The following is a 72089-nucleotide window of genomic DNA, read 5'->3' as shown; positions in this document are numbered from 1 at the left end:
GAGCATATTCAGCACCGGTTGTTGCTGCTCTCGTGCCGCCGTCAAGGAGTCATCCACCATCTTCCCTGTCAGTTCTTGCTGTTTCTGGAACTGCATCGTCATCCACGCGAAGATCTCCTTGGGGTCCATCCTTGCTCCGGAACAGCGACTCCTGGTGGGGGAAAAAAACAGAGGACACCTCCAAGTGCGGTTTCACTACTTATGTTTCCCCTTTTTCTAGGATCCCTTTTATTTCCCCCAATCTAGGCCCCGCTTACCGGAACCCCAGACGGGTCTGCGCCTTTCTCAGCGTTGGCCCCTCCGTCGGGCTTTTCGGTCCTGCTGGTCTTGGCCTCCTTGAGCGACAGGTTCGCGAAGCGATCCCACTCCTGACACCAATTGTAAAGTGGATCCTCTTTTCTCCTGGGTTGCAGCCCTTTCACAAAAACAAACTAAACAAAAACCCACTCCTGTATGGCTCCCCTTTTCCCCAAAACAACAAACAATGCTACAGCGTGCAGGCTCCACCCGCTGTTTCCTCTCCCGGTCCCCTGGAGAGTAGCAGTAAAAAGAAAAAAAAAAAAACACGGCTCAATTCAGCCTTGGTTTCAAAACACAGTTCAATTTTAGCCAAGCTTTAAAACACAGCTCAGTTCAGCTTGGCTTTCAAAAAATACAGTTCACTTTTAGCCAAGCTTCAAACACAGCGCAGTCCAGCTAGGCTTTCAAAAACACAGTTCAATTTTAGCCAAGCTTCAAACCCAGCTCAGTCCAGCTAGGCTTTCAAAAACACAGTTCAATTTTAGCCCAGCTTCAAACACAGCTCAGTCCAGCTAGGCTTTCAAAACACAGTTCAATTTTAGCCAAGCTTTAAAACACAGCTCAGTTCAGCTTGGCTTTCAAAAAATACAGTTCACTTTTAGCCAAGCTTCAAAAACATAGCTCAGTCCAGCTAGGCTTTCAACAAAAACAGCTCAGTTTAGCCAGGCTTTCAAAACACAGTTCAGTTCTGGCCAAGCTTCAAAACACAGCTCAGTTTAGCCTAGCTTTCCAAAACACACAGTAATAGCTGTGCGCGGGCTCAAAGCCTAGGGTCCCACCCTCTTGGTCAGTCATACTCCTACCTGACCTCCTCCCGCATGACCCGGCTTGGCCCCGCTACTTCCTTGGCTTTCGCTGAGCCAGAGCTGAAAAGTCCATCGGCTCTTCCAGGGTGTTCTCTGATTCAGTCAACTCCATAGGGCAAGGCTCACTCTCTGCCTCTCTCTCCTCAGGAGCCCAATCCATATTCTTCTCGCCCCGCCCTTCTCCCAGCTGCTCACCCTTTCTTTCATTAAAGCTCTTTCGTGGCTCTTCTTTCTCCACCCACCTGTTCCACCACCTCTTCCACCAGGTTGGAGAATCAGCCTTATTCCTTCCCCTGCGGCCCTCCTCTGGTGACTCCTGGGAATGCACATAGTTTCTCTTATCCCCGGTCTCCCTTGGGGCATGCTGGGAGTTGTAGTTCTTTTTCTCTAGGTTTTTCCTGGGGAATGCCTGCCTATAACGGGGGTATTCTGGCCTATCCCAGGGTTCCTTTGGGGCCTGTCCTACATACTCTTTACAATATCCAGCAACATCATCTAAGGGGGCCTCGAGTGGGCATGGCTTGGGTGTGGTTTGAGCTGTGATATCATCAAAAGGATCAGGAAGTAGGTGTTGTTTGGATGTGTCCTCTCTTTTGATTAGCTGAAACCCAGAAGTAGGCATGCCACCTGTCAAAATCAATTAAATTTGATGAATGCTAGTTAGGTACACTACTCAGGTGTCATAAATATTTAAGTATAGTAGGTTTATATTTGTTTCTGGAGGGCTCACAATTTAAAGAAGGAAAAAAAAGGAAAGTTGAAGTATGAATTGAACATGGTTCCCCTGGTTTACACTCCACTGTAGTTGCCACTGGGCTGCTCCACTTGGACATTTATTCATATTTGATTATCGCTGTTGGACATTCTATTTATGGGCCCTCTCTAGTCTCGCAAAAACACACCCACAACACACACCCTTACCTGAGAATTTGGTAAAAGTGGTTAATGTATCCGGTTTTAAAAAAGGTTTGGACAAATTCCTGGAGGAAATGTCCATAGTCTGCTATTGAGACAGACATGGGAAGCAACTGCTTGCCCTGGGATTTGTAGTATGGAATGTAGCCACAATTTGGGTGTTTGCCAGGTGCTTGTGACCTGGCTTGGCCACTGTTTAGAAAACAGGATACTGGGCTGCATGGACTATTGGTCTGACCCAGTATGGCTACTCTTATGTTCTATTTGGATGAACTGCAGAGTAGGACATCCAAATTCTGCTGTTTCAAAATCGCAATTTGGACATTTTTCACACATGAACTGAGGGTTTGTTTGTTTATTTTTGTTTTTTTTTTTTGCCATTTTGAGGCATTCATGTGCTTTGAAAATGAGTCCCATAAGTGCTTATAGAGGTTCTTTACTAAAGTATGTTAAGCTGCTACCCCTAAATTCTATATATGGAGCTCAAAATTGCATGTGAGTAATCAGCCAGTTAGCATAAATAATTGGGTTCTAACAATCAATTATTACTGATAATTGGCAACAATTTGGAAATACACAAGTATCTTCCTGCTACAGAGTGGAAGAGTGGTCTAGTGGTTAGGGTGGTGGACTTTGGTCCTGAGGAACTGAGTTCAAATCCTACTTTAGGCACAGGCAGCTTCTTGTGACTCTGGGCAAGTCACTTAACCCTCCATTGCCCCAGGTACAAATAAGTACCTGTATGTAAGCTGCATTGAGCCTGCCATGAGTGGGAAAGCGCAGGGTACAAATGTAACTAAAAAAAAAAAGATATGTGCATAATATTTTTAAGGGCCCTTTAATGGAGCAGGGGTAAACCCAATGCAGGCTTACCACTTGTTAATCTGGAACTACCACCGGCCCAACATGGGTGCCAGTGGTAGATCCAGCCCCAGTGCGTGCCATTTGGTGCGCTAGGGAAAATAACTGGCTATTTTCTAGCATGATGCTATCTCGGCAGTAATAAGGCAACACCGTTTGCTACCTGGTTACCACAGGGTTAGTGCAGGAGCCCTTACCACCACCTTAATGGGTGGTAGTAAATGCTCCCCCTCACATGGCCACAAGGTAAGAACAATCTTACCGCATGACAATGACTATTTTCAACTAAAGAACTAAATGTGTGGTGTGGAAGCACAACAATATCCAAACAAATCAAAAAAATCCACTCGCTGAAAAATGACTCAATTAATAGGGAAAAGGCCTCAAAGAGCTCCGAGATCAGAAATTAATCTCACGGGGCTTAAACAGACACCATGGTCTTCTCTTCATCATAGGCCAAAAACCCCAAAGCACAGTCTAAAAAATTTTTCCAGATCTGTGGCATTTGGGGTTTTTGGCCTATGATGACCATGGTGTCTGTTTAAGCCCCGTGAGATTAATGACTATTTTCATGCATTTTTACCTACTGCGATAAAAAGGGTTGCATCGTGGCAAAAATGGCCCCACCGCTAGAGCCGGACTCTTTTTTTACTGCAGCTTAGTAAAAGGACCCCTTAGCATGCAAATGAAAAGTGGGCATGGCCATGGAAGGAGCATGGACAGGTCAGGGTCATTCACTAAAGGTGTGTGCAGTATTCTAGAATTTGGGGGATCATTGCCTAATTCTAGAATACCTTCCTGATCTATTAACTTAGGCACCCTGTTATAAGAATACTCTGTCTATAATGACTGTTCAGATTTAAGAGGAACATAAAACATGATGATAAAAACACAAGTATATTTTGATAAAGGCTGTTTGAGCTGAAACCCAAACAAACATTTACAAAACAGCTATTTCAAATAAAAAAGGGAGTGGGAAATGATAGGATTTCTACAGTTTGGAAAGAGAAATCACAAGTGTAAATAGCCATCATATCAACAGAACAAATCACACATTTTTGTTGCTGTTTCAGAAATTAAATTTCAATTACATTATCATTCATAGTGAACAAAAGTGGGCAAAACAATTTGATTATATAAATGTAGGTATTAATCAAATGAGAATAAACTCAGTCAGTTATTAACAATATTAAAAGTAAAGTAAAAGGGAGAAAATTAAATCAGTCCAATTATTACATGATAAGTTTATTTGTAAGGATAATAACATTGTCAGACAATTTATGGAGTAGTACATTATTTTATGCTTTATTATAAATTATAGCTAGACAATAACCAAACAGAAATGCTTGTACAGTAAACTGCAGATAGAGGAAGAAAAATATTTCAAAAAATAATACAAGAAAACAAAATATATCAGTGCATTCAAGCCCACAATGCTAGGAGAAAGTCCATACAGCTCATTGCTGCATGGGAACTGCTGGTGCGGCTTGATAAAAGAGACCCTAAGGAGGAAAAAATGAAAGAAAGTGAAATTACAGTAACATACCAATTTTTGCAAGGAAAAAGGAAAAGTAGCCTAGCAGGCTATCTAACTCAAGAACATTACATAAGTAGAAACTACAATGTCCGCAGATAGCAAGAGATCCAAAGCTACTGAGACTAATGGACAATATGCAGCTAAGAAAGAAGTCAATTGTGCAGGATTCAAAAAAATGTGGATGTGTATTTAATAACACACTTGAATAGAAATTTGAGGAACAAAAAAGCTCCCAACTGAAGAACCAGGAAAGCTGAAGGAAAAATAATCTTCTGAGTTTCTCACACACTTTAGTAACTTTAAGAAACATTCTGACTGCCAGCCTCTATTCAACTTCAATACTAAGGAAACCAACATGGCTGACATATTCGGGTCCACATCTGATGACTCCAAAATATCATTAATATCCAAAACAGATCCAATAACTCTAACCGCTGACATCCTTCTTCTTAACCTTAAGCAGATAATAGATTTTAATTATAGGAGGCACTGTTTCAGGAACTATATTCAAAGTCTCAGTTATATATTTAAGAAAAGTTTCCCTTGGTGATCTCAATGGCAACAATCAAAATATATCAAATATTTATAAATCTCACTTCATTCTATAATAACTCAATTTTAGATGTAAAAAACATATTATTTATAGAGATATATAAAGGTTCTGGGTAGCTGCTCTGGAAGTTTTAGTCTCTTCTACCAACTGCTCCAACTTCACAAGATCCACAGCACAAGTCTTCACCTTCTTTTCCTGATCTTTCATTCTGAAAGACAAAGTAAACTGCTCTGGGTGCAATAGTACAAACTGAAACTATGCCTGAATAGAAGATAATTGACCCGCATTTTCCGAGGGGAGTCTAGCAATCCCAGATGCATTTGCTGATAAGTCTGGGACTGCATTCTCTTCCAATGTCACATTATCAGTACCGCCTTCCCTGACTGCATGATGCAGGCTTTCATTATCTATTGAGCCTATTCGGCACTCACCACCTCAGCCCACAATAATGGTAGAAGCCTGCATGGTTTCTACAATGTTGGAGTATGGAACAAATGGCTGCATTGAAAGATTTCTGTACTCTGGACTTAAGGTGGTATCCAGGTCTAGGAGCTTGTCAGTCTACCTGTCTCTGAAAAAGCCCTTAGTGGACGAAAATCACCAGAGATAACTGCCTGAGTTAAGAACGTACGAATAGTCATACTAGGTCAGATCAATGGTCCATCTAGCCAAGTATCCTGTTTCTAGCAGTGGCCAACCCAGGTCACAAATATCTGACAGAAACCCACATAGTAGCAAGATTACATGCTACCAATCCCAGGGCAAACAGTGACTTTCCCATGTCTATCTCAATAACAGAATATAGAATTTTTCTCCAGGAACTTATCCAAACCTTTTTTAAACCCAGATACACTAACCACTGTTACCACATCCTCTGCAATAAGTTCCAGAGTTTAACTATGTATTGAGTGAAAAAATATTTCCTACTATTTCTTTTAAAAGTATTTCTATGTAATTTTATTGAGTATCCCCTAGTCTTTGTACATTTTGAAAGAGTAAAAAATCAATTCACTTTTACTTGTTCTACACCACTCAGAATTTTGTAGACCACAATCATATCTCTCTTCAGCCATCTCTTTTCCAAGATAACCTATTTAGTCTTTCCCTATATGAAAGGAGTTTCATCCCCTATATCATTTTGGTCATTCTTTGAAACTTTTCTAATTCTGCTATAATTCTTTTGAGATACTGTGACCAGAATTGAATGCAATACTCAAGGTGAGGTTGCACCATGAAGTGATAAAGAGACATTATAGTACTCTTGGTCTTATTTACAATACCTTTCCAAATAATTACTAGCATCTTGTTTGCAATTTTGACTGTCTCCACACACTGAGCAGACACATATATGTGGTATGTTGCTGCCAAAGGCTTCAGAATAATCCAGAATGTAGGGTAACATCCATTCCAGGCTCCATTGGATGATTCCACCCATTGATGGTAATACTGCTGTCCTGTTTGTCCTTGGAGAATATATGATCTAATGGTCAGAATGCAGTTATGAAGATGTGTTGGGCTGCCATGGTTGAATCATAACTGCACTGCTGTAAAGAATACAGTGTAGTGGGTCACAGATAGGAAACAAAATGAAGAGTCAAAATGGAGGAAGTGTAGTTTATTCAAGAACCCAACACAACCTGTGTTTCAGAAAAATGCCTGCATCAGGGCTCATGTGTGGGTCTTGTACTGAAAATGCTTCCTTTACTAGTAAATAGTAGTCATTCACACAAAAAAAGTTAACATGGTTGCCATTCTTTTTTATCTGTGAACATCACCTGCCATTTACTGGCAAGGGAAGCAATTTCTGCACAAGACTACCATACGGGCCCTGATGCAGGCATTTTCCGAAACACAGACTGAGTTGGGTTCTTGAATAAACTACACTGTCTCCATTTTGAGTCTTCATTTTGTTTGTCTCATCTTTAGCCCACTACACTGTGTTCTTTGCACTTTTTGTTTGTGTTGCTGATTCCCTCTGCTTGTTCACTCACACGTCACACCTCCATTATGAACATTTGCCTGTCTAGTTCCATGCTTAGCATTCCAAATTCGATATGGCTGAGCAAACAAGCAAGCCCCCATCCTTAATTTATTCTACTTGTCACTCTCCAACCATATTATCTGTTAGCTACCTCTACCATTATACTCTGTATCTACCCCAATCAGGCTTAAATTGTGCCACTATCTCTACCAGTAGACTAACATGCTCATTTTCGAAAGAGAAGAATGTCCATCTTTTGATATAAATGTGAAGATGGATGTCCATCTCCTAGAGACGTCCGAATTGGTATAATTGAAACCCGATTTTGAAAGTCTCCAACTGCAGTCCGTCGCAAGGATGTCCAAATTTCAAGGAGCGTGTTGGAGGCGTAGCTCAGGCTTGACTTGGGCGTGCCTAACACTTGGATGTCTTTGAGCCATAATCGAAAAAAGCAGGGACGTCCATGACGAACACTTGGACGTTTTCACCCGGACTTGTTTTTTTTTACTTATAAGGCACAAACAGGTGCCTGAAATGACCAGATGACCACCGAAGGGAATCGGAGATGACCTCCCGTTACTCCCCCAGTGGTCACTAATCCCCTCCCACCCTCAAAAAACATCTTTAAAAATATTTTGTGCCAGCCTCTATGCCAGCATCAGATGTCATACTGAGGTCCATGACAGAGCATGCAAGTTCCTTGGAGCAGTTTTAGTGGGTGCAGTGCACTTCAGACAGGCAGACCCAGGCCCATATCCCCCCTACCTGTTACATTTGGGGAGGAAACAGCGAGCCATCCAAAACCCACTACAAACTCACTGTACCCACATTATAGGTGTCCCCTTCACCTGTAAGGGCTATGGTAGTGGTATACAGTTGGGGGTAGTGTTTTTTTTGGGGGGGGGTTGGGTGGCTCAGCACACAAGGTAAGGGAGATGTGTACCTGGGAGCATTTTATGAAGTCCACTGCAGTGCCCCCTAGGGTGCCCGGTTGGTGTCCTGGCATGTCAGGGGGACCAGTGCACTATAAATGGTGGCTCCTCTCACGTCCAAATGGTCTGCATTTGGACGTTTTTGACATGACTTCTTTGGTTTTGAAAATCGCTGAAAGTCAAAGATGTCCATCTCTAGGGATGTCCAAATCCAAGGACGTCCTTGGTATTTTCGAAATGAAAGATGGATGTCCATCTTTTTTTGAAAATACGGTTTTCCCTGCCCCTGGATTTAATATTTTACAAAGACGTCCAAATCCCAACTTGGACATTTCTTTCGAAAATGCCCCTCTAATCCAGGTATCTGCCACCCTCTTGAAAAAAAATATTTTCTCCTTTTTCCTGTTTGCCATCTTCCTTAACTATTCCTTTCCCATTTAATTTATGTACAGAAGATTTATTTTTTCTGCACTTTCTGAAATATCTTCAAATATGTTTAAAACATCATCTCAATTCATCTCCTCATTTCTCCATCAAATGCATTTTGAATATCTTAAGTTTCACTATTAAGATCTGTGCCACAAGCCCTGTATCACTTAAATGGTCCTTTTCTGAATTGTTGTATTCATCTTAATGCCCTTAAAGTTTGGCCTCCAGCACTGAATACAATCCTCAATGTGGATGTATAAAGAGACAATATTATATCCCCCTTTTTTTGTTAATAACTTCACAGTATGTATGTATCCAAGTATAATGTTGTTTTATACAGTTGCTTTATTTCGTTGATTTACTACCTTGAAGTTATCAGAGATGATTATTCCCAGATCACTTTTTTGACAGTTTCCAGATCTTTTCCTTCTAATTGATATGTGGTTTATGGATTTTTATGTTCCAAACTCATAATTTTATAAATTTTGGATTGGAACTCTGAACATACTTAGTTGTTTATGTCTCGTATCATTTTATCCTTCCCACTTGGTCCCATCATCCTCTCTCAGTCCATGAAAACCATACTACTGTATAATTCTTTTAACACCGCTTTAATTGCAGCTTCCATGTACTTAGCTGAAACTGCCAGATTGATAATCCAGAACCAGAGTTTTACCTCAGGGACCTGCTTTCTTCCAAAGGCAAGTCTCATATTCAGGAGCTTACTGGAATTGTTTTCTTCATTCATATTCACTTTATCATACCAAGATTAAGGGGCCTGTTTAGTAAAGTGAAGAAAATTTGTGCACTTATTCTGGACAGAAGCTCAGTGAAAGTGTCAGAGTCAGTAAATCTAAAACTGTTGCAGACTCTGAAGTAAATTCAAAGTTCCTGATTAATCAGCTGACATAAGCAGCAGGTTCACTTGTGTTTCAGGATCCAAACCTCTGAAATGCTAATTAGTCTCATATGCAGAGAAATTGTTTCAAGGATACACTTGTCCTTGTAGAAATACCTATTAAAATTGCCCATTTCCCTAAATGGGAGGAGGGATAGGTCAGGGGTGGAGAACTGCATGCTGTAATTTTATTTGCAAATCCCTGGGCATGAACATAAGAACGTAAGGGTTGCCATACTGGGATGGACTGAAGGTTCACCAAGCCCAGCATCCTGTTTCCAACAGTGGTCAAGCCAGATCACAACTACTTGGCAAGACTCCAAAATAGTAAAATAGATTTTTTGCTGCTTATCCTATAAATAAGCAGTGAATTTTTTCCAAATCCATCTTAATAATAGCTTATGGACTCTTCTTTTAGGAAATTATCCAAACCATTTTAAACCCTGCTAAGTTAACTGCTTTCTTCAATAGAAAAAAGGGGGAAATGACACACTCCACAGGAATAACTGCTCAGAAAAAAAGAAGTGACACTAGCATGACAATACATAATAACCAGAAATATGTACACATATCTCACGGAGTGCTCCAGTGTATCACTTTCCTTGCATCCATTGCAGTGTTTATATGATTTCTTTTCAGGCACATCTCTAATTTTGAACGGTCGCAACATTATATTGAGATCTTTTATAGCTACACCTCCTCCCAGGTTGTTTATGGCATCTGGTGCCCATGTCCTTTTGTTTATGTCAACGAGACCCTGAGAAACTTGAAGGAGAGATTGTTGGAGCACAAAAGTCTTTTAAAGCAACAAGATATTGCTGCTCCTTTTGTTGAACATTGCTTGGCTACAAGGCACACGATTGAATAATTAAAGTTTGTGGCACTAGAGCAAGTTTCATTATCACCACAGGGAGGTGACGTGGATGCCTTACTTTGTTATAAGGAATGACAGCGAATACATTTCCTGGCCACGCTTGCACCAAAGGCTTGAATATAATTTGTGATATTTAACATATAGATATCAAGCCATGCCACTGTTTGATTTTTTGTTGTTTGTTTTGTTTTTCTTCTTTTTCTGTTTTTATTTAGATTTTAAGACTAAAATTTCCCAGGGTTTTTCTATTTGTTTTTTGTTTTTTTTTACTTTTCGACTTCATCACGTTGAGTACGCCTTCCTTAAATATGGCGTCGTTCCTCGGGATTCAGCCCTAAGCCTGTCATTTGAACCAGTGTTTGCCACCAGTTGAGCCTTGAGTGCATATTTAGATTTCAATATCTTTTTGTTTTGTGACTGGTAAAAATTTTCCTTTTAGGGATCTTATTAAGTTTAGTTCATGTTTCTAGATTTAACGACTTCTCAATGTCCCCGAATGCAGGTCAGTGTGACCGAAACACCACGGTTCCAGAAGTGGGCATCAAGTGTGGAGTATTTGTTTCAGCGCTGATCCTGCTAAGGAAAATAAGTAGTCTTTCACCACATATGATTGTTTAGAATTTTACATATCTAGCATTCAATATTTTGGGGATTACAAATAAAGTTTTTGTTAGGAAGCTTTGCAATGGTGGCAAGTGATTGATCACACTTTGTAGGCTGGGCTTTGGAATAGATGTACACTATAAGAGATTCAATAGTCTCCTCATTAGTGTATGTCTGATAACTCCTTGTCCATATTTTTAACTCTGTGAGATATGTGTATATTTTTATGGATATTCCCCCAGATTCTATATAGTTTGCCTAAAGAGCCATGCCGACATACAAGCTGATTCTATAACAATGCGCGTAACTTACCAAGCTTACCAAGCTAATGAACATTGATAACATCACTTAACAAGCAATAATGAGCACTAATTGGCACTAATTAGAATTTACACACACAACTTGCTAAACGTATTCTGTAACAAATTGCGCCAAACTTCTAATATGCACAGGCAAAAATGGGCATGGTTATTGGCAAGGAAATAGGCATTTCATGGGTTTTCCAAAATTTACACACATAGTTATAGAATATGACCTGTGCATGTAAATCTATGCACCAGGTTTATGCCACATTTTTATTAATGTAAATGGATATGCATAGTTTTAGACGCTAAGATATCAACTAAGTATATTCTGTATACCACGCCTAAATCTAGGTGCCGATTATAGAATATATTGAATCTCCCCATTGTGTATTGCAAGCTAACTGCTTTACCACATTCTCTAGCAATGAATTCCAGAGTTTAATTACACGTTAGTGAAAACATGTTTTCTCTGGTTTGTTTTAAATTTATTACTTAGTAGCTTCATTGCATGCCCCCTAGTCCTAGTATGTCCAGAAAGTATAAACACACAATTCATGTCTACCCATTCCACTCCATTCAGTATTTTATAGAATTCTATCATATCTCCATTTCCAGAATGAGAAATACAGAGTAGTGTTACATTAAATTTCATAAATGTTAAAGTAAATTATAAAGTAGATTGGATAAACAGTTCATTACAGGCGTAAGAGATAAGGGGGTAATGCGTTAGCACGTGCATTAAATATATGTGCATTAAATGCTAGAGACAACCATATATTTCTATGGGCATTTCTAGAATTTAGCGAGCTAATCATTAGCATGTGATAAAAATGCTAGTGTGCCTTTGAAAAAGACCCCCAGAGTGTTTTTCCTTCCATATTATTTTTGCTTGTACATTAGCACATGACCATTCATGGAAAAAAAAGGGGAAAAAACATTTTTTGACTGCAGTAAATTGGCCTTAGCATGTAGGAAAAACCCATGTAAGGGCATATTAAGGCCACTTTTTGCCATAGCTTATTAAAATCCCCCTAAAGTACACATGCAGTGCATGCGCCCTCTTGCAAATAAGCACTGTGTAAGTTATGCAGTTATTTTCAGAATAGCACTTTGGTGGAATGTTGGTGCTCTACTGTCCTGGTTACTAGGGACTTCTGCTTATTCCAGGTTCCCTTTTTACTGTCCCTGTTTCTTGATCTGATCACTCTTTAGTTAATTTTTGCTGTCTTGCCCCTTGTCATTCTGCCACTCCTTTTACTTCTGTATCATACACATGCAATTTTGGTAACTGGACAAGGATCACTTTTTAGCTAAATGTGTCTTCATTTTGCCTAATGTCTTACAATTATGCTTAGATGATAAGGCCTCTACCTTTTCTATCCATCTCTTGATCACTCTTGATGAGTTTGTCCAATTCAAAGCATGCCCTTGTTCTTGCCAGAGGCATAATCTCTGGTATGCACATGACCTTAGATCCCTTAAATTGTTTCTGCATGGGGCTGGCAGCAAATTGAAATAGGATTCATTTTACCATAATCAGATGCAATATAAATCCTTACAGGCAAAATATAAACTGTTCTTAAGGCAGGCAAAACTGTGGTTTATAAATCCCTTTATCTACCTTCCAGGATTTTTTCCCTGCATCTGTTTCTTACTGTTGAGCAGTTCTTTTCTCACAGATTTTATATGACCTCTGCCATTTCACCATTATTTCCTCCTGATTCCTTTGCCCAGTTCCTAGTGGAAAAATTGGATACTCTTCTAGGCGCATCCATTAGACAGCAAAGACATTCTCTCCTCCCCTCCCCCTCCCCACACTTCCACTCTGTCCCCTGCATAACTCTGATGTTGTCACCCATTTCTTTTTCATGGTTGCAGCTCATTCTCCTCTTTTTATCATCTTTCCTACCTGGATCCATAGAAAAGTTCTACCTTTATCAGACCACCAAAATGATATTCCTGCCATCTGTAATAGTGCCCCCTCTTGGCTGCTGAAAGATAGTTGAGCTGTTCTTTCTCCAATCCTTCTTGACTTCATTAATATCAGTCTGACCCAATGGATAGCACCATGACAGTGGAAATATTCCATACTTAGATCATATCTCAAGCAACCTGGCCTAGATAACAGCATACCATGTAACTTTGCCAAAAATGAATTTCACTTATTGATATGGCAGTTCAACAAATAAATAGAATATGGAAATCAAATTGTTTTCTCGTATCACTGAGATCACTCTTAGCTCTGCTCAACAATACAGTCTGTCACTTAGGCGGCAATTCTATTAATTGGCACCTCAGTTTAGGCAACCAGTGCTGAGCACTTAGTGCCAATTCTGTAACAGCATCTTGGCATCAATATTCCATTATAGAATACTAGCATAAGTTGACATTAGCATACCCATATTTGTTTGCCCTCTTATGCTATATCAATAGCAGGTATAAGTTGGCAGGCCTAAGTGCATCAAACTATACATGTAAATGTCCATAGCCCACCCATGCTTTATCCATATGTACTTCCCTTTCAGTTAAGCACTACCTTATAGAATAGTGCCTAGTGCACATAGAAGGCTATCCTGCTTATTTTTGAATGAGAAGGTCGGTCATCTTCTGACACAAATCGGGAGATGGCCGGCCATCTCCTGAAGCCGGCAAAATCGGTATAATCGAAATCCGATTTTCGCTGGCTTCAACTGCTTTCCGTCGCAGGGCCGGCCAAAGTTCAAGGAGACGTTTCAGCAGGGTATGGAAGGTGGGATGAGGGCATGGTTATGAGATGGCCGGCTTCGGCCAATAATGGAAAAAAGAAGGCCGGCTCTGACGAGCACTTTGCTGGCTTCACTTGGTCCATTTATTTTTAGGACCAAGCCTCATAAAAGTGCCCCAACTGAGCAGATGACCACTGGAGGGAATCGGGGATGATCTACCCTAACTCCCCCATTGGTCACCAACCCCTCCCACCCACCCCCCAAAAAAATTAAAAATCTTTTTTTTTTTGCCAGCCTCTATGCCAGCCTCAAATGTCATACCCAACTCCATGACAGCAGTATGCAGGTCCCTGGAGCAGTTTTTAGTGGGTGCAGTGCACTTCAGGCAAGTGGACCCAGGCCCATCCCCCCCTACCTGTTACACTTGTGGTGGTAAATGGGAGTCCTCCAAACCCCCAAAACCCACTGTACCCACATGTAGGTGTCCCCCTTCACCCCTTAGGGCTATGGTAGTGGTGTACAGTTGTGGGGAGTGGGTTTTGGGGGTTATTTGGGGGGCTTAGCACACAAGGTAAGGGAGGTATGCACCTGGGAGCAATTTTTCAAGTCCACTGCAGTGCCCTCTAGGATGCCTGGTTGGTGTCCTGGCATGTGAGGGGGACCAGTGCACTACAAATGCTAGCTCCTCCCATGACCAAGTGCCTTGGATTTGGCTGGGTTTGAGATGGCCGCCATTAGTTTCCATTATCTGCAAAAACCAATGGCGGCGATCTCTAACGCCAGCCATCTCTAACACTGGCCCAAATGTTGAGATTTGGCCGGCCCCGACCGTATTATCGAAACGAAAGATGGCCGGCCATCTTGTTTCGATTATACGTTCGGGTATGCCGCTTTCCAGGGCTGGCCTTACAGATGGCCACCCATATAGATGGCTGGCCCCATTCGATTATGCCCTTCTAAATGTCTATAAATGGCACCATTAATGCACTTATGTGGCATGTATCTCCAGGTCAAGGCAACGAAGTAGTGTGCGCTACAGGACACTTCCATACTCAAGGAAAAACAATGATGTAGTCAAGATGTTCACAGAAAAAAGTAATCTTTATTCTTAGTGTGAAAGACTCAGAGTGAAAGACTTGACACAACACTGTGTTTCAGCAAGACACCTGCCTCAGGAGTCTTGGAAAAAAATGTAAATAGTGTACAAGTTGATAGAGCATATATTAAAGGTGCATCAGTCTTTAAAAAGACTGGCGTTCACTTCTGTAGCTTGAAGAATCTGGTGCCGTGAAAATTACATTGTCTCTAGGAGTAGTCCTGAATACCTCACTGTTCTTTAGTCCTCATATTTCTTGGGTCATTCAGTTTATGCAAAACACAGTGGTGAAACTTACCTATGAGTAAAAAAACACTGACTATGATATGCTACTTTTGTCTTCTGAAGAGTGGCTCTCTCTTTTGTAAATTGCTTAATTGGCTTGCTGATAAGCAATATATCAAGAATAAAGGGAACCTGAACTTGAACTTTGCACTGCCATGTTATATTTTCTTCTCTTATCCCCCCCCCCCCCTTATTCTCTCCGATCATCCAACACTAATCTTCTCATGATCCCTACTCTGTTGTGGGTATGGCTCAACTCCCCCTGCTCTAGGTATTATTCCCTCTAAGCTGAATGGAAGTCCTCCAACTCCATTGCTTCCAGTGGGGGGCAGAGCTTCAATATTGTGCTTTCAATCACTAGGGACAGGCAGGTTCACTAGAGTCCTGCACAGCTTGCCTGGCCCTCACTATTGAAAATGTGATAGTTAAAAAGCACCCCTCACTGGCAGGACTGTAAGTGGATGACTTCCGCTCAGGTTAGAGCAGGGGTTCTCAACCCAGTCCTTGAGCCACACCTAGCTAGTCAGGATTTCAGGATACCTGAATGAATATGCATGGGATACATTTGCATACACTATTTCATTTGTATGCAAATTTATGTCATGCATGTTCATTGGGGTATCCTGAAAACCTGATTAGCTAGGTATGTCCTGAGGACTGGGTTGAAAACCCTTTGCTTAGAGGGAACAGTGGTTCTAGGGCCTTTTCTTGTCTCATTCTTTTTCTCTGGAATAGTTTACCAATGAACCTTTGTTAGAATTAAATGAAAATAAATTTAAATCTGCCTTGAAAACCTGGCTGTTTCCCAGGGTCTCTAAATAATTCTGACGCTCTGTGACATTTTTCAAACAAACCTATTTTTCCCATTCCTTAGTCCTGGTGTGTTCAATTACATGTTGAACTTTTAAAGATATTCTGATGTTGTACTATACCTCTGCCCTCCTATCATTTCTAGTCCCATGAGATATAGTTTTGTGTTTGTTTCTTCTGCTTGTTTTCTCTTCAATTTTTATGACTGTATATCACCTTGAAGTTTTCCTGATGTGGCAGTATATCATATGCTCAAATGTTGTATGCCCAATAAATATATAAACAAATAGCATACATGTCATTACCCTAAGCATTTATGTGAACATTGGGTACATAAATATTAGCATCTACTTTATAGAATTTCCCCCACTTTGTTTCTCCTACAGTACAATAAAGGGGGGTATCAAAGCGGGCTACTGTTAAGATGTGTTATTTAACTAGATCTCATTACATAAAGCAGGACCTGTGCTAAAAAAGCATGAATTAGTGGTAAAAAACCACATATTTACAGTAGCCTACTTGATAACTATGACCCTTAATCACACTACTGTGTAAATCACATCTCATTCTATATATTTCCATTCACTGTCTTCCCTAAATAAAAATGCCTTTAGCAAGTAGTAACATTAATCAGTAACCTCAACTCCAGCCGTAAAGAATTCAAAAAATGATATTCCTGCTACTTAGAACTCATCTGAGTATATCTTAAATGAACACAATGATGTGTTGGTATATCTAACAAGCACTGATTTTCTGATCTCTACATTTGCAAAAGAAGATAGTTTTAAAAGTGCAACAGATGTAGGTGCTTCATTCTTTAAGGGTTTGTGCACTAAAGGTGAAAATCTTACATGTGCCCAGTGACTGGTGGCTAGTACCAAGAACATAAAATTGGGATTACGGGATTAAATCCAGAAGGAGCTGTGTAGCTTTAGGTGGCAAGTAGGGCAGTTCTATACAGGGGTGCCAAATTGTAGTTCATTTTATATAGTATCTACTTTATAGAATAGGGAAAGGGATTTAATATACTGCCTTTCTGTGGTTACGATCAAAGTGGCTTACATATTATATACAGATACTTCTTTTTTCACCCAGGGCAATGAAGGATTGAGGGGCCCTTTTACTAAGCCGCATAAGTGTCCACACGCACCCAAATGTGCGCCAAAATGAAATTACCACCTGACTACCATGTGGCTCTTGCTGTAATTTCAATTTTGGCGCGCGTCCAATACGCTCGTCTGAAAAATATTTTTTATTTTCAGGCACACGTAACAGATGTGCACAAAGTGGCATTTGGCGCACATAGGTCATTACCACCCAGCTACCGCATGAGTCTTTACTGCTAAGTCAATGGCTGGCAGTAAGGTCTCAGACCCAAAATGGACGCACAACAATTTTCATTTTGCCGCATGTCCATTTTCGGCAAAAATTTTAAAAGGCCTTTTTTACAGGCACGCAAAAAAATGGATTGGTGTGCGCCCAAAACCCGCGCCTACACTAACACAAGCCATTTTTCAGTGTACCTTTGTAAAAGGACCCCTAAGTGACTTGCCCAGAGTCACAAGGAGCTGCAGCGGGAATCAAATGTAGTTCTTCTGGTTTTCAGGCCATTGCACTAACCATTAGGTTACTACTCCACTCTAGAATATTAGAGTAACTGGATATATCCATGCATATGGGTTTAGACATGAGCACTTATGCCAGCTACAGAACTGGTGTAAATTCTGGCATCTGGATTTCAAAGAGACGTGTAAATGATAGAAGCTTAACTATAGCATCCTAGTAGAGCATTAAAAAGGATGGTAGCAGAGCATAAGAACATAGCAATAGCCATACTGGGTCAGACCAATGGTCCATCTAACCTAATATCCTGCTTCCAATAGTGGCCAATCCAGGTCATAAGTATCTGGCAGAATCCCAATTAGCATCAATATTCTTGCTACAGATCCCAGGGCAAGCACTGACAAGCAGTGGCTTCACCATGTTTATCTCAATAGCAGACTATGGAGTTTTCCTCCAGGAACTTTCCAAACCTTTTTTAAACCCAGATACACTAACTGTTGTTAACACATCCTCCAGCAATGAGTAACAGAGCTTAACTATTTATTGTATGAAACAAATGTTTCCTCCTATTCGTTTTAAAAGTATTACTGTGCAATTGCATTGAATGTCCCCTGGTCTTTGTACTTTTTGAAAGAGTAAACAACCAGTTCACTATCACACGTTATACACCGCTCAAGATTTTGTAGCCCTCAATCATATCCCCCCTCAGCCTTCTTCTCTGCAAGCCAAAAAGCCCTAACTTTTTTAGCCGTCCCTCATATGAGAGGAGTTCCATCTCCTTTATCATTTTGATCGCTCTTCTTTGAACCTTTTCTAATTCTGCTGTATCTTTTTTGAGATACGGTGACCAGAACGGCACACAATACTCAAGGTGAGGTCACACCATGGAGCGATACAGAGACATTATAATATTCTTTGTCTTATTTCTCATCCCTTTCCTAATAATTCCTAGCATTCTGTTTGCTTTTTTGTCTGCATCCTCACACTGGGCAGAAAATTTCAGCATAATGTCCCAAAAAAGTGTCTTAAATGACCAGATGACCACCGGAGGGAATTGGGGATGACCACCCCTGACTCCCCCAGTGGTCACTAACCCCCTCCCACCCAAAAAAAAACAACTTTAAAAACATTTTTTCCAGCCTGTATGCCAGCCTCAAATGCCATACCCAGCTCCATCACAGCAGTATGCAGGTCCCTGGAGCAGTTGTTAGTGGGTGCAGTGGACTTCAGGCAGGTGGACCCAGGCCCATCCCCCCCTATCTGTTACACTTGTGGTGGTAAATGGAAGCGCTCCAAACTGCCCCCAAACCCACTGTACCCACATCTAGGTGCCCCCCCTTCAGCCATAAGTGCTATGGTAATGGTGTAGAGTTGTGGGGAGTGGGTTTTTGCGGGGATTTGGGGGGCTCAGCACCCAAGGGAAGGGAGCTATGGACTTCAGAGGTAGTTTGCTTTGTTTTTTTAATTGTTACAAGTGCCCCCTAGGGTGCCCAGTTGGTGTCCTGGCATGTCAGGGGGACCAGTGCAGTACGAATCCTGGCCCCTCCCACGACCCAATGCCTTGGATTTGTTCGTTTTTGAGCTGGGTGCCTTTGGTTTCTATTATCGCTGAAAAACGAAAAGCCTAGCTCAAATCCGCACAAATCCGATGCATTTGGCTAGCACAAACCGTATTATCAGAAAAAAGATGGACGCCCATTTTTTTCGAAAATACGGTTTGTCCCGCCCCTTCACGTACCCATTCTCGGGGATAGACGCCCATGGAGATGGGCATTCGCGTTCAATTATGCCCCTCCACGACACCTAGATTTTTTTCTTGGGTGCTGATTCTACCCAAAGTGTATCACTTTGCATTTGTCTACATTAAATTTCATCTGCCATTTGGACGTCCAGTCTTCCAGTTTACTAAGGTCTTCATGCAATTTTTCACAGCCCATATGTATTGTAACAACTTTGAATAGTTTTGTGTCACCTGCAAATTTAATCACATCACTTGTTTATGAATATGTTAAAGAACACCAGTCCCAGTACAGATCCATGTGGCAGTCCACTATTCATCCTCCTCCATTGAAAGAAATGACCATTTAACACTACCCTCTGTTTTCTGTCCAATTCCTAATCCACAACAGAACACTGCCTCCTATCCCATGACTTTTTAAATTTTCTCAGGACTCTCTAATGAGGAATTCTGCCAAAAGCTTTCTGAAAATCTAGGGGCCATGTTTACTAAGCCGCGCTGTAGGCGTGCAAACTTTTTAGCACGCACTAAAAATTAGTGTGCACCGATAGAAAAACCCATTATATTCCTATGGGTGTATCTATCGTTAGCATGTGCTAAAATGTTTGTGCGTCTACAGCATGGCTTAGCATACAGGGCCTTAGATTCACTACATCAACTGCCTCACCTTTATCGACATGATAATTCACACCTAAGAAATGAGTGAGTATATTTATTATTTATTTTTATTTATTTATTGGGATTTATTAACCACCTTTATGAAGGCATTTGCCCATGCTCCACTCAGACTGTAACCATGTGAATGCCCACTATGGCAGATGTGCACATATTTACATAATGGTGCATAGCTAGATTTTTGACATGTATGCACTCATGTATATACATGCACACATATATGCCTATATTCTTGTCATTTACACAAGTATTTGTCACATAAATATTAGCAGCATCTTTATAGAATTATCTTCTGTAAGAGTAATTTTATAACTAGACACCTTGGTTACATGCCCATTTGTGTGCATAAATTCTAAGAAAATTAGCACTTTTTTCCATAAGTGCCCTAAGCGATATCCCATAAGGGTTCATATGTGCTTTGGAGCACAGTTGTAAGGGGGTGTACACAGAGCATGGATCAGGCTCCCAGTTATGCATGTAACTTTCAGAATTCTATAAATGATATATGTTCTTACTGCATTTTTATGCCAGCAGTTTTGTCAGCTCTGTTGCTGGCATAATTGCTAGTGTATAAACGTTAGACATGATGTTGGCAAGTCACATTTGAATTGTATAACAACATCTTAGTGCACAGTTACTGTCCTAGAATGGCATCAGGACACCTAACAGGAGGTGTCCAGCTATAGTATTGCCTTGTGCATATGTGCGGCCATATTTTCAATATAGTATAGTCAGTGCTGTTTCTGTACAGTCTTTTTGGGGCCCTTTTTACTAAACTGTGTAGGTGCCTATCACGTGCCCAATGTGCGCCAAAATGGATTTACCCCCTGACTACCGCGTGGCTCTTACGGTGATTTCATTTCTGGTGCGCATCCGCTATGCGCGTTTGAAAAATAATTTTTATTTTCGGACGCATGTAGCAGATGCGCACCAAGTGGCAACTGATGTGCGTAGGCCCTTACCGCCCAAATTCTTTACCGCTAGGCCTATGGCTAGCGATAAGGTCAGAGACCCAAAATGGACGCGTGACAATTTTGATTTTGCCGCACGTCCATATTCGGGGGAAAAAGAGGCCTTTTTTATAAGCGCGCTGAAAATGATTCTGCGCACACCCAAAACCCGCGCCTACATTACCTCAAGCCACTTTTCAGCACGCCTTTGTAAAAGGACCCCTAGGTTTGTTATTACCCAGATTAATGGTATTTAAATTTTGATATCAGTAGCTCAAATCTCTTGATATTTCATACTGCAAAGGCTTCTATTCTTAAATGTTTGTATATTATCCCCCTGATATTCAACGCTATTTAACTGGCTGCAATGGCTGCTGATGAGTTAAATAGCACTTAACCGGCTATCCCCTGCTGAATTTCCCTGGTTAGCGGCTAGTGGCTAGTTGGCTATATTGCATGATATAACTGGCTATTCACCAATTTTAAAGCAAGTTTATTGGCCATATTTGGCCGTATGAAACCATGGAATATTGACTTTGCTGGTTATCGTGAAGCCAGCAAAAAAAATATTTATTTATTTATTTTCTGCATTTGTATCCCACATTTTCCCACCTCTTTGCAGGCTCAATGTGGCTTACAATACACCGTAGTGGCAATTGCCATTTCTGGAATGAGAAGTACAGAATATTATTACAATTATAGAAATATAAAATAAATTAGAAGAAAATAGATATATAATTCATTTTAGGTATTTGAGATCAAGGGTAATGAATAACATTCAATAATGGCAGTATATTTAAAGTAACCAAATAAAAATAGTTCAATGTAAACTTATTCTGGTAAAGATTTGATGTCAGGGCTTTATGGAGGATCCTTTTGATAAGTTACTTTGAACAGGTTAGTCTTTAGTAATTTCCGTAAGGTTGCCATGTCGTGCGTTGTTTTTATGGCATTCGGTAGTGCGTTCCAAAATTGCATGCAGATGAAGGAGAAACTAGACTGTATAATCAATGCCAGTCACTGGAAATGACCCAGCATTGAACATCAGGGCTTAGCACTGACCATGGGAGTTAGCCGGTCTAACACCCACAGTCTGAAAATTGGCCTCTATAAATATCGGTGCATATTTTGAAGTTAATTAGGTATACATTTAAGGTTTTAAAGAATCGCTGATCAATATTTAGCTGGCATCGGTCAGCATTTTTGAAATTCTGACCACCATGGTCAGAATTAGGTCCCAATGTTCAATGTTGGGCCATGTCCAGGCATTGAAATTTTATATCAGCAGCTGACTGGACTGTGTCAGGCCAGCAGCCCTTATGTTGGTCCTGGCCAATATTCAGCCAGCACCACATAAGTCTTTTGTCCATTAACCCTTCCCACTCTCCCCAGCTAAGATCTTCCTCCCACACCTCATAACCGCTAGTACCGCAAGGCTATCATTAGAAGTTGTGGTGGCCATTTTTACCATGGAGCCATTAGGGGCCGGAACAAATGGGATTCACTCCTGCCCCATCACCCCACTGGACCACCAGGAAATTCAGGTAGGTTCAAGAGGGCCTAATCTGACATGGGCAGGTGAGATGGGGATCTTGACTTATCAGGAGCAATTGGGAGGAGGGTGTTTACTTGTCAGGGGATGGGAGAAGCGATCATACCTTGCTGGGGGGGATGGGGCAGAGAAAAACATTGGAATGTCCTGCCAGTATCAGAAGTTATGTGGGTACCAGCAGAAATTAAGTGTTGGCATCCATATAGCTTAGTGGGCAAAGTTAGGACTGGTTTTTATGTGGTCCTACATGCTGGGTTAGCAATGCATGTGCTAGTACTGAATATTATCAGCACCTCCATAACTCCGGGCTTCTCCCTAGCTCCACCCTCTGTAGCACCACTGATCTGCCCACTCAGGATGGCTGGTGAGTGATGAAGTTCAGCACACTTACTCATTTACATTTTTTTGAACATCAGCCGAACAGTGTTCATTGGTTAAAGCTTAAAATCAGAAGCCCTATTCATAAAGCAATACTGTGAAAGACATATATGTAGAAACACAAGGGCTTTTTATGCATCAGTGACCACCTCAATATATTTCTATTGTTTGATATGGCTCCAAGATTGTTTTCAAAAAGTAAAATAATTGTTTTTCTAGAATTACATGCCCTTGATACCTATTCATCTCTTTAGTGTCCTTAACATCTAATTGAGAGCAACTGAAGCAAAGCATTTTCCACTTCAATTGAAGTTGAACTGTTAAATAATTGTCATGCTTGGTCAACCACTAGAAACAATTTATCAGCATAAATCAATAAAAATGTTGAATGCATTTTTATTTTATTTAGATTGGGGATTATGCAGTCGCCACTGTGATAGGTTTTTAAAGTACTATATAAATGCATTATTGATAACATACCTACCTCTAGACTGGACAGCCTAAACACCGTGAATGTTATCTTGTAATGCATTATATATTTCTTTAATATTGTCAATCTAACATCATGAATAATCCTTCTTAATTAACTGTTTTGTATATGTGTCAAAGCACATTGTCACCTGATTTGCTACTAAGGTAAACTTATATGTATGGCTTAATGAGGCAAAGCCCAAATATTTTAGAAAAAGGATCTGCTGACCATGGAGCAATTAGTAAAATACATATAAGAACATAAAAGAATGTATGTGCTTATTTCATTGTCTTTATTTGGTCATTTTACTATTGTTATGCTGTTATCAAAATTGAAATTTTAAGTTAAAGTTACCTTGGGTGAATCTCTCCATAAAGACAGTTAATAAATCCCAATAAATACATTTGTATTAGCTGGTATGTCTAGAGATTATGAAAAAAACAACCCTATGTCATACCTTTGTGTTGCTGAAGCTGGAACATCGTTGGTTCCTAGCTTCAGCAAAGCAACTACAGTAGTGGGCCTCAAATTATGCTTGCTATCTGGTAAAGGAGCTGGTGGTGGGATCAAGTTTCTCTACCCTTCCCCAATCACACTTAGACATAAGTAATCTCTTCCTTCATATCCTAAGACTTATTTGACTGACATAGCAATAGTACTGAAAAATAACTGCTGGGGTTAGATATTCTATTATGTACCCAGGTATTCAATGGGTAGGAACAACTGAGGATCTCTTGTGCTACCACTAGACACCAGGAGATCCATGCTGAAAGGTAGTAGAGGCTAAGGAGATATAGGGTGGTCATCTGGTTGTCAGGGTTAAGGGGAGGGTTTTGTTATGGAGGAATAAGGATACCAGCCAGGAATGTGTATGATGACTTTTATCCAGAGGGTATGAATTTTGTCTGGTAGGTTCAGAATGCCAAAGGGTATGGTGTATCAAGGGAAGGTTGGGGTATTGGGGGGGGGGGGGGAGGGTCTGTCACCCTTTGCATGTCTCAGTGTAGCTTCAGAATAAACTGGAAGTTGAAACTTGCACATGACTATTTTATGGCATGCTCAAAACATGTTCCTGCCATGCTGAATATCACAATTGGCTATGGTTTCACCAGCTCCATAAACATGGAAATTCAAAGCTGGAGCCCAGATAAGGCATTGAATTTATACCACCAGTGTCAGTCAACAGGATGCTGAGTGCCATTGGCTGAATATCGACCTTTATATTTGCATGTGTGCAATCTATCACATGTTTAGATGCTTCTTATTACATACAAGATCAGACTACAGGTCTATTGATCCTTGAATCCTGTCTCCATCCCTGACCAATTCAGATCATAAACACACTATGGGATCCCAAAGCACAGTGCTACATACATCTAGTAGCGCTATAGAAATGATAAGTAGTAGTAGTAAAGCATAGATCTATGCCTCATAACTTACATCTTACGATAAGTGATAGCTTTCCCAAGTCTAGATGACAAATAATGGTTTAAAGGCTTGGCCTGAAGGAATTTATTCAAGTCCTTTTGAAATCTTTCATTAACAAATTCAAAACATTGACATTCATACTCCCCTCCCCAATCCATCCTTTCTTACACCCCAGAAATAAGTCTTAACAACTTACATGTGGCAGAAACTAGCCACAGCTTAAATGGCTCAAATTGAACATAAAATATAACTGATTCATCCCCTATTTTTGTTCAAAACATCAGTATATACAGTGGTGGAAATAAGTATTTGATCCCTTGCTGATTTTGTAAGTTTGCCCACTGACAAAGACATGAGCAGCCCATAATTGAAGGGTAGGTTATTGGTAACAGTGAGAGATAGCACATCACAAATTAAATCCGGAAAATCACATTGTGGAAAGTATATGAATTTATTTGCATTCTGCAGAGGGAAATAAGTATTTGATCCCCCACCAACCAGTAAGAGATCTGGCCCCTACAGACCAGGTAGATGCTCCAAATCAACTCGTTACCTGCATGACAGACAGCTGTCGGCAATGGTCACCTGTATGAAAGACACCTGTCCACAGACTCAGTGAATCAGTCAGACTCTAACCTCTACAAAATGGCCAAGAGCAAGGAGCTGTCTAAGGATGTCAGGGACAAGATCATACACCTGCACAAGGCTGGAATGGGCTACAAAACCATCAGTAAGACGCTGGGCGAGAAGGAGACAACTGTTGGTGCCATAGTAAGAAAATGGAAGAAGTACAAAATGACTGTCAATCGACAAAGATCTGGGGCTCCACGCAAAATCTCACCTCGTGGGGTATCCTTGATCATGAGGAAGGTTAGAAATCAGCCTACAACTACAAGGGGGGAACTTGTCAATGATCTCAAGGCAGCTGGGACCACTGTCACCACGAAAACCATTGGTAACACATTACGACATAACGGATTGCAATCCTGCAGTGCCCGCAAGGTCCCCCTGCTCCGGAAGGCACATGTGACGGCCCATCTGAAGTTTGCCAGTGAACACCTGGATGATGCCGAGAGTGATTGGGAGAAGGTGCTGTGGTCAGATGAGACAAAAATTGAGCTCTTTGGCATGAACTCAACTCGCCGTGTTTGGAGGAAGAGAAATGCTGCCTATGACCCAAAGAACACCGTCCCCACTGTCAAGCATGGAGGTGGAAATGTTATGTTTTGGGGGTGTTTCTCTGCTAAGGGCACAGGACTACTTCACCGCATCAATGGGAGAATGGATGGGGCCATGTACCGTACAATTCTGAGTGACAACCTCCTTCCCTCCGCCAGGGCCTTAAAAATGGGTCGTGGCTGGGTCTTCCAGCACGACAATGACCCAAAACATACAGCCAAGGCAACAAAGGAGTGGCTCAGGAAGAAGCACATTAGGGTCATAGAGTGGCCTAGCCAGTCACCAGACCTTAATCCCATTGAAAACTTATGGAGGGAGCTGAAGCTGCGAGTTGCCAAGCGACAGCCCAGAACTCTTAATGATTTAGAGATGATCTGCAAAGAGGAGTGGACCAAAATTCCTCCTGACATGTGTGCAAACCTCATCATCAACTACAGAAGACGTCTGACCGCTGTGCTTGCCAACAAGGGTTTTGCCACCAAGTATTAGGTCTTGTTTGCCAGAGGGATTAAATACTTATTTCCCTCTGCAGAATGCAAATAAATTCATATACTTTCCACAATGTGATTTTCCGGATTTAATTTGTGATGTGCTATCTCTCACTGTTACCAATAACCTACCCTTCAATTATGGGCTGCTCATGTCTTTGTCAGTGGGCAAACTTACAAAATCAGCAAGGGATCAAATACTTATTTCCACCACTGTAATAATCTTAGCAATAGTTTATTCCCATTCACTTGGCAATTTCTAGTTAATAAACAACAAACTAACCCGATACCTCTTAAACAAAGACCAGGGCTTTTTTTGAGGGGGTACTTGGGGGTACTGAGTACTGGCACCTTTTCCATTGTCTGCTAAAATTGACCCGTGGACCCCAAGTTTTAATGAAAGGGCTTAGGCTCGACACACCAATTCTGCCTTGTCATAGGTTCTGTGACTGGTTGCAGGGGGCCTGGCTATTGTGGGGTGGGTACCTCAGTGATCACCCCACCCATGAGGGCTGCCCTAGCATTTGAGTACCGGCACCTTTTTTGCTAGAAATAACACACTAACAAAGACCATATGAATAACTCCCTCTTGGCATGGTCTGTGATAATGCCAAACCTTGCCTGTCCCAGAGGGCCTATGATTATGTCACATATGAACTCCAACCCTCTTCCTTTTTGACCCCACACCCATAAACTGAGGTGATTATGACCTACAGTGAAGAAGAAGTTTTGGTCTATAGGCTTGCCATATTGGATGTATGTAATTGAAAGCTGTCAATTGTCAAATGGTGTGGAATATGTTCAGTGTTTATTTGCATATATGGGGCTCAACAACTGCTTTTTTAAAGTTTATAAACAGTCTGTCAAAATTTAGTCTATAGAAATTGCATTTTTTGAAGGTGTGGATACTTTTGTTGCTACACTGAAAGTCTTAATGTTTGAGATAAGCAATAATGTATGTCAATGCCCATATTAGTGCCTTTATGGACAGCACAAGACCATGGAAAATTCTGTTTATTTCTAATCTATATCAGTTGTTATTCCAAGGTGAGTTTGATGGCCAATCAGAGCCAATAATTGGCTGTTAACAATCAATTATTGGTGCTAATTGGCAATTTTGCATTTACACATGCATCTTCACAGACAATATGTTATAAAGATGCGTGTGTAAATTTTTACATGTGGATCGGAAAAGGGGGGCATGGCCATTGGGGGCATAGGCGGGTCGGAGTGTTTCTACAATTTGCATGCAAAAATAAAAGCACTTATCTCAGTAAAACACCTAGAGCAATCATCAGATCCATCTGTTTAGACTCGCCACGCCCCTGGGCCAACGATGGCCAGGTTTTTGCATAGCTGCTTTAGGGTCCCAGATGGCGAGCCATTTTTCCACAGGCAACGTTCTATACACCATATATGTTTTACTGAGTTAAGTGTCTTTATTTTTGCATTGCCAGTAATTTGTTGGATTATGAACATTAAAAGATAGCACAGATTGTACCACAAGAAATTTTCCAATAAATCATTTGTCAAATTTTTCATAAATATTTTTCATAAAAGGAATATTTTTCAAAAAAGAGAAAAACATTTTTGTGGGGAAGGTTTTTGCCTATTATGAAGTGACGATCGTTATGATCAACCTAGCTCTTTAAACCTATAAGATTTTGAGCTCTTTGAGGCTTTTCCTTCCCAGTTACAAACATTTTGATATAGTCATTGTTTTCATACTGTGGATTAGCTTATGTTGGTTTATTCTTTTGAAGTTCTAATTCCACAACCACATTGTTGTTGCTGTAGTTGATTCAATATATGCACACACATAACAACAATATCAGCATTTATATGCATACTTGCTGCCTAAATTTAGGAGACTCCCTTACATAATTTCATCCTATGGAGACATTTCTATAACATGTCTGTGGCCGGCATAAAAAAGGACGCCTAAATACAGCACTTAAATGTGTAACTTACAGCATTCGGTAAACTGCCTGAATAAATGTTGACCAAGTCTATGACATGCCCATGCCCACTCCCTGTCAACATCTCTCTTCCAATTATACACTAAGCCATTTTAGCATGCAATTACAGAATAACAGGTATGCTACTGCCATTTATATGCGCAAGTGTACATTTACCTGCATGAATAGCAGCATTCTATACATTTAAGCGTGCAAATGGCATTGAACTTAGGTAAACTGTTATAGAGGGATGTGGTCTGTATCAAAGCTGTGGGCCAAATTTACCTTGGGGAGAAATAAATACATTTGAATGTGATGGTTTTCAGAGGGAACCAATGAGCAGGTATGTATTTCGGTTAATCAGTATAGAAAAGCCCATGGATCGAGTAGTGAAGAAAAATGAAACATCTGTAGTTCCTTCTCCAACTCATTCATTTCTTTCTAGCCATTCTAAATATCTTTTTCTAGTTTTGTGATAATTGTTAATTTCACTAACTGCCCTCCAAGGTCAAATCTATTTTGTTTGAATTGAAAACATTTTATCCTCCTCTAATTTTCATGGTCAATGAGACACAATGTGGTAACAAATACCGTACAAAAGTGATTATGAATGTTGACATGATTTGAATGATCTAGTTACTCTTTCATCCCATCTAACCCAGTAAGGGAATGTGTATGGCTAATTTTATAATGTAAATAGTGAACATGAATTAAAACTAGACAATTTAGAATACCTGTTATTAACTAGGAAGCCTCTTGGAAGATTCACTATTGTGCTAAAAACCTCTCTATGATGAAAAGGGTTGTCTCTGCGGCAAAATTATTGCTCCAGGGAAAACATAACAAAACAAATAAACAACAAAACAGAAGTGTTTCTCTTCATCTGTAGCTCTGTCTAGAATATAACAGATGCAAAATCAATTTTCTTTAAAATATCATAATAATTTTCTCCTGAGTCAGCTAAGAAAATGTGAGAGTCAACTTTACCCCCTCTGCTTACTAAGTAAGCCATGGTAGTGGCTGCCACATGGCAATGCTGACACAGTTCATTCAAAGTGAAAGGGTTGTATTGACATTGGCATTAGCACACGGCAGCCACTAACACAGTTTAGTAAACAGGTGGGGTTAGTGATTTGTTAGGATATATAAAACCATAGAATTGATGATAAGAAAAGATATTGTATGTATGTGCCACTAAAACACTTAGGGGCTCTTTTACTAAGCTGCATAGGTGTCTACGCATGCCCAACGCATGCCAATTTGGAGTTATTGCCTGGCAACCGCATGGCCCTTGTGGTAGTTTCATTTTTGACATGTGTTCACTACGCGCATCCGAAAAATACTTTTTATTTTTTGACACGCGTAGCGGACGTGCACCGTGTGGAATTCAAAGCATGTAGGTCATTACCGCCCAGTTAATGCATGAGACCTTACCGCTAAGTCAATGGCTGGTGGTAAGGTCTCAGACCCAAAATGGATGCGTGCCAATTTTTATTTTTGTCGCACGTCCATTTTCGGGAAAAATAAAAAAAGGCATTTTTTACAGGTGCACTGAGAAATGGATCTTCATGCGCCACTATCCCACGCCTACACTACCACAGGCCATTTTTCGATGCACTTTAGTAAAAAGACCCCTTAGGGAAGAATTTGTCAAGCAGCATTTTGGCCTTAACACACCATAATAAGTGTTAAAGGTATTAGCGAATGCTAAAAGCACATAGGAATTGAATGGCCATTTAGCATTTAGCATGCACTAATTCCTTTAATGCATGTAAGGTGCGCTAAAGCCGTGGAGGGGCATAATCGAACGGAAATGCCTATCTTCATGGGCGTTTATCTCTGAGAATGGGTCCGTGAAGGGGCGGGCCGAACCGAATTTTCGAAAAAATGGACGTTTTTCAGCTGGGCGTTTTTTTTTTTTTTTTTAGCGATAATGAAAACTAAAAACGCCCAGCTCAAAAACGTCCTAATCCGAGCCATTTGGTCATGGGAGGGGCCAGGATTGGTAGTACACTGGCCCCCCTGATATGCCAGGACACCAACTGGGCACCCTAGGTCAGTGCGATGGACTTCAGAAAAAGCTCCCACATGCATAGCTCCCTTACCACGGGTGATGAGCTCCCAACCCCCTCCCCCAAAACCCACTACCTACAAATGTACAACACTACCATAGCTCTTAGGGGTGAAGGGGGCACCTACATGTGGGCACAGTGGGTTTTGGAGGCCTCCCATTTACCAGCACAAGTGTTACAGGTGGGGGGGATGGGCCTGGGGCCACCTGGCTGAAGTGCACTGCGGTACCCACTAAAAGTGCTCCAGGGACCTGCATACACGCAGGCCTCTAGGACTGGTTGCTGCTATATAACATTGGCACACCAGTTGACACCTGAAGACTAATCTCTCCGAAAACGTCCTTTATTGGAATAACCACCTTTACTCACAGTTAACTGCAGATCAGAGGTTGTGCCCCACTGGCAACGAGTCTCCCTGGTACTGAGATGAGCAGTAGGTTAGAGCTGGCAGAATGCTGTACAATGCCCTCTTTCAGCCACATTCAAGGGAAGAACTAAGTTGTCTAACGTGGCTAACACAGGAAAGGGAACTAAAATTGGCTTACAAAAATGGCCACTACCGCATGGACTACAACAGGAAACACAACAGGGCACACTCTGACCCAGTAGGCAGAGGGAAAAGCACCATGGGAGAAGAGCCTACCAACCACCAACATCGTGAGACTGTAACACAAGCTAATGAAATCACGGAGCCCAATACCCTACACCCACCACAATGCAATGCTGATGTGACCCTGTAGTGCACCCGAGAGCCACATCTGACACAGAGAAAGGCTGTGACAGGATCAAACACATTCTGCTGTCATGGAGGTGGGTACGGCATTTGAGGTTGGCATACAGGCTGGAAAAAAGTTTTTAAAGTGGGTTTTTTTTGGTGGGAGGGGGTTAGTGACCACTGGAGGAGTCCGGGGAGGTCATCCCCAATTCCCTCCAGTGGTCATCTGGGCAGTTGGAGCACTTTTTTGGGACTTGTTCGTGAAAAAAAGGGTCCAAAAAAGTGACCCAAAATCGCGGTAAAAACGCCTTTTTTTTTGATTATCAGCTAAAGACACCCATCTCTCCTCGGCTGATAACCACGTCCTAGTTCCGCCTCCACCATGCCTCTGACACGCCCCGTCAACTTTATTCATTCCTGCGACGGAGTGCAGTTGGAAACGCCCAAAATCGGCTTTTGATTATACCGATTTGGGCGCCTTTGCGAGACAAACGTCTATCTCCCGATTTAGGTCGCACTATAAGTGTTTTTCTCTTTCGAAAATAAGCTGGATAATGTCATTTGATGAATTCCCCCCTTAGTTCAACTGCATTTTAAAACATATGGAATATTGACAAATGAGGATGTGAGCTACAGCCTTCACTAAATTTTAGTTATGGTTAGTTAACAAACTAACCATGGTTAATTCCAATCAGTACTTTGCTGATAAATTCCCCACCTGGCATGGTCTGTGGTAATGCCAAACAATGCAATCTGCCCCAAGGACCCATGATAATGTGACACATGAACCCAGCCTTTTCTTCCACTGACTCAAATAGAATTCTACACCTTCCAAAACCCCCATCAAATCATTTGTAGGGTGGAGATAGCATCCCAAATTCCACTGTAACATCACTCAAACTGCATCCTCACGCTTTCCTTCTTATCCCCATCTCCAGATGAATTAGCCAGGGTGTGTTGATACCTTGCTTTACTCTAGTTACCTCACATAATTTCTCTTCACTCAAACCCCAGCTCTTGCCAGCATATAAGTACATAAGTACATAAGTAGTGCCATACTGGGAAAGACCAAAGGTCCATCTAGCCCAGCATCCTGTCACCGACAGTGGCCAATCCAGGTCAAGGGCACCTGGCACGCTCCCCAAATGTAAAAACATTCCAGACAAGTTATACCTAAAAATGAGGAATTTTTCCAGTCCATTTAATAGCGGTCTATGGACTTGTCCTTTAGGAATCTATCTAACCCCTTTTTAAACTCCGTCAAGCTAACCGCCCGTACCACGTTCTCCGGCAATGAATTCCAGAGTCTAATTACACGTTGGGTGAGGAAAAATTTTCTCCGATTCGTTTTAAATTTACCACACTGTAGCTTCAACTCATGCTAGCCCATGATTTGATTTGTGCATGATATCCCTCGATCACCAATCATAATCCCTGCCTCCAACTGCCCTGTGCCCTAGCCACTTTCTGTTCTTGCCTCTACCACCAAAGAAAGAAAACTAAACCACACACCGGGGGAGGGGGGCCACAAGTAGGGTTCCCCCATTGGGGTGGCTCAGCCATGTTATGGCACCTTGGGTCACTTCATTGGGTGCGTTACTATATCTTTATAATGCTGATTTTTTTTTAAATGTGTTTCTTTAAAAAATAACTGTTTCCACTATTCATGCCACTAAAAAATGTGGATTTCCCATACTCTTGTAATCTCCTATTAGAATCCTGTTTAGAAGGAATGGTTCCATGGAATCTTAGCGGAGATTGGGTGGCGACGCCGGTAATTGGAAACAAAATGGGAGCTGGGCAGACTTCTACGGTCTATGCCCTGATCATGACTGAATAGATAGGGATGGGCTGGAGTGTAAATTTTAAAGGACTTCGATGTTAGCTTCAGAAGTTAGTACAAGAACAGTACTGGGCAGACTTCTACAGTCTGTGCCCTGAGAAAGGCAAGGACAAATCAAACTCGGATATACATATAAAGTATCACATACCATGTAAAATGAGTTTATCTTGTTGGGCAGACTGGATGGACCGTACAGATCTTTATCTGCCGTCATTTACTATGTTACTATGTTATTAAGAAAGTAAGTCCCTGTAGAGAGTCACTGGGAGAATAACACAGGGATGTCTCCAGGTGGGAGGAAGCCTAGCCCAAGGGGATTAGCTTTGGAATAAATTGCAGAAAGATAGTGCTAGGAAAGGAAAAGTGACAAGGGGGGAGGAGACTAGGAGGAGATAAAGTTAAGTGTTTGACCTGTAGGGGGATCTTTCTTTCTTGTTTTTTCTTTTGGTTTTCTGTTTGTAGCTGTGGGTCTTTGGTTGCCTGCAAGGCCCTTCCAAGTGACTCCAAGAAGGAGAAGGGGAATCCCATAAAAAAAGAAATGAATCCACTGGTTAAGGACAAGGAGAGTTGCTGTTAGGAGAAACAGTGACTGGGAAGGAGAGCTCTGGGTGGGCAGTGGAGAGACCCAACCCAAGAGCGTGGGATCAGAGCCAGGGAGTGCCCATCCTGTAGCCAGGGAAAGCCAATGCAAAGGTCACCCTGCATAGAGGTCAAACCAGGAGAGTCTGCACCTGAAACATAGAGAGCAGCATAGCCTTTCAAACACTACTTTTCGGGATAGATATGGACTGGAACTGTCAAAGTGTAAATAATCCTGTTTCAGATTGCATTGTGAATATATACCATAAGAGAGGGGGATACAAGCGTTCCCCTGAGAAATATCGGCAGAATAACTTATTTAGACATTGCATCTAGTGAAGGAAAGTTTATGCAGTTAGAATGTTCCTGTGGTTTCAAGTTGAAGAATAAACTGTTTGAGTTTTAAGCTGCTGACTACAGAGTGGTCATTTTTGGACTGGAAAGTGTATAGCTGCTCACTCAAGTCAGCCATTTTTAACTGCCAGCCCTACTTCCCACAAGGGTTTGGACCTTGACTTTTTGGGGTCCCAGGGGAGATGAGGGTAACCCCATCCTCTAACACTTGTTTCCCCAAGTAGAGGCATTGCATGCCAAAGCCCAGATGATCAAAAGCATACAAGGGGGCTAGAGGCCATTAGCAACAAACTAGCGCCCGCATTTACCTACGTCCCAGGATCAGAGCCGGTGAGCATGTGTAACAACATGCTCACCAGCTCTGAACATTAATAGCATGCAAATGCATGCTAAACAGGGACAATAGTATTCCTCCCCAGTGCTCAGTTGGCAGCAAGCCAAACTAGCGCACAGCTACTGCTGTAAATCCTTTGCCAGCTCGGAGCTGGCATTAGGGTTTACATAGCATTGGGGAGGAATGAAGAGCCTGTCCAGCATGCATATGCAAGCTAGCAGGACCCCCCATTCCCCTCCAACAGAAGAACCACAGCCCCCTAGAAAGAGACCCTTCCCCTCCCCACAAAACACCTGACCCTGACCCCGACCCCCTGCAGGGACTACAACCCCTGACACCTCCACTCTGCTGAAAGAATGGTAGTCTAGAGGCCCCAAACCCCTGTACCTTTAGAAGACAGAGGAGGGAATAGCACTCCTTGTATGGTAGTGAAACCCCACCCACAGCATCCCAGGATACATTGGGCAGGGCACTGTCATTTTGGAGGTGGTGCTGGAAGGAGGAGGAAGTGCTACTCCCTCTTCTGTTGTCTAAAGGTACAGGGGGTTGGGGCCTCTAGATCACCAGGTGGGAGGGCACTAGACCATCTAGTAAAGGCTAGAGGTCCACCAGACCACCAGCCCTCTCTTCTGTAAGGTGGTAAGGGGGGTCACGGGTTGGAGCTCCTGTGTGTGCGTGTGGGGGGGGGGGGGGGGGTCAGTGTCAGGTCTTTTGTGGGGGATCAGGTTTTGACATCCCAGACCTGTGAAACAACTTCTGTGGGAGGATTGTGACTTGGGTACATTCCCTGGCACAATCCACCCACAGAAGTACCATTATGTTCACAGCCATAGGCGTAGACTGGGGGGGGGGTGAGGGGGGGCAATGCCCCCCCAAACGACGAGGACGTGGACTGGCGCTAGAATGAAAAAAAAAAAAAAACAAGCAGGCACGCGCTCGTCTCCGTCCGCTTCGCTGCTTCCCTGCCCTCTCTGTCTGCAATCCCGCCCGAAAGGAAATGACATCAGAGGAAGGCGGGACGCAGACAGAGAGGGCAGGGAAGCAGCGAAGCGGACGGAGACGAGCTTGTCTATCTATCCCCTCTCTTCCTACCCTCCGGCGCAGGCAGCACCAATCTTCTCTAAGCCTTTCTTGTTCCTGGCAGCGGTAGCGACGTACACGCTGCCTTCAGCTCTGCCCCGAAGCCTTCTCTTCAAGTTCCTGTTCCCGCATAGGTGGGAACAGGAACTTGAAGAGAAGGCTTCCGGGGCAGACCGAAGGCAGCGTGTATACGTCGCTACCGCTGCCAGGAGCACAGAAAGGTTGAAGAAGACTGCTGCCTGCACCGGAGGGAGGGAGGAAGAGAGGGGGTAAACGGAGTCACGATCCTGGACCTCGCGGGGGGGGGGGCAGCAGAGGGAAGATGAATGGGACTGGGAGGGTGGGAAGCAGAGTGAAGGAGCAGGAGATGGATGGGACTGGGAGGGTGGGAAGCAGAGGGAAGGAGCAAGAGATGGATGGGACTGTGAGGGGTGGGTGGGAAGCAGAGGGAAGGACCAGGAATTGGATGGGACTGGGAGGGTGGGAAGCAGAGTGAAGGAGCAGGAGATGGATGGGACTGGGAGGGTGGGAAGCAGTGGGAAGGAGCAGGAGATGGATGGGACTGGGAGGGGTGGGAAGCAGAGGGAAGGAGCAAGAGATGGATGGGACTGGGAGGGGTGGGTGGGGAGCAGAGGGAAGGACCAGGAATTGGATGGGACTGGGAGGGTGGGAAGCAGAGTGAAGGAGCAGGAGATGGATGGGACTGGGAGGGGGGGAAGCAGTGGGAAGGAGCAGGAGATGGATGGGACTGGGAGGGGTGGGAAGCAGAGGGAAGGAGCAAGAGATGGATGGGACTGGGAGGGGTGGGTGGGGAGCAGAGGGAAGGACCAGGAATTGGATTGGACTGGGAAAGGAGGTGAGCAGAGGGAAGGAGCAGGAGATGGATGGGACTGGGAGGGGTGGGTGGGGAGCAGAGGGAAGGAGCAGGAGATGGATGGGACTGGGAGGGGTGGGGAGCAGAGGGAAGGAGCAAGAGATGGATGGGACTTGGAGGGGTGGGTGGGGAGCAGAGGGAAGGACCAGGAATTGGATTAGACTGGGAAAGGAGGTGAGCAGAGGGAAGGAACAGAAGATGGATGGGACTGCGAGGGGTGTGGAGCAGAGGGATGGACCAGGAGATGGATGGGATTTGGAGAGGTCAGGCACAGCAGAGGGAAGGAGCAAGAGATGGATGGGACGGAGGGATGGTGAGCAGAGGGAAGGAACAGAAGAAGGATGGGACTGGGAGGGGTGGGGAGCAGAGGGAAGGAGCAAGAGATGGATGGGACTGGGAGGGTGGGGAGCAGAGGGAAGCCTACTGGAAAGAAGACACTGCATAAAACAGAAGATACTGGGATCAAAGCGAATAGAAAAACTACATGATCAGACAACAAAGGTAAATAAAAGTTTATTTTATTCATAATTTATTAATTGAAATGTGTCAGCTTTTTCAAATGTGCATCTGTGATATTTTGCCTGTAAATTTCATTTCCTTCCTCCATATTAGCATATTCATTTGCATATGTATATATGCAAATGATATGTTAATATGCTCCGCCCATTTTTTTGCCCCCCCCCCCCCCAAATGAAACAGTCAAACTACGCCTATGTTCACAGCTAATAGCATGGCTAAATTTACATTGTGATCATAGTGGTGTTGTTGCCCGCACTGTTCCGGTGCTAATTTTAGAGCACTGTTTGGAACAGCGCGGGGCTTCTGATCATCAGGCTGCAAGTGAGTGACTGAGGGTCTGACGGCATCTGTCCTTCACGGGGGATCCAGCCTACCTGGACCTAAACCCAGAAGTTCCCAGGCAAAGGGGCATTACACTCTTATAGCATTTTACAAAAGGCTCTGTATTTAGCAAGTCTTTGGTAAAATACTCTGCAACATGTGAACACCCAAACTTGGGCATCCCTTTTCTACCTAGGTGACCTACGCAAAATGTAGATTCTAAGCAGGCATTTTCTGTAAAAAAAAAAAAAAAATCAGTATGCAGAAAAAAACTGTAATCTGTTAGGTCAGAGGTTTGAATTAATGGTTGTCACAACTTACTATTCAAATCTCTGTGTGGTTAATGCTGTAAAACCAGTGGGGTTTACAATAAATGACATTGCTCTTAAGTTTACCTCATTGACAGACAGGACGTCTAGTTTAGCTCAGTGGTGAGGCAGTGCATAAATAATGAGAAAAAAAAAGGAAATTGAATAAAAGAAACTCATATCTGACACCAAAAGAATGGCTCAGTGGGATACAAATAAGTAAAACACGGGGATGAAATGAATTGGAACTGAATCTATTTGCATTACAGAATGAACACAACGTGCTCAGTAGGAAGGCGAAAAGCACTTCACTGAAAGATGCAGAAATAAGTTGAATATCTTAGCAAAATTCTATAGTCTCTAGGACTGTTTTTTTTTCAGAAGTCTTTACCATTTTTCTCATCACCTTGAAGAAAGACAGTGCCTGCATTGCCCCCATTATGCAGTCAACATTCACACAAGTATTCTGAATATTACTAGTTTTTTTTTTTTAACAATAAACACTTTCTATAAAATAGCCAAGAATAGAATTTATAATATTGCTCCTCTCATGTAGAAAATAAACAATTCTTTATAGATGATACCTGTTACTGGATGTAAGAATAAATCAAACATAATGCAGCAAATGAGCTTTTAAGACCACTTAACTCTCTTCTACTCACGTGTGCTACATTTTGCAGTAAGGTGTGCATTTGTGAGTATGCATTCAGTTCATTTAGGAGAATAAAATTGTAAAGTGTGTGCAAATTGTTTATGTGCATGTACACCTACAGATTAACTTGCATACAATTTGCATGCTGAAAAACTTATAATATGTATAGCTATGCACACAAAGAATGAATAGGTTTAATGAACACACACGCACATACACAAGAATTCTATAAATGGTGTGCAATCCTAACACAACCAAATTGGGTAATTGGGTGATAACAAGTATTGGCACTAATTGGCAACATTTTGGATTTGCGCACATATCTTCCTAAGCGTTATTCTATAATGACCCACATGCAAACCTTATAGTGCACAACTCAAAATGGGGCATGGCATGGGGACGTAAGTGGGTTGGGGATATTTACTAAAGATGCACACAATATTACTGAATACCAGGGATCTGTGTCTAAATGATGCACCAGGATTTACACCAGGTTTCAGTTGGTGTAAATTCTTGCACCCAAAGTTTGGCATGGAAATTGGCTTAAAACATTAGTCTATAAATGGTATGCAACTCGAAGCACCATTAGTACAACAATGCTCTGCAGGAATTGCTTTCAGCACTGTTTTTGAGTACCATGTACTGAAGCAAGTCTCAAAATGCTTGACAGTTGGGGGATTTTCATTAAAAATGAGCATGAATCCAACTTGGTTTTGGCTAGCCACAACTTACTGGAAGATTCACAATGAAAACATGTCTATAATGCAATTTTCTTTTAGAACTAGTTTAGCTATGGAACTTTGTAATTTTTTGATAAATAAGCAAAGACTAAGAAATAAAGTTAAACATATAAAAAAATTAAAAATAGCATTCACAACAGGGGAGACTGAAAATTTAGTGACTGGTTTATTTAATCATGCTACAGATTTTGATACCTTGAAGGCAGATTTTAAACAGTACATGCACAAGGGAAGTCACATGATCAGGTCAAGATGTGGAGAATTCCCATACTATTTTGCAAGCAGCTCTGTCAAATAGAGAGCCTCTTGCAAAATAGGTGCAACAATGCACCTGTAAGTGTTTCCATGTGCGGAGGGAGTGATAGCTTCAGAAAATTGCATATTGGGGGGAAAATATAGAAATCACCCTACATATATGTGGAAGCAGCTTTCAAAAATTCACTGCTCTTGACCTAGTGAGCTCCATCCCCTGGTCCCTCAAGATTGACCCCTCCCATGGCCAGATAATCACCCTGCAGAATCACCCTCCCTCTCACACACAGCACCCCGCTGAAGCCACAACTCGATATAGCAACAACAACAAAAACTGAGGCAGGCCCCTCCCCCATGTCGCCACAATACCTCCATGTAGCTAGTTCCCACCCCTTTGCAACCTCCCCATGAGGCCAAATCCCCAAGGCAACAATGCCTTGCTGCCATACACACATACACACACACACACACACACACTCACACACACACACACACACACACACTGTGAGGAGTTTGCCATATGGGGAATGGATTGTAGGGTTGGGGATTCTTGTCTCAGGGTGAGTGCTGAATGGGGGGTATACATAGGGGGGTGGTTTTAGCTACAGGGACTTGCCTCAGGGATGGGAGATTTGGATGCCAAAGATGTAATTGTGGGTGGTAGTCATTAGAGTCTCGATGTACTAGAATAGTATAGTTGTTATCAACATTGACGTTCTTGGCTGTTCTGGCCATTACGCTGATGCTGATAACAACCTTGTTATTCTAGCATATTTAGACCCTTGTCAGCAGTCCTTCTCTGTATTAAAGGTTGAGGCTTCATCAAATAACAGGTTTTGGCCACAAAAGATGTATTAACTCTGAGTCTGCTTCTTAAAGTCAGGTTGCTACTGCTGAATAGTGTCATGAGGTATAATCCTATATCTCTTTGCTATATAGGAACACATATACTGCGGTGTGCAGTGCGTCATAGTGCTGGTTTTGCTCCTACAAGTGAGAGATTGATAAGCACAGCTCAAGAGAGTGGCCTTGGTGTGATGGTGCCCAAGGAACTCAAGCTGATGAAACAATTTGGCAAGGCAGTGGCTATGGCCAGAAGAATGTTAGGTTGCGTGCAGAAGAGTATAGCCAGCAGAAGAAAGGAGGTGTTGATTGGTGAGGCCCATTTGGAATATTGTGTTCAGTTTTGGAGGCTGTATCTTGCTAAGGACATAAAAAGACTTGAATCAGTTCAGAGAAAAGTGACAAAAATGGTATGGGGTTTATGCAACAAGATGTATGAGGAGAGACTTGATGACCTGATGATGTATACCTCGGAGGGATGGAGAAACAGGGGTGATATGATACAGACATTCAATTATTTGAAAGGTAGTGTGAGGGAGTGGGTGGTACAAGACAGGGTTTACTTAGAAACACTTCCTCATTGATGTAGCTTAGGCACCTTACAACAGGTGGTGTTAATCTGAGTCTCAGATCAGGCTGGAGACAAAAGCTCTCTGGCAAAACAGAACAGGGTCTTCAGAAGAGAGAGAGAGAGATAGAAGGGAGGCCCCCAGGCAAGAGGACCAGGTCTCTGCATTTCTGCAGTTCTCTGTGATTAGCCTTTATGAATACCTACATTCTGCTCTCAGTGCCTTTTGGAGCTTTGATGTTACTGCTTGCCTCTGGGAATGCTGGGAGGAGCAGAATTACCCCCTCCCCCCCCAATTGCTCTCATAAGGTAAATTGAGAGAGATGGTAGGTGTGCCTAGACCATAGATTCAGTATGTAGAGGGCTAAATCTAGCTGCTTGTTTTTTCTTCTCAGGGTAGTCATTCATAGTAATTTTTCACCTACTGGGAGAAGCAGTGGTGTAGGTAGAAAACTAATTTTGGGTGGGCCTGAGCCCAAAGTGGGTGGGCACAATTTTTTCTCTGCCCCACCCTACCCCCACCTCAAAATATAAATTACACTTTCTCTAAAGGTGGTTAGAATTCCCTTTAACCAAGCTTGGCAGGGAGCAGTAATGTTCCTGAGCCACTGATACCGTCACCCTATGCACGTTTAATTGTTGGCTCAAGGATGCTGTCGTCAACTGTAGAGCTTGGGCGAAGGGAGTTCTGGCGATCTTTGGATGAATTACACAGCTAGGGATGTTTGAGGATCCCCACTAGTTATACAGCAAGGGTCAGGACCAATGTTATCTGTGCTAGAGCCCAGGTCAGAAAATAACAGAGGGCTTCCCTTCCTGAACCCCTCTCCTTTCTTTTTCCCCTCCAATTTTCCCACCTGCCATTACTATCACAGAAGTGCAAACTATGTGGTAAGGGAAAGGGAAATGGGACTTGATATACCGCCTTTCTGAGATTTTTGCAACTACATTCAAAGCAGTTTACATATATTCAGGTACTTATTTTGTACCAGGGGCAATGGAGGGTTAAGTGACTTGCCCAGAGTCACAAGGAGCTGCAGTGGGAATCGAACTCAGTTCCCCAGTATCAAAGTCCACTACACTAACCACTAGGCTACTCCTCCACAATAGCAAAATGCTTACTAACCAAACACACTATGAATCAATTTATTTAATCAACATATGTAATCGTCTAATTTTTAAAGATAAGGCATCATATATAGTTCACAGCTATTCTAGATCTAAAGCTTTCCAATTATTATTTGCATCCAATGTCTTATTTTATCTTTTACATAAAAATGCACTTCTGCAACTAACTTAAAAAAAGACAACAAAACAGCGACCAGTTCACTTATCTGAGAATGCAGATTACAGAACTGTAGAGACTTAATCAATACACCAACAGACCATCACTAAATACAGAACAAGGGATCACAAATTAAAATTAAAAATATTTAGACAAAAATTGAGCTGGGAACCCCAAGAGATTAAACTTAGCATGTACTGCAACAATGGAGAAAGGAAAAATAGAAATGCATTTATTTTTCTACTGAACACAATACAAAGACATTTACTATGCACATTCCCAAAGCTAACATATTCTATTTAAAACATTCAAAACAAAATTCTTTTATCTAACTTTGCAGTCTGGGCATTTTATTTTTCCATCATGTTAGTTCTGAATTCTCTTTTCTGTTTTCCTTTCTGCTATCTGCTAATTCTCCTTCAAGTGGCTGCAGTCCATATGTATTTTCTCCACTCTACTATTCCATTCATATTTACTAGCTTATCCATGTAAATACCAGATTCAATATTTGGGGGTTAAATATCAGGCTTATTTTCGAAACAGAAGGGCGCCCATCTTCCAACAAAAATCGGGATATGCTGCCTGCTCCTAAGCCAGAAGCCTCTTTTCTGTTACATCCTACCGTCGCCTAGTCAGAAACAGAAATTTGTACCAGAGGGGGTGAGGCACAGCAGAAAGGAGGCTTAGCAGCAGGCATCATGTGAGAATTGATGCCCTTGCCCTTACTGAGGAACCTGTTCATGCAAGAAAGATGCTTAAGGGAGGGAGATGGAGGACCGCGGGAGCCCAGCATGCTCCCCTCTATGCCAGCAATGTTAAAAAAGGTGTACCACTCCTGGGCAGGCCTGAGCCCAAGGGCCAACCCAGGCTCACCCGTGACTATGCCCCTGGGGAGAAGGGCAGATCACAGACACAGACTCAGTCTGTATGTACAGAATTCCTAATCCAGCTCTATGCAACTGCCAATGTTTGATTTGTTTAATGTTATCATAAACTGAATTAAATGAAGAATTGAATTAAGGATTGGAGTCTCTGCTTGGCAATAGCAGCCCCAGATTTAATTCTCTGAACAGACACAGTACATATCACTGGATTAAGGTCAGAAGATTATCTATCTATCTATCTATCTATCTATCTATCTATCTATCTATCTAGGGTTTTTTGCTGTTTTCTCAGCAACCACTTGGAATATAAATGTGAAATTTTACAGCTTTATTTGTTGTTCCTATCTACATTTATATGCTGAGTAGAATGAGATTATCTTTAAACACAGTGGATACAGATGTTTTATCATAACCACCCAGCGATTTCCATGCATTCAAAAATGTTTGCACTGTAAAACTACCACTTCCCTACTAAATTCATTAACACAGCTTAGTTATAGGACTTTTTGGTTTGTTTGGACACCTTAAATATTTTACTGCATACAAAACAGATTTGTGTGCATAAACCTGTGAATTCATAATTGCATGATTAGTTTTTATATAATTTACATGTTTAACCTATGTACAACAAATGTTATTAAAATTAATTCATGCTTCAAATTTTAAAAAGATAAGGAAAGTTTGAAAACCTCCCCATAGATCATTGGGCCATGCACATCCCTATGGTCAATCACATAGGACTGAATTAGGTTAAAGCTCTGTGTCTTTTTTTCTTCTAAAACTGAATAACCTTATCTTGCTCATATTTAAATGGTACAATAAATTGTGTCTTAACTTCTGAAGGTAGGGATGTTTATTTCCTAAGGGGATTTTTATTAGTGTGAAAATAATTCACCCTGCATTGCCTGCTAGCACTTAGTTAATGTCTTTTACATTCAGGCTCACACTTCTTTGACTGTACATTACTTTGAACAACTTTTCATTTTCCAGATCATTTCTCTCCTTTTTTTTTTTTTGTAAAGTTGTTAAGGAAAAAAAAGGAATGCTTTTATTCTTTCTTAAATTCAAGATATATTTTCTATTTTATTCATCCATATGAGAATTCTGATTTTGTTTTGTCATTTTAAAGGCCCTATGTACAAAAGTTCAAAATGACTTTGCAAAAATACACTTGGCAGAACAAATAGCACAAAAATCTAGAAATGTGCAAAAATGGCAATGGTCAGGTGTTTTATACTATTTTTCCATTAACCTTTATGCAAATATTTGCATGAATATGTTGCTGGAATGCAAACTCATGCAAAGCAGATCATTAATGCATACAAACATAAAAACAAGTATGCAAAAAATATATTATGGGAGAGTTTTCACAGAAAAAAAATAAATGAAAAGAGTTGTAGCTATTTTTACAACAGTTGGGAAAAAATGTGCCTTCCCCAATGGTGTGAGAAAAAATAAGGTTCCTTTTACCAAGCCATGCTAGATAGTGGCCAGTGCTGAGATTAAAGTGTGGGTTTGTCACTTGCTCAGGACATTTTCTTGTATAGCTGAAAAATGCTAGAATTGTAATTTGTCTCTGTAATGGCCATCCACTAGTTTCACAATTGACACATGGCCATTCCCACCTGAGCCCTTACTGCCACCTATTTAGCAAGCAATAAGGGCTCACGCCCTAATCCAGCAGTAATCAGGCAGCATGCAGTGATGGCCATGTGCTGCCCGATTACCGCAGTACAGGCCCCATTTACTAAGTCACGCTAGAGGCGCGTTAGTGCTTTTGGCACGCACTAACCATTAGTGCGTGTTAACTGTGTAGGAGTCCACAATATTCCTATGGGCGCCTACACAACGCACACTAATTTTGTGCATGTGCTAAAACTGCTAGTTCACCTTAATAAACAGGGCCCTACATGTTTACTCCCTGTCCCCCACTCTAGTGCAAAGATCAGCACACGCTGATCACAGCAATACTGCAGGATGCCTCAGCATATCCTGCAGTAGTGCTGTTTTGTCGCGTGCTACCTGTTCAGTAGCCCAACCACCTTTAGTAAAAGGGCCCCTAAATAACCCACAAGCTCATGAAAATCTGTCCCTAGGATTTATACTGAAAGACTATCACTAGGAGTCAGCTGGTGGTATTTTGAAGCCAGCAGCCTGCTCGACAACCCCTAGACATCTTGAGGTAAGCTGGAGAGATATGGGAGCAGGGAACGACCGTCAGTATTATATTGTTAAGGATAGGAGTTTTAAGAAGTTGGATATTTAAATATTTGAGTCCTGAGTAGATGTGTGCATGGGGATGGAGACAACAGAAAACAGACTGCGAACACTGACAGCACATCAAGCCAATTGCCGAACTGCTAACATAATGTCCAAAATGAGAAGAATCAGAGGCAGATTTTTTTTTTTTTTCGGAGACTTATTCAAGAGCCAGGAAAGAGCTTCAATGATCAGCAATGTGGATACATATATATTGAGCTCGGACAAGGAATTCTGCTCATCTCTTACTACCTACTGGCAACTGAGTCTGAAACTGACACATGTTGCCTATTCCCAACTTGGAAATCCTGCTAAGTGTTCTTTTTTAGTTGCAGGATGAACAATCAAAGAATGTAGAACAGAACTGAGCTTTGACTCTTTAGATGGTTTATTATTTTTACATGGTTTGAGATGATGATTTTCTCACAGTTTATGTAAATAAATAATGGGGCTCATTTTCAAAACAAAAATGTCCAAAAACATCATAAGGTGGCAGAATGCCTCTCAAAACATCCAAACAACAATTTTCAACTCTCAGATATTAGAGGTTTTGCTCCACAGTCCATCCAAATTTCAAGGGAGCATGTTGAGGGCATGTTTTGGGTGGCACCAAAATATAGACATTTTTCTGCAATAATGGAACAAAATGAAATTATCTAAGAACAAAATTAAGATGTTTTGTACAGACCTGATCATGACTAACGGGCTCATTTTCGAAAGAGGACACCCATCTTTTGACACAAATCGAAAGATGGACGTCCTTCTCACAGATACGTCCAAATCGGTATAATCGAAAGACGATTTTGGTCTTCCCCAACTGCACTCTGTCGCAGGGATGGCCAAAGTTCAAGGGGGCATGTAGCGAAGGCGGGACTTTGGCATGCCTAACACTTGGACGTCCTTGACCCATAATGGAAAAAAAGAAGGACGTCCCTGATGAGCACTTGGAATTTTTCACCCGGACCTGTTTTTCTTAAGACTAAGGCACAAAAAGGTGCCCGAAATGACCAGATGGCCACTGGAGAGAATCGGGGATGACCTCCCGTTCCTCCCCCAGTGGTCACTAACCCCCTCCCACCCTCAAAAACATCATTAAAAATATTTTGTGCCAGCCTCTATGCCAGTCTCAGATGTCATACTCAGGTCCGTGACAGCAGTATGCAGGTCCCTGGAGCAGTTTTAGTGGGTGCAGTGCACTTCAGACAGTCGGACCCAGCCCCATCCCCCCACCTGTTACGTTTCTGGTGGAAACAGCGAGCCCTCCAAAACCTACCACAAACCCACTGTACCCACTTCTAGGTGCCCCCCTTCACTTGTAAGGGCTATGGTAGTGGTGTACAGTTGTGGGTAGTGGGTTTTGGGGGGGCTCAGCACATAAGGTAAGGAAGCTATGTACCTGGGAGCAATTTATGAAGTCCACTGCAGTGCCCTCTAGGGTGCCCGGTTGTTGTCCTGGCATGTCAAGGGGACCAGAAATGCTGGCTCCTCCCATGACCAAATGGCTTGCATTTGGTCGTTTCTGAGATGGATGTCCTTGGTTTCGATTATCGCCGAAAATCAAAAACGTCCATGACTAGGGATGACCAAATCTAGGGATGATCAAATTTAAGGATTAATGCTGCTATGATGGCTACCCCCTCCCATTTAGGGTACATTTTGGTCACTTAGAGGGGCATTTTTGAAAGGGATGTCCAAGTTTTGATTTGGACGTCCTCACAAACTGTCCTAATCCAGGGGCGGGGAAACCCATATTTTCAAAACAAGTTGGACGTCCATCTTTCATTTTGATAATATCGTTGGGGACGCCCATATCTCAACATTTAGGTCAACCTTAGAGATGGTCGACCTAAATGTTGAGATGGTCGATCTTAGAGATGGTCGTCCCCGGTTTGTGGCGATAATGGAAACTGAGGACACCCATTTCAAAAACAACCAAATCCAACTCATTTGGTTGTGGGAGGAGCCAGCATTCATAGTGTACTGGTCCCCCTCACATGCCAGGACACCAACCGGGCAGTGGACTAACTGATGCACTAACTAAATGGAAAAAGCCCTTCCCTTACCAATCCCTTAGCGATTCGTGAAGGAATGGGCATGCATGAAGGAAATCGTATGCAAATGAGCTGCACACAATTTCCTTCCTAAGGAGGGGAAGCCAGTGCAGAGCAGCCAAGCATTATGCGTGGCTGCTCTGCGCATACCAAAGATGGCTTCATACACGCAGACAAGCTGAGTGTATAATAACCATCTACAACCTTAAATAAATTGCCATCTACAACCTTAGAAAAATACAAGTCTAGGTGAAAATGTCCAAGTGCTCGTCAGGGATGTCTTTTATATGGATGTTTTTGTGAGAAGGACATCCATGCCTGGATGTTTCTGTGGGAAGGACGTCCATGCCTATGCTGTGCTTCTGACACCCTTTATTTATGTGGATTTTGGATCACAAGTGGGATTTGAACTGGCCACCTCTGGATTGTAAGATCAGTGCTCTAATCACTAGGCCACTTCTCCACTCTACTCCACTCCCTTGAAATTTGGTGGTCCCTGTGGGGGGGGGGGGGGGGCAGTTCAGGATGTCCAAAATGTTTGAAAGAAGGACTTCCATGCCTTCACTATGCCTCTGCTGACTCACACATATCTCTCCCCCCAGGGACCTGCATACTGCTACGATAGACCTGAGTATGACATTTCAGACTGGCAAAAAAAGTTTTTAAAGTTGTTTTTTTCAGGGTGGGAGGTGGTTAGTGACCACTGGGGGAGTCAGGGGAGGTCATCCCAATTCCCTCTGGTGGTCATCTGGTCAGTTTGGGCACCTTTTGAGGCTTGGTGGTAACAAAAAATGGACCAAGTAAAGTCGGCCAAGTGCTCGTCAGGGACAACCTTCTTTTTTCCATTATCGCTCGAGGACGCCCATCTGTTAAGCATGCCCCTGTCCCGCCTTTGCTATGCCTCCGACACCCCCCCGGGAACTTTGGTCATCCCTGAGACGGAAAGCAGTTGGGGATGCCCAAAATCGGCTTTCGATTATGCCAATTTGGGTGACCCTGAGAGAAGGACGGCCATCTCCCGATTTGTGTCAGAATATGGGCACCCTTCTCTTTCGAAAATAAGCCTGATGGTAACTCATGCCTTTTGAGTAGTAGTATTTTCCTATTTCTAGAAGGCTTTCGAAAATAAGCCTGATGGTCAACACATGAAAGGCATAAGAATTGTCTTTTGATGAGAGATGAAGTTAAAAACTTGGTACTTTCATATTTACTAGCATATCCATGTAAATGCCAGATTTGATATTTGGGGGTTAAATATATGTTGTTGTTTTTTGCTCCAGAACAGTTGAGATCATTTTTGGACCTAAAGACATTTTCCAATGAGGTTGTATCACCTAATACTGATTAATTTAATACGATGTGGGAATAATTATGTCCTATGTTAAACTGTACAGCGCTGTGTAACCCTAGTAGCGCTTTAGAAATGTTAAGTAGTAGTAGTAGTATGTTAAGCCTTTTCTAATTCTTAATTTATTTTTCCATTTAATTATCTCCTATATTCTTACTTCTCCAGTAGTCACTGACCCCCCCCCCCCCCTCACCCTCCAAAGTTTTAAAAGAAACAGTATATACCAGCCTTTTTAACAGCTCCAGATGTTATGGCCAGTCCTATTAGAACAGCAATCAAGTCCTGGGAGTAGCCTGTAGTGGACTGTAGAGCAGGGAACTCAGGTCCATATCCCACTATAATTGGTACACTTGTGGTAGAATGTGTGAGCCCTCAAAAACCCACAAAACCCTACTGTATCCACATCTTTGCTTTACCCTTCACTATCAATTATAATGTTCTATTACATATTGTGTTGACATTGTAAGTAGTATACTATTGGTTTCTCAAAATCTATCTATTGGGGCCCACTGGTTATATAGCAATAATGACCTACGCACGTCAAATGCCACTTGGCACGCATCCGATACGTTCAGCCGAGAATAAAAATTATTTTTTCTGATGCGCGTATCAGACAAGAACCAAAAATGAAATTACCACAAGAGTCACATGGTAGCCGGGTGATAACTCCATTGTGGCGTGCATTGGGTGCGCAGACGCTTACACGGCTTAGTAAAAGGGTCCCTGGATTAAGTATAGCTGGAGATCTTTATAAATTAGGTCCGAGCAAACGTAACAATTATAATGCTTCATGTCATGTTATAAAATAATATAGTAAAGTTCTATCCCACATTTAACCCTCTGATGGAACCTTGTTCAAATAGTTTTAGCAATTTCTCAGCTGTGTTTTGATAGTAAAGTCACTAAAAATGGTTTAGACAACCATTCACATTGAATGAAAATGATTATAATGACTGTCATACCTAAACAGGTAGTTTTCTTTAATAGGGATATGCTAATATTGCAGGTGCACCAAACACCATAGCCTTTTTTTTACAGGGCTACAATAATTTTATTTTCATATGCATGCATTAAGCTGGTTAATTATGATTTATGATGTTGCATCTAAAGGAATACCTGCTATATTGGAATAAACTGTAGAATAATTATCAGTTGAGATCCCATTGTAATTTTACTCTAACTGTAGCATGATTAAGAATTAAATTAAATGAGGGATTTTTCTTTTATTATCATACCTCAAATCCATAGAATAAAGCATTATCAGCTTGATGAATTTGATCAGATTTATTATTGAATAAATATATTATATTTTTGTTAGTCAGTTTGTGCAATTAAGTAATAGATACAGAAAGATAGGAAGAATATTTAGTGTGAACACAATTGATTTTAACCAATCAGCACATTAAAGAACTGAAAATAAAGACATCATTACTATAAAACATTGCATGCCAAAATAGTTTACTGTCCAGCTTATAATCGAACGAGAAAAACGCCCAAGTTCCGACCTAAATCGGGAGATGGACGTTTATCTCACAAAAACGAATAAAGCGGTATAATCGAAAGCCGATTTTTGGGCGTTTTCAACTGCACTCCGTCGCGGATGCGGACAAAGTTTATGGGGGCGTGTCAGAGGTGTGGCGAAGGCGGAACTGGGGCGTGGTTATCTGCCGAACAAAGATGGGCGCATTTCACCGATAATGGGAAGAAAGTATGCGTTTTTACCTAGAATTTAGGACACTTTTCCTGGACCCTGTTTTTTCACGAATAAGGCCCCAAAAAGTGCCCTAAATGACCAGATGACCACTGGAGGGAATCGGGGATGACCTCCCCTGACTCCCCCAGTGGTCACTAACCCCCTCCCACCACAAAAAAATGATGTTTCACACATTTTCATTTTCACCCTCAAATGTCATACCCAGCTCCCTGGCAGCAGTATGCAGGTCACTGGAGGAGTTGTTAGGGGGTGCAGTGGACTTCAGGCAGGTGGACCCAGGCCCATCCCCCCCTACCTGTTACAATTGTGCTGCTTAATGCTTATTAGTCGTCCAACCCCCCCAAACCCACTGTACCCACATGTAGGTGCCCCCCTTCACCCCTTAGGGCTATAGTAATGGTGTAGACTTGTGGGCAGTGGGTTTTGAGGGGGATTTGGGGGGCTCAACACACAAGGAAAGGGTGCTATGCACCTGGGAGCTCTTTGACCTTTTTATTTGTTTTTGTAAAAGTGCCCCCTAGGGTGCCCGGTTGGTGTCCTGGCATGTGAGGGGGACCAGTGCACTACGAATCCTGGCCCCTCCCACGAATAAATGTCTTGGATTTATTCGTTTTTGAGCTGGGCGCTTTCATTTTCTATTATCGCTGAAAAACAAAAACGCCCAGCTCACACATTGTTGAATAAAACATGGGCGTCTATTTTTTTCGAAAATACGGTTCGGTCCGCCCCTTCACTGACCCGTTCTCGGAGATAAACGCCCATGGAGATAGGCGTTTTCGTTCAATTATGCCCCTCCATGTGATGCTCCATTTTAAATATAACAGAGATCAAATTGAGACATTCAGGTTTGGATGTGTTTATTTTCAATGGTTTTAGAAAATGATCTGCTAAAGTAGAGCCTTTTCTAAAAAACTGGCAAGGGTTAACATGGATTTACAAACCACATACAGAGAAAGCATCCATTTTGCAAGTATAAACATAGAAAACATAAACAGTGGAAGCTTAACAATTTATATATATAAGAGCTGATATGCACTTGTAAAAGTTATAAAACATCAACTTTTATACTCTAACAGGAAGGATACAGAAAGTACTTGACTCATAGAAAAACCCAGAGAAATCCATAAAGAGGCAGTGCTTAATTTGCAGAGGTTCATATTCTACTGTACTAGTTCAATCAGGGTGAAGTTAAAGTCTGTTGAAAACTTAGCAACAACAAAGTCACTCTTCATTAAGAAACAGCCCAAAATTAAAGTTTTGTTTCAGTTTGAAGTATTTAGGAGTGCTGGGTTTCAAAATCATAACCCCAGAAGTAAAGATTCAGCCAGTCTCAATTAAATATGCAAATCAGAGAACAGAGCCTAGTTTTCTTGCTCTGTGGCTACCAGTCGGCAGGTAAAACTTTTTTTTAAGTAGTCTCCTCTTTCAAGTGGTTTAAAACAAAACCTTTTCTCAATCTCTGTCACACAATGTCCAGTTAAGCAGTCTATATACTGTAAGGGGTTGAAGAGGAGCCTGCCTCAAGGGGGGCTGAGGCAGAGGCCTGAGGGAGATGTGTTCTTAAGGAAGAGAACGTTTCACTCACAGATGCCTGATAAACATGAGATTCGCCCCCCCTAGTGGCCAAGAGGCTAGTCAGACTACTGACTAAGGGTCGGAACTACCATCCCCAGAAGTCATCAGTTCCTATGCAAGACTCTCAGGAATTGGAGGGCGGGGGAGATGATTGGGAAATGGTCTCTGATCAGGGAGAGGAGAAGCAGCTGGGGGAACCCTGTGGGGAGGAGGCTATAGAATGGGATAAAATGGAGGCAGTTGAGGAGCTGGGGGAGGAGAGTATGGAGGTTTCAGCATTAGCACGGATTCAAGGGGGTAAGGTGAAAGGTTTCCTTGCTGCTACATTACCTCAACTATTTAGGATTGGGGAATAGAAGCTGGTGCAGTTTGGAAGGAGCCTGTGGAGGAGGCTAGCCCAGCAAACTACTCAGGGGCAGAAGGTAGTGCTATGAAAAGTTGAACTATGATGATGAAATGTAATGAAGCTATGTTGATGAAATGAACTGAAACTGTGTTGATGAAATGAAATGATTGTGAAGAGCTGAAGGAGCTGACAAACTATTGGAGAATATAAAGTGGTTTCAGCAGAAACTGAACAGTAGTTAAGTCTTCCTGAGGAAAGGAGCTTGAACTGTGTTGGTAAAATGGAACAATTGTGAGAAATAAAAATGGTGAACTGTGTGATCAAAGGTTAGGTGAATAAATCCCCCTAACTTATAAGAGTATTGGAGTTGCTGCACATTTTTGGTGAACGCTACCATTAAGACATCTTGAGTAGTGCCTACTTGAGAGAAGCGGCGGAAAGGGAGTGTGCAGGATAAGGACAAGTCTGTGGTCTGAGTATCCTGACCTACAGTGAACCTGTGGAAGCTAAACTAGATCATCCCTAGCCAGTTGGTGGAAGAGGGACCATCCGACAATACACAGTTTCATAGTTCAAGGTTCAACAATAAGAACTCCAAGAGCCTCCTGACAGCTCCACCCCCATGGGATAGTTTAACTCTAGAAAACACTCACTATCCCCCACCTGCTTGGCTGTCAATACTGAATAAACAAATGGTAAAGCTATCCTTCATTTCCAACCTTGGTTAAGCAGCTTGGTTCTCATGATCTATTTCCATTGGGGTGTGGTCCTCTAGGCTCTCAGCACTAGGCAGAAACTCCCCCTCTCTAGTTCTATTGGGAGCCATCATATACTGATTATGTGCCTAGGCTCATTATATATATATATATATATATATATATACAGTGGGGGAAATAAGTATTTGATCCCTTGCTGATTTTGTAAGTTTGCCCACTGACAAAGACATGAGCAGCCCATAATTGAAGGGTAGGTTATTGGTAACAGTGAGAGATAGCACATCACAAATTAAATCCGGAAAATCACATTGTGGAAAGTATATGAATTTATTTGCATTCTGCAGAGGGAAATAAGTATTTAATCCCTCTGGCAAACAAGACCTAATACTTGGTGGCAAAACCCTTGTTGGCAAGCACAGCGGTCAGACGTCTTCTGTAGTTGATGATGAGGTTTGCACACATGTCAGGAGGAATTTTGGTCCACTCCTCTTTGCAGATCATCTCTAAATCATTAAGAGTTCTGGGCTGTCGCTTGGCAACTCGCAGCTTCAGCTCCCTCCATAAGTTTTCAATGGGATTAAGGTCTGGTGACTGGCTAGGCCACTCCATGACCCTAATGTGCTTCTTCCTGAGCCACTCCTTTGTTGCCTTGGCTGTATGTTTTGGGTCATTGTCGTGCTGGAAGACCCAGCCACGACCCATTTTTAAGGCCCTGGCGGAGGGAAGGAGGTTGTCACTCAGAATTGTACGGTACATGGCCCCATCCATTCTCCCATTGATGCGGTGAAGTAGTCCTGTGCCCTTAGCAGAGAAACACCCCCAAAACATAACATTTCCACCTCCATGCTTGACAGTGGGGACGGTGTTCTTTGGGTCATAGGCAGCATTTCTCTTCCTCCAAACACGGCGAGTTGAGTTCATGCCAAAGAGCTCAATTTTTGTCTCATCTGACCACAGCACCTTCTCCCAATCACTCTCGGCATCATCCAGGTGTTCACTGGCAAACTTCAGACGGGCCGTCACATGTGCCTTCCGGAGCAGGGGGACCTTGCGGGCACTGCAGGATTGCAATCCGTTATGTCGTAATGTGTTACCAATGGTTTTCGTGGTGACAGTGGTCCCAGCTGCCTTGAGATCATTGACAAGTTCCCCCCTTGTAGTTGTAGGCTGATTTCTAACCTTCCTCATGATCAAGGATACCCCACGAGGTGAGATTTTGCGTGGAGCCCCAGATCTTTGTCGATTGACAGTCATTTTGTACTTCTTCCATTTTCTTACTATGGCACCAACAGTTGTCTCCTTCTCGCCCAGCGTCTTACTGATGGTTTTGTAGCCCATTCCAGCCTTGTGCAGGTGTATGATCTTGTCCCTGACATCCTTAGACAGCTCCTTGCTCTTGGCCATTTTGTAGAGGTTAGAGTCTGACTGATTCACTGAGTCTGTGGACAGGTGTCTTTCATACAGGTGACCATTGCCGACAGCTGTCTGTCATGCAGGTAACGAGTTGATTTGGAGCATCTACCTGGTCTGTAGGGGCCAGATCTCTTACTGGTTGGTGGGGGATCAAATACTTATTTCCCTCTGCAGAATGCAAATAAATTCATATACTTTCCACAATGTGATTTTCCGGATTTAATTTGTGATGTGCTATCTCTCACTGTTACCAATAACCTACCCTTCAATTATGGGCTGCTCATGTCTTTGTCAGTGGGCAAACTTACAAAATCAGCAAGGGATCAAATACTTATTTCCCCCACTGTATATATAACTTTTTATAGATCAGGTCCCTAAGCAACTGAGTCCTATGCTTTCCTGCAGTATTATTGCAGTCCTGGATTTCCTTTTCTCCTTGTGTTCCTTGTTTTGTAGGAAAGCTGCTCTTCCCTTGGAAGAACTGTGTAAACCAGGTAGAAGATTACGGGCTTGGGCACTTTCCTGATTATGACAACATATAAGGGAGGAAGTTATGAACATGGCTACTGTTAAGATGGGTTATTTCATTGTTAGAACAAAGATGGATTAATAGGTTAAAATCTTTGGAACCTACAAGGTTTAAACATTAATATAGATTGGAAGACTTTTTATTGATTATCTAGTAGTAGAGCTATATATTTCTTTATTATGAATAATCTGGAAAACGTTAATACCGGTATTACTTCTGTGTTCTTGAAGTCAGTGTCAATGATTGAAATGGGCACCGTTTTTTTTGTTTTAAGGTGCTGTATTATGAAAAGCACTAGCGAGGCAATAGGTGGGGGGTTGTTTATCTCTCTCTCTCTCTTTACATATATCCATAGAGTATCACTGGAGAAATCTGGTTTTATAAAAGTTCTTACAATAGTTTCCATGTATATTAATTTATTCATTTGCAGGCATTGAGAATTATTTGCCTTAAAGAGGGTTTTGTTTCACAAGCTCCTGAAGAAGCTGATATTAGTGAAATAGATGGCTTAATTGAGCCTAAAGAGTCTAGAATGAGCCTAGAGAGTCTAAGTTAAGCCAAGTGCACCCTCATTGAGGTTTTGATAAACATATAAGTATGGTTTTGATATAACACAAGTGTTGATGTTGAGACAAATTCTCATTAATTCATGTAAGATTATATAGAAGTTTTGTGAAAATGTATGAGTAAATATAGCAAGATTAAAATATGTGGGGATTTTTAGACCGATAATGGTGGTCTGTTTGTAAGGCTTAATGATGTGCATAAATTATAAAGCCATTAAAACCAATGAGGTCTTTTCCCCTTAGAAGCTGTCAGGAATGTGAAGAGGTAAATGGAAGAAAGGATAACCAATAAGGTAAAATTGGGGGACAAGAAATTCTTCAGATATATAAATGACAGGATGAAGTGCCACAATAGCACTGTGAGACTCAAAGCTGAGGGGGAGGAATATGTAGAAACTGATAAGGATAAAGCTGAACTTCTTAACAATTATTTCTGTTCTGTGTTCACAGACAAAAGGACTGGTGTAGGACCACAGAAAACAAATGCTAGTGGGGATGGCTGTATGGTAGACCAGGACCAATTTTCAGAAAACTCTGGGAGAAGTTGGCTAAATTAAAAGTAGACAAAGCGATGGGGCCTTATGGGATACATCTAAGGGTACTCAGGGAACTCAGAGACATTCTGACAGCACCACTGTCTGACTTCTTTAATGCTTCCTTAGAATATGGAGTGGTCCTGGAGGACTGGAGAAGGGCGGATGAGGTCCCTCTCCACAAAAGCGGAAGTAAGGAGGAGGTTGGGAATTACAGACCTGTCAGTCTGACCTCAGTAGTGAGTAAACTAATGGAAATGCTTCTAAAGTAGAGGATTGTGAGGTTTCTCCAATCAAATGGATTGCAGGACCCAAGACAGCATGCCTTTACTAGAGACAGGTCATGTCAGACAAATTTGATTGAGTTATTTGACTGGGTTGGATGTGGTAGGGGGTGCTAGATATGGTGTACTTGGGTTTTAGCAAAGACTTTGACACGGTCCCACACAGGCCTTTGGTATGGGACCTAAAGTGACTGACTGGGTTAATACTGGTTAAGCGGAAGGAGACAGAAGGTAGTGGTAAATGGAGCTTGCTCTGAGGAAAGGGCTGTTATCAGTGGTGTACCACAGGATTTAGTCCTTGGGCTGGCTCTTTTTAACATATTTGTGAGTGGTATTGCAGAAGAACTGTCTGGCAAGGTTTGTCTCTTTGCGGATGATACCAAACTCTTTAACAGGGTAGACACCCCAGAGGGTGTGGATGGTATGAAGAAGGATCTAGCGAAGTTTGAAGAAAGGCCAGATAATTGGCAACTATTATTTAATGCTAAGAAATGCAGGATCATGCACTTGGGGTACAAGAATACAAGGGAACAGTACAGTATAGGGGGTGAATTGCTTCTGTATATGAAAGAAGAGTGGAACTTGGGGGTGATTGTGTCTGATGACCTTAAAGTGGCCAAACAGGTAGAAAAGGTGATGGCCAAAGTCAGAAAGATGCTTGGCTGCATAAGGAGAGAGATGACCAGCAGAAAAAAAAGAGGTGATAGTGCCCTTGTATAAGTCTCTGATGAGGCCCCATTTAGAATACTGTGTGCAATTCTACAGACCACACATACAGAAAGATATAAACAGGATGGAGTCTGTCCAGAGGGCGGCTACAAAATTAGTAAGTGGTCTCTGCCATAAAACATATAGGGACAGGCTTAGGAACTTCAATATGTGTACGCTGGAAGAAAGGCAGGCGAGAGAGGATATGACAGATGTTTAAATACCTCAGTGGCATCAATATACAGGAGGTGAGCTTTTTTCAAATGAAGGAAAACTCTGGAATGAGGGGGCATACGATGAAGTTTAGAGGAAATAGGCTTAGGAGGAATCTAAGAAAATACTCATTCACTGAAAAGAGTGATGGATGTCTGAAACAGGCATGTGGGATCCCTTAGGAAAAGAAGAGTTAGTGGTTACTAAGGATGGGCAAACTGGATGGGCCATTTAGCCCTTACCTGCGACACATCGTTAACTCACGACAGGATTGTGAGAAATTACAGAAGGACCTTCCGAGACTGGGAGATTGGGCGGCTAGATGGCAGATGATATTTAATGTGAGCAAGTGCAAGGTGTTGCATGTGGGAAAAAAGAACCCGAATTATAGCTATGTCATGCAAGGTTCCATGTTAGGAGTTATGGACCAAGAAAGGGATCTGGGTGTCGTCATTGATAATACACTGAAACCTTCTGCTCAGTGTGCTGCTGCGGCTCGGAAGGCGAATAGAATGTTGGGTATTATTAGGAAAGGTATGGAAAACAGGTATGAGGATGTTATAATGCCGTTATATCACTCCATGGTGCGACCGCACCTTGAGTATGGGATGACTTCCCTATGAAGAAAGACTAAGGAGGCTAGGGCTTTTCAGCTTGGAGAAGAGACGGTTGAGGGGAGACATGATAGAGGTATATAAAGTAATGAGTGGAGTGGAACAGGTGAATGTGAAGCGTCTGTTCACGCTTTCCAAAAATACTAGGACTAAGGGGCATGCGATGAAACTACAGTGTAGTAAATTTAAAACAAATCAGAGAAAATGTTTCTTCACCCAACGTGTAATTAAACTCTGGAATTCGTTGCCAGAGAATGTGGTGAAGGCAGATAGCTTGGCAGAGTTTAAAAAGGGGTTAGACGGTTTCCTAAAGGACAAGTCCATATACCGCTACTAAATGGACTTGGGAAAAATCCACAATTCCAGGAATAACATGTATAGAATGTTTGTATGTTTGGGAAGCTTGCCAGGTGCCCTTGGCCTGGATTGGCCGCTGTCGTGGATAGGATGCTGGGCTCGATGGACCCTTGGTCTTTTCCCAGTGTGGCATTACTTATATGTACTTATATTTCTATGTTTCCATAAGAAAATAAAATATATTTAAAAATTATAACTATAAAATTAAAGAAATTTAGATTATAAGTGAGACAAATAAAGGGGGGTTAGGTAGAGAATAGTGATTGCATATGAAGGTTTTAAATTCCAATCCATTGTTAGTAGGAATTATTGGACACAGAATTTTACAGATAGCTTTAGGTTCCTGGTAGACGGCTTTTGGATTTTCTATTGAACAGACTACAGATTTATTGTTAGATACAACTATGTTTGGTCCTGAAGAATCCACAATATCATCTGTAGAATGAAATTTATAGCGAAATTTGAATTAAATGAAGCATCATTGGTAGAATACTGCACATTAGAGCATATACAAAGAGGATTGAGGATGAATATAGGTCCTAAATTATTTAGAGAAGATAAGATTTTTGTGAACAAGTAGAATAAAATCTTAAACGTGTTCTTAATATTTAATGCTGTTATTGGTTGAAAAAAGTAAGAAAGTGTTAATGGAGGAAAAGCAGCTGTTGACTGATGATATAAGTAAATTTAAAACATCAGCGGGGGAAGTCAATTTGAAGGACAGTTTCAAGAGGCACAGAATACAGTAGAAAATTAAGATATGTTTTTAAAAATCTAAAACTTAAAAAGTTTGCTCGGGATGAAGAAAGATTATAGTACCAACCAAGTATGTCGTTGGATGTTTGAACTGGATACTTGCAACAGGAATATGAATAAAAAACAGTCGGTTTTACAAAAAGACTCCTTATCCACTTCCTCAAGTTCATCAACTAGCTTATTTTTGAAAGGGAAGGACACCCATCTTCCAACACAAATCGGGAGATGGGCGTCCTTCTCTCAAGGTCGCCCAAATCGACATAATTGAAAGCCAATTTTGGGTGTCCTCAACTGCTTTCCTTCGCGGGGATGACCAAAGTTCACAAGGGCATGTTGGCGGGATGGGGGCATGGTTAAGAGATGGGCGTCCTCGGCCGATAATAGAAAAAAGAAGGGCGCACTTGACGAGCATTTGGAGGGGAATAATCGAACGGCGCCGGCAAAATAGATTGCCAGTGATCTATTTTGGTGGCGCCACAAATAGCTGGCCAAACCGTATTATCAAAAAAGGTGGCCGGCCATCTTTTCTTTCGATAATACGGTTTGGCCCGGCCAAATGCCAGAGTTCGCCGGGTTTGAGATAGCCAGTTTTGTTTTTCAATGATAGAAACTAAAAGCGGCCATCCGAACCCCGGCTAAATCCAAGGCATTTGCTCATGGGAGGAGCCAGCATTTGTAGTGCACTGGTCCCCCTGACATGCCAGGACACCAACCGGGCACCCTAGGGGGCACTTCTAAAAATTAAAAAATATATACAAATACCTCCCAGGTGCATAGATCTCTTACCTTGGGTGTTGAGCCCCCCAAATCCCCCAAAACCCACTCCCCACAACTCTACATCACTACCATAGCCTTTATGGGTGAAGGGGGGCACCTACATGTGGGTACAGTGGGTTTTGGGGGGTTTGGAGGGCTCAACATTTACCACCACAAGTGTAACAGATGGCGGGGGGGGGGTAGGCCTGGGTCTGCCTGCCTGAAGTCCACTGCAACCAACAAAAACTGTTCTAGGGACCTGCATGCTGCTGTCAGGGAGCTGGGTATGACATTTGAGGCTGGCATATAGGCTGGCAAAAAAAGTGGGTGTTTGCATAGCCCATGGAAAGACGCCGACCCTAGTGTGGGAGGGGGTTGGTGACCACTGGGAGAGTACGGGGAGGTTATCCCCCATTCCCTCTGGTGGTCATCTGGTCAGTTGGGGCACCTTTTTGAGGCTTGGTCGTGAAAATAAAAGGACCAAGTAAACCCGGCGAAATACTGATGAACGCTGCTTTTGTTTTATCCATTATGCGCTGACGCCGGTCATCTGGTAGCCACGCCCATGTCCGCCCATGTCCCGCCTTCGCTACGCCACCTACACGCCCCCTTGAACTTTTGCCGGCTCAGCGACGGGTAAGTGGCGATGGTGTCAAAAAAGCAGCTTTCGATTATACCGATTTCGCCACTTTTGAGAGATCGCCAGCCATCTCCCGATTTATGTCGGAAGATGGCCGGCGATCACTTTCAAAAATAAGCCTGTTGGCTGACTTTACTTGGTCCAATTTTTTTCAATTTTTGACAGTTAACTCTCTACCAATAAGCACACCCTTCCTTTGCACTGTTGAGGATGGCAATCAGCTGGATCTAGGACTCATTCAGGGCGCATATAAACAGAGATCATATAAACCATATAAACTAATACATATGGATTATATGAACACGCCAACTTTTTTCATAAAAAAAGTTTTCTTCAAAAACATATTTTTTTTCTTCAAAAAATGTTTTCCATGCTATGGCTACATTTAAGTCTGCCAGCTCTAGCATGTTCAACACATGGATACATTTCTGTTCTTTTTGTATTAGTAATTTCCCCCATCCCCCCATCTTTGATTGTCTCCAATCTGATCAATAATGAAACATTGTAGATCTTCAAATTTATGTTGTGCCTTCATACAATGCGGCACTAATGGTGCCTCATTTTTCTGATGAGTCACACAAACTCTGAGTTAATTCATCCGCATCTTAAATGCTTTAATCATTTTACCCACATACCACTTTTTGCATGGGTATTCAATTATAAAGATGACAAATGTGCGATTACAAGCTGTATGCTGTCGGAGACTATGAATCTTTCCATTATTGGATTACACAATTTCCTTTACTTCTCTTGTACTTGTATAAGTCTTAGAATGCCCGCACTTGAAATGTCCCACATATCCTTCTTCCTTATTGTGTACCAACTGACCTTTGCTTAATATTTCTTGTGAATTTTTTCCCTCTGGAGTATGCTATCCTGAGTTCATGATTCTCAAATACAGAATATGATTGAATGATTTTAGCTACTTGAAAAGCACTCATGGTATACCTCATCACAAATGTATTAATACTAGTATCTTCTTTGCATCTTAGGTTCGGTTGCAATAATAATTCTCTATGATTGTATTTTGCTCTTTTATAAAAGCGTCTAAGTGGTTATTTAGAATATCCCCTTCCTGTAATTTCTCAATCAAACTTTCACTTTTTTCTTAAAATCTGTAGATTTAGTACAGATCCGTTCGTATCTCAAAAATTGAGAAAAGGGAAGTTGAAATGCAATAATGACTTCCTATCCATAGATTTATTGAAAACTGGTGTAATAGATGAACTGGTACAAGATGGCGGATCGGAGTGGAAGTGTGTGAGAGAGCTCCTGATCTCTCGGAGTGGTGAATTGCTGGCGAGCTTACCTTACCCCAGGATATGGGGAAAAGGAAGGGAAAGTCCAGAGCACCGTCCTCCTCGACCCCTGGAGGGATTCCCGCTCCTCGGCAATTGACCCTTGAGCAGCTCGGCATCTTTCCACGGGCTATGCAAACACCCACTTTGAATCGATCCGCAGAGGATTCTGCGAATCACAGCGAAGGAGCGGTTTCTTTGAGCCCGCTTGAAAACCCAGCCCCACCACGACCCGGTTGTAGCTTTATCGCCGAGGGAGGAACGAGTGCTGTGACCCGCAGAGAGGAGAGTAACCACCCGATTCAAGGAAGCACCTCGGTGAATTTTGTCCCAAAGGCGGGAACATCTGAAAACAGGCAAGCTGTTACCATCTTGACCCCTGTGCTGTTAGGAGCTAAAACATCTGGAGAGATGGAAGTTAGAAGACCGGCAGTAGTCACTTTGGACTCCCTATGGGACGCAATTCAGGGGATGAACTCGCTACTTACAAAGGTAACCAACTCCTTCACTAAAGAGATTTCTGATTTAAAACAAACACAGCAAATGCTAACTGAGAAAACTTTACACCAAGAGAATCAAGTTGAAAGTCTGAAGGCTGAAGGCTGACCTTTCTACTTTGTAGTCGTTTGCAGGGGTTACTTCTAAAGACAGTGAAATAACGAAGAAAAAATTAGAATACCTGGATAATCAGGGGAGGAAGAATAACTTGCGCTTTATAAACGTTCCTAAAGCCCCTCTAACTGCTTCAATAGATATGCTACGTAAATATTTTCAAGATATATTAAAAATTCCATTAGAGGGTCTACCACCTATTACTAAAGCACAATATTTATCCGGGACCAAGAAATCCACCCCCCTGAATGCCCAGAATCAAACTGAGTTTTTAGAGAGCTCTTAGGACACTGTAACAGAAAGGACTACCCTTTTGGTGTCTTTCGCGTTAGAGTTGGATAGAAATAATGTCTTTAAATTATATTTCAAACATTTAAATGAAAAATTTCTAAGGGAACAAGTTTGTATTTACCCTGATTTGAATAAAGATACTCAAATGCGGAGACGAGACTTTTTAAGTCTTAAATCTAGGACCCTTGCTTTAGGGGGTTTGTTTGTACTGAAATTTCCATGTTAATGCATTGTATCATTAGATTCTGTTATATACATGTTTGTAGATCCTCAAAAAATGAAAGTTTTTATAAGTGCTCAAGAAAGTATTCGAGCTCAAAACCAGATAGTTTCATAGGATGGTAACGCTGATATTCGGCTGTGAGTGTTTTGCATGGCACCGCTCTTAGTTTAATTTCTTTTTCTTTATATTTGATTATTTTTCCTTGTTTCTTGTCCGAAATTTAGATAAATTGTGGTCTAAATTGTATAATAATTTTCTTGAGTATTTGATTGATATGTAAATTTCATTTTTCTGACATTTAAGTTGTTTGACTAAATGTAAATTTAAATCTAATAGAAATAGAAAACTGGTGTAATAAACTCCCCCTCACAAGTCTGTTCAACCTGGACATCCAAAAAATTAATCATTGTTTGTATGAATGCAAAGTAAATTTGATGTTAACATTCCTGGAATTTATACAAAAAATTCTTGCAAATGTTGGTCATTACCACTCCAAAGGCAGACGATATCCTCTATGTGCCCATGCCATTTAACTGTATATTCCAATTATTATTTTTAAACTAATATTGTGTTCAGGTTTGGAGTTTGTATCTTAATAAGAATGTAAACGACCTGACATGGTTCAGAGAAAGGCAATAATAATGATAAGAATATAAGAATAGCCATACTGGGTGAGACCAATGGTCAATCTAGCTCAGCATCCTGTTTCTACCTGGCACACTACTAATCCATGGCTTCCCTATGTCTTTCTCAATTGCAGACTATGAGCTTTTCCTCCAGGAACTTGTTCAAACCTTTTTAAAACCCAAATATTCTAACTGCAGAGCCGGTGGTGGGAGGCGGGGCTGGTGGTTGGGAGGCGGGGATAGTGCTGGGCAGACTTATACGGTCTGTGCCAGAGCCGGTGGTAGGAGGTGGGGCTGGTGGTTGGGAGGTGGGGATAATGCTGGGCAGACTTATACGGTGTGTGCCCTGAAGAGGACAGGTACAAATCAAGGTAGGGTATACACAAAAAGTAGCACATATGAGTTTATCTTGTTGGACAGACTGGATGGACCGTGCAGGTCTTTTTCTGCCGTCATCTACTATGTTACTATGTTACTATGCTGTACCCATATCCTCCAGCAATGAGTTACAGAGCTTAATTATGAACAATAGTTCCTCCTATTTGTTTTAAAAGTACAAAGTACTTTCAAAAAGTACAATGTCTAGGGTACACTCAATTAAATATTTCCATGTAACTTAATTGAGTGTCCCCTAGACTTTGTACTTTTTGAATAAAAAATTAAATTTACATCTATTCGTTCTATACCGGTTAGGAATTTGTATACCTCAATCATATCTCCCCTCAGCCATCTCTATTCCAAGTTGAAGAGCCTTAACCTCTTTAGCCTTTCCTCATATGAGAGGAGTTCCATCCCATTTATCATTTTGGTCATTCTTCTTTGAACCTTTTTTAATTCTGCTATATCTTATTTTGAGATACAGCGAACAGAACTGAATGCAGTACCCAAGATAAGGTCACACCATGGAGCAATACAGAGGCATTATAATATTCTTGGTCTTATTTACTATCCCTTTCCTAATAATTCCTGGGTACTGTACCCATGTAAGAAAGTATATTGAATTTTCAACCTCAGTATGTGAGGAGGTGGGAAGAGGGACCAGGCAGCTTTCTGACTTATTTAGAGTAGATCTCTATTAGTAAAAAGTGTAGTGGAATTTTATCCTGATTCTTTTAGTTTTTGTTGGAAGCTTCATCCTGGCAAGAGAAGAACTGATTTAGCACTCAATGCCCTCATTGGAAGTTTCAGTATTACAATATTTAGGTTTTATGTTTTTTTTTTCTCTTGTCTCAAATCAACTTGGAAAAGAGATGGCTGAGACAGGGATATGATTGAGGTTTACAAAATCCCAAGTGGTGTAGAATGGTAAAAGTGAATCGTTTACTCTTTCACAAATAAAAAGACCAGGGGACACTCAATGAAATTACATGGGAATACTTTTAAAACAAAGAGGAGGAAATATTTTTTCACTCAAAGAATAGTTAAGCTCTAGAACTTGCTGCTGGAGGATGCAATAACAGTTAGTGTATCTGGGCTTAAAAAGGTTTGGACAAGTTCCTGGAGGAAAGGTCCATAGTCTACTATTAACATAGACATTGGGGAAGCCACTACTTGCCCTAGGATTGCTAGCATGGAATGCTGCTATTATTTGGATTTCTGCCAGGTACTTGTGACCTGGATTCGCCACTGTTGGAAACAGGATGCTGAGCTAGATTGACCATTAGTCTGACCCAGTATGGCTATTCTTATGTTCTTATCATTATTATTACTTTTCTTTGAACCATATCAGGTCTTTTACATTCTTCTTAAGATAGAAATTCAAAAATTGAACACAATATTTCAAGTAGCCCCTTACCAATGACTTGTACAGGGGCATTAATATCTCCTTTCTTCTTCTGGTTATGCCACTTTATGCAGCCTTGAAAATGACACATCTATTAGAAAGAATATACAATACCAATATCTATTACACTCTAAAAATGTTCCTATGTATTGCTTTGTGGAAAATATGATACAAATCAAATGAATTTAAATAATTAAAGTGTAAGACATCACTCAGCATGTTACCAAAGCACATACCAGTGTGTCATTAGAGCAGAATAGAGCTATTAGCTACTTCTGCTAATGATGACTATGTTCACACATCCCTGTAATTTCTTATGTGAATGTAACAAATATAAAGAAAGATATGTTGAAAATCTCAACTAACGTATATCCACAAAACAATATTATAGAATGTATGTTAATTATGCCCCAAAATATAACATAATCATAAGTCACTATAAACAGCGCTTTCAAAGTTCCAAACACTTAGCCGTGGTATTCCTGAACTTGACTGCAGCTCTACGAGGTGCCCCGTTTCATATTCCTTCATCAGGAGGTACAGTATATTTGCAGCCAAAACATCTTCAGTTCCTAAATCACCACCATGAACATCATTCCATTCAAGACAAGGGCTTAATGTTTTACCACCTGAGATCCTTTCTTTATATGCCCATGTAATGATGTAGCAGATGCAATGACCCAGATGCATCAACCTCTTAAACGTATATCACCCAATACATCCTATCAATCAAAAGTTATATAAATGCATAGAAGTCAAACAATAGTATTCCATTCAACAGTATCATTCATGCCCCATTCTTAGGTGAAATTTAAATGGAAAATCCAAAATTGTTCTCGTTCAGTTAACATTTCTGCTCTATCCCCGCCCATCCAAGGTATATGAACCTGATCAATAATCTACCACTCCAGTTGTTCAAAGTCATGTTTCTGTTCCATACAGTGTTGCACCATAGGCACAGTGATCACCTGATTTTTGCACCTGCTATGGTGTTCGCCCAAACCTATCTTAAATTGCCTAGTGGTGCATCCCACATAATACTTGTCACACGGACACCTGATGGCATAAATCATATATGAGGATTCACAGGTGGTTGTTTACTTTAATGCATACTGACAATCCATATATACAAATGTCCAGGTTGTTATGGATTTAGTGAAAGGGCAAAATTTACATTTACCTCAGGGATCATGATATCCAATCTGGGATTCCACTGCTTTTGAATAACAGGTTCTTACAGTCAAGCTCCTGATATTTTGTCCCTGTGAATATGCCATACATAGGCTGGCATGAAACACCGGATGCAATTGAAGAACAGGCCAATGTGTGTATAGAATCTTTGGCCACTTGAGGAGCCAAAGTATCGAAAAGTTTAATACACAGATATTTATCTATGGTTTCTTTAGGCTTAGGCTGTAGCAATAGATCACAGTTCTGCAATATGCTTTTTTGACTACAGTAGCTGGATATCCCTTTTCCAAGACAAATATTATGTGGGATGCACCATTAGGAAGCTTAAGATACGCCTGGGGGAACACTGGAGCAGGTGCAAAAATCAGGGGGTCATTGCATCTATGGTGCAACACTGTATAGAGCAGAAACATGAATTTGAACAATTGGAGTGGTGGATTATTGATCAGGTTCATGAGTGATTTTTTACACTTTATGTTTAAGTCATTTTTATTGATGAGAAAATTAGAAACAATACAGTTTGTATCATATTTCTACAAAGCAATACATAGGATTTATTTTTTTAGAGATTAGTGGGTATTGACTTTATGCAGCCTAGCATCCTTCTGACTATGGCCACTGCCTTGTCACATTGTTTTGTCTCCTTTAGATCCTCAGATATTATTACCCCAAGGTCATCTCCCTTTCTGTGCATATCGGCCTCTCACATCCTAGCATATACAGCTTTCTTGGATTTCTATTCCGCATGTGGAATTACTCTGCACTTCTGCAGATCAAATTTTAATTACCAAACATTAGTGGTGTCCACTGTGTTGAAAACCTTGGTATCATTCATAAAAATGTAACTTTATCTTCTAACCCTTCAGCAATGTTGCTCATAAATAAATTGAATAGTATTGGTTCGAGTATTGTTCCTCGAGGCACTTTATTACTCACCTTTCTTTTCTCAGATTGAATTCTATTTACCACCACTCCCTGTCATCTGTCAGTCAATCAGTTTCTAATCCAGTTTATCACTTTGGATCCTAACTTCAGCAAGGCAAATGTATTCATGAGTCTCTGATGAGGTACTGTGTCAAAGGCTTTGCTGAAATTCAAGTAGATGTGGAGGCATATTTTCAAGCATTAAACTTGCAAAGTTGCATTGTAACTTATGGAACTTTGTAAGTCTAAGTGCTTTGAAAATGAAACCCTATAACTTGCAAGTGTTTTTTGCAAGTGATAGGGTCAACCAGTCAAAAGAATCAATCAGGTTCATTTGACATAATATTCCATTTGTAATAACCACATTGACTTGGATCTATTGGATCTTGAAACCCACTGGATTTCTTGAAATTCACTATCCTTTTCTATTGCCTTGGATCTTGTAACCCATTGGATTCCAGGAAGTTCATTATCTGTGAATCTAGCCCAGTATCTTGTTCCTAACAGAGGCCAAACCAGGACACAAGTATCTGGCAAAACCCCCAAAAGTATCAAGATTCCATCCCAAAGCAGTGTGGTATTCTATCAATTGAAATCTGTACTGTAGGTCCAATAATCCAGAACTGGCCTAAAATCTGCCTCCTGGATCTGGGCAACTTGTCTGTTTAGACATCTTAACATTTTCATAATTCCTACGGTGTTTTAAAATGTAAAAACATTGGAAGAATAATTAGACAAGGCTGAATCAAGTAAAACATTGCACATTTTGATCTTAATATGAACTTTTTTTGATACACTCTTTGTATAAACACATTTAAAGGCTCCTTTTACTAAGTGGCGGTAAGCCCAATGCGGGCTTACAGCTCGAAATACAGGAAGTACCGCCGGGCTACCGCAGCAGCCCAATGGTACTTCTCACCCCTAGCGTGCCGTCATTTCTGGTGCTACAAAAATGTATTTATTTTTGTAGCGACGGAGTGTACCCGGCGGTAATCGGGCAGTGCCGTGCCCCCTCAAATGGCCGCATGGCAAGTGCTTTACTTGTCACCTGGCCATTTCCTGTAGGAAAGCAAGACTTCCCTTTTACCAGCTGCAGTAAAAGAGGGCCTCGGTGGGCGTGTAAAACACACGCTGACACCAGCGCTGGACCCCTTTTGCCACAGCTTGGTAAGAGGGGCCCTTAGTGCGACATCTTCTGTTTTAAATAACATTTGTTGTGTGCTGCAGCAGGTTGGAGGACTGTTTCATTTTCAAGGTAAGTCTCTTGTTTTGTTATGTTTTTAAGCTGATACAGATATCTTTTAGCAGCAATAGTAGCATAGCAGATTTGTATTTTATCAGTCATCTTATTTGCACTGCTACTGATGAGCATTCTTTGTGGTGCTTGAGTATAAGAGTGAATGCTGTGTTATGGCTATTTACATTCTTATGTTTATGTTTTCCTATTTTCTGTGTCATGTCACACTGTTAATAGCCTTTTTTTTAAAAAGTTGATATCTGTTTTTTTAAAGAGATGTTAACCCCAAAATCCTACATAGTGCAACCTAATTTGTGCATACAAATCTGAGTATATTCTGATTTACATGCACAGCTTAATTGATTAAGAAGCCAATAAGTGCCAATAATTGGCCGCTTACCAAGCAATTATTGGCACTAATTAGCACTAAATAGCATTTATGCACACAACTTGCTAAGCGTATTCTATAAAGTTGTATACATTTTAATACGTGGATCTGAACAGAGGGTGTGGCCATGGGAGGGGCATAAACGGGTCATGGGCTTTCCTAAAAAATATGTGCACTGTTACAGAATATACCCGATGCACACATAACTTCAGCATGGGCATGGTGTAAATGGCTGTACCTACATTTAATCACAGTACTGGACAGTTAAGCATATTCTATAGATTGCACCTAACTTTAGGCGAGGTTTATAGAATTGCATTAAGCACGTGGTTTTTCAGCAACAAATTTTTAGGTGCAATTTATAGAACCTTGATACACAATCAGTACTCACAGCCACTGGCGTACCAAGGACGGGGCGGTGGGGCGGTCCGCCCCGGGTGCACGCTGCTGGAGGGGTGCAGATAGCAGCCGTGTGCCTGTCGGCTCCGCTGGTTCCCTGCTCCCTCTGCCCTGGAACAGGTTACTTCCTGTTCCGGGGCAGAGGGAGTAGGGAACCAGCGGAGCCAACAGCCGCGCGGTTGTTCCCAGCAGCTAAGAATGCACCCAGGGGGGGTGTCATTATGCTGGAGGGGGGTGTCTTGCTGCACCTTGGGGGGACGGACGCCGCTGCACCTGGGGGGGGGGGGGTGCGCAGCGGCGATCCACCCCGGGTGACAGCCGACCTAGGATCGTCACTCCTCACAGCAGCATGGAACATTCTTTTATTCTTCTATTGATTTGTACATTATTTTAAACCATGTTGTTTTATCTTTTTCTAATCAAGTGTCCTTTGTGGGTTAGTTCAACATTACTGATACTGTTAACAAAAGATTTAAAGATTTTAATCATGGATAAGGTGTGGTGAAGTTTTCTTTTTCTTTTTTCTTCTCTTTTCCTTTTTTTTCCACATTTAGTACACACAGCACATAAATAAACTCTATTTGTGCTTTGCAACTTGGTAACATGGAGGTGTACTCTGGGCTCCCCCTAGAATTTTCATGTAGACTGTCTTTGTAGACTGCTGTCTCACAGTGCATAGCTAATATGTGATGATGCATAGTTTTACCTTTATTCGTTAGACTTGTTTGATTTGCCTCACTTAGGGTTTATTTTTACTGTGCTGCGGTAAAAGGACCCCTGTGGTGGCATCTGCACCAAGGTTTGCCACACACTGAGCCCCCTTTTTAAATGGCAATGGCCATGCAGTAAGTTAAGCACTTGCCACGCAGCCATTGCTGCATTAGCCCTATCATGGTTTGGTAAAAGGGCCCCTTGCTTATATACAGGCATTTATGTTTATAGACCCCTGATGGAGTCTGTTCTTGGCTGAGTAGGGTCATTCTTTCATAAAAGTCTATGTGAACCCTTAGTTGTCGTCCCTCTTTTCCTGGAAAACCACCACTGTTTCTTGGACCTTTGGCTGATTATGCAGAGGTTTTCTCTTTTTTTTTCTTTTCTTCTCACTCATGCTCTACCTATGCATAAACACTTCTCTTGATAACATGCACTATGAAATATAGGCGGGTATTTACAGAATAGTGTCTAGGTGGAATATTGACATATACATGTCCATATGCTAGTATTCTAAACATTTATGCATATACAGCCAGATTCTATATATAGTGTCATAAAAATGAGTGCAGAAAAAAATACACCTAAAGCTAGGCACGGTTTATAAAATACACCTAGAGCCCGTCCATGTGACTAAATTTAGTTGCAGGTATTTACACCAAGTAAAACTTAGTGTAAATGCCGGTAACTAAGGTAGACGTGGAGCGGGTGTATTCTATATCAGCATGCATAGATTTTAGAAACGCCCATGAGCTGCCCATTCAACAGTCATGGCTATGTACCCTTTATGATTCTGCTTTTTATAATTTAGAAGCAGACCTTTACAAAATATGCTTAGCAGGTTCTCCACATAAATTCTAATTAATGCCGATTAGTCAATAATTGCCTGTGAAGTGGCAATTATCAGCGCTGATTGGCTTGTTAAGATAATTATGTTGCGCACTCGCAAATCAGAATGTGACCTGATTTGCGCAGCTCCACTCGCACTATATAGAATCCGATGAGTGGAATAACAAGCATTGGCAGTTTTAATGGGTTTCAAATACTAAGTTATTGCTTTTTATTGATTGTATCATTCTATTTATTTATTTATTTATCTATACTTTAATTCACTCCATGATGTAAACCACCTTAATGTACCAATGAAGGTGGTATAGAAAATGAATTAAATTAAAATAAACTAGACAAGGAAGAGATATTAATAATATGAAGCAAAGGAATTGCCCATTAAATATAACAGAAATAATGAAATGTTTTGAACAAAAGGTCATCCAGTCATATTCAGCTGGTGGCAGTCAGTATTTTCTTAAATGTTAGTCACCACCAGCTGAATTAGACCTGGATATTCTGTGCTAAAACCTATCACTGGCACTTAGTGTCTGGATGTTTGGAGGTGCCCAGAAGTTAGGGACCTTTTTGCTAAGGCACAGGAGGGCTAACGCTCGAGTAGCATGTGCCAAATCTGCACTACTGCCGGGCTAGCATGTGCACCCAGCGGTAATTCTGAGTTTGGCGCATGTCGAACCCCATGGTCAAAAATAATTTTATATTTTCTACCATGAAGGGTAATCCCAGCAGTAATCAGTAGTTGGTGCATGCTGCATAGTTACCACACAAGTAACGTGTGAGCCCTTACCGCCACCCATTGACTTAGTGGTCATAAATAGGTGCACGCTAATTTTAATTTCAGTGCATGCCCATTTCCTGGCCCATTAAAAAAACCTTTTTCCTAGCCACAGTAAAAAATGGCCCAGCATGTGCCAAAAACACACACTTACACTACTGCAGGCTTAGTAAAAGGACTCCTTAGCTGAGTACTGCTAAGCAGTCATAGTTAGGACTACAGTATATGTGGTCCAACATGTCCGGTTAGCATTTTGTGCACCAGTTTTGAAAATATGCAGTGCTGGATAACTTCTGGATTCACCCTGACTTTGCCCTGGACCATCCTAGCAATAACTGGATAGTGCTACAGCCATCGATGCTAGTATTCAGTGGCACTATCCGGTTAAGTGCCACTGAATATTAGCATTTGGGCTGACCAGCATGATTTAAATGGGCAGGAGCCTTTCCTGCCCAGTTAAATAGTTTTGAATATCAACCCTCATGAGTTTAATGTCTCACTTGGATAATACACAATCTGCTACTATAGATACATTACAGACCAGACAAGGGAAAGGAAATGGGACTTGATATACCGCTTTTCCATGGTTTTTGCAACCTCATTTAAAGCGGTTTATATAGTATATACAGGTACTTATTTGTACCTGGGGCAACGGAGGGTTAAGTGACTTGTCCAGAGTCACAAGGAGCTGCAGTGGGAATTGAAACCAGTTCCCCAGGATAAAAGTCCGCTGCACTAACCACTAGGTTACTCAAGTTGAGTTTCCTGAGGAAAGCTCTCTAAAAAAATTATGCAATAGTCATTTTGATTTCTTCCATCAGTTGGATCTCAAAGGAATGGGTTATCTAGCTTAAGCTTCCAACACTTTGGGATGCTGTTTGGATATTTTATCATCCCTGTTAAAAATGTG

Source organism: Microcaecilia unicolor, chromosome 5 (genome assembly GCF_901765095.1).
Source record: "Microcaecilia unicolor chromosome 5, aMicUni1.1, whole genome shotgun sequence".
Taxonomy (NCBI): domain Eukaryota; kingdom Metazoa; phylum Chordata; class Amphibia; order Gymnophiona; family Siphonopidae; genus Microcaecilia; species Microcaecilia unicolor.
This window is presented reverse-complemented; position numbering follows the sequence as displayed.